Source organism: Orycteropus afer, unplaced genomic scaffold (genome assembly GCF_000298275.1).
Source record: "Orycteropus afer afer isolate SDZICR_OR568_19922 unplaced genomic scaffold, OryAfe1.0 scaffold00075, whole genome shotgun sequence".
Taxonomy (NCBI): domain Eukaryota; kingdom Metazoa; phylum Chordata; class Mammalia; order Tubulidentata; family Orycteropodidae; genus Orycteropus; species Orycteropus afer.
The window spans coordinates 7,907,167-7,968,486 of NW_006921662.1; the positions used below are offsets into that span (position 1 = coordinate 7,907,167).

At 47.9% G+C, this 61,320-nt stretch overlaps 3 protein-coding genes across 3 annotated transcripts in view; all 3 read right to left on the reverse strand.

The window, feature by feature from the left end:
* Positions 1 to 6,459, reverse strand: part of CACNA1S (calcium voltage-gated channel subunit alpha1 S) — a 106,641-nt gene extending 100,182 nt beyond the window's left edge. The window contains exons 1-2 of the mRNA XM_007941104.1: positions 6,308 to 6,459; positions 3,959 to 4,064 (exon numbers count right to left, since the gene is read on the reverse strand). Coding sequence (XP_007939295.1) covers positions 3,959 to 4,064; positions 6,308 to 6,459 — 258 coding nt within the window. The remainder of the gene's footprint in view (positions 1 to 3,958; positions 4,065 to 6,307) is intronic.
* A 1,850-nt stretch (positions 6,460 to 8,309) lies between these two features.
* Positions 8,310 to 8,897, reverse strand: ASCL5 (achaete-scute family bHLH transcription factor 5). Its single transcript, XM_007941183.1, has one exon. It carries the CDS (start codon positions 8,895 to 8,897, stop codon positions 8,310 to 8,312), a length of 588 nt encoding a protein of 195 aa, XP_007939374.1.
* Positions 8,898 to 34,857: 25,960 nt separating this feature from the next.
* Positions 34,858 to 58,054, reverse strand: TMEM9 (transmembrane protein 9). The gene is made up of 5 exons (XM_007941107.2): positions 57,989 to 58,054; positions 56,453 to 56,544; positions 48,132 to 48,240; positions 44,835 to 44,966; positions 34,858 to 35,010 (listed from the first exon to the last, which is right to left on the reverse strand). Exons 1-5 carry the CDS (start codon positions 58,052 to 58,054, stop codon positions 34,858 to 34,860), a joined length of 552 nt encoding a protein of 183 aa, XP_007939298.1.
* Positions 58,055 to 61,320: the final 3,266 nt, after the last annotated feature.

Here is a 61,320-nt window from a genome sequence, read left to right on the forward strand (position 1 = left end):
AAGTGATACCACCCTCTGCTCTGCCACCCAAATCTGACCTTCTTCTTCCCCTCCCCCACATCTCCATCCTCACATCTAGTGGGTCAACAAGTCTCATTGATTCCGCCTCCTAAATCTCTCACTTCCCCATCTTGACAATCACCAACGTCTTATTCCAGTCACCTTCCCCATTCCTAGGAGCTCTGATAGCATAGTGCCTAAGGCACTTGACTGCTAACCAGAAGGCTGGTGGTTCAAACCCACCAGCCACTCCTCAGAAGGAAGGTTGGGCAATCTACTTCCGTAGTGATACTGCCTTGGAAACCCAAGGAGGGGGTCGCTATGAGTCGGGTCCGACTTGATGGCACATAACAACAACAACAACATCCCCTTTACAACCTGGATGACTTCAGTGGTGGCCTCCTCACCACTTCTCTTGCTTCCTGTCTTACCTCTCCCTCCCCATACTCTTCATAGGGGCCTGAGAGAGTGTTCTAAAACTCAAAGTGATCTCTCTATCTCTTGGCTTTAGCCCTTTGCCCACATAGCTTCCTTAGCCTAGAACCCTCTTCAAGTCTGGCATTTCCAACAGTCTCCTTCACCCTCTACCTCCTCATCCAGAGCCGGGTACATAACTTGTGGGGTTCTTTGTTCAGAATGTCCCTGGTGGCACAAATGGTTCATCCTCAACTATTAACCAAAAGATTGGTGGTTGGATTCACCCAGTAACTCTTTGGAAGAAAGGCCTGGTGATCTTCCATAAGTTCATACCCATTGAAAACCTGTGGAACTCAGTTCTACTCTGACACACATGGGATCGCCATGAGGCAGAAGGAATTTGAAGCTGAACTTGTCCTTACCCTTCAGGCTTCAGATCCTTTGGGGAGACTCAATGACCCCAAGATTAGCCCTAGGTTCTCCTCCACTATGTCACTATAGTGTTCCCAAACCTCGCATTTTTCCTATTTCATTTTAATTATTTAAATGGCTTAGTTGTAATTACTTGTTTAATTGATTTAATTAGTTAAGTTCTTTGAAGACAGGAAACATGTCTACCTTGTTTACAATTACATCCCCAGTACGTGGCAGGCATATAATAGGCACTAAATAAATATTTGTTAAATAAATGAGAAAATTAATGAAGTCCTTAGCCTCCTTTCTTAAAAAACTATGGGTTATTTTAGATGACTGGAAAGTCCCCAACCTTTCTCAGATACCTATAAAGCAGCCCATGGAGAGATAACTATCAAATCTCCCTTCCTCATACTCTAACTTGTCTCATTTCCCTTTAAGTGGGTTTGAGAAGGCCCTGCTTCCAGCTAATGATATATGACCTGGAGGATCACCTACTCTCTCTGAGCTTCACAATAAAAGGTTCAGATTAGGATCCCTCGCTGACCTTTAATCTTCCATACAGCTCTCATATTCTAGGTGCCATTTGCTGATTTGGGAAGATTTATGGAAAAGTCTCTTCCTCTTCTAGAAAACACATAATCCCATTTCTGTGAGCTCTAGATTTACCCAAGGCATTGCCACTCCAACCCACAGACTGAGGGAAAAGACAGGACCATGTGAAACTTCTAGAGCTGCCATTCTGTTTTAAGATGGAAGTTGACGTAACTCAATATCCTCCAGGAAGGCACAGAGTACCTTTCTAAAGGAATCAATTTCTTAAAGAATTTAAAGGGAACCAAGGCCCAAAATTTCTGAAAAGAGGGAAGGATCTAGAGCCTTTTCCTTAATCAACCAATACCAAAAAAAAAAAAAAAAAAAAAAACCCAACTCACTGCCATCAAGTCGATTCTGACCCATAGCGACCTTTCCTTGGGTTTCTGAGGCAATCTCTATGGAAGTAGATTGCTCAGTCTTCCTTCCAAGATCTGGCTGGTTGATTTGAACTGCCAGCCTTCTGGTTAGCAGTCAAATGCCTTAGGCACTATGCCACCAAAGCTCAATAGTGATTAATTAACCAAGCACTCCTTAATTCATTAGATTAGGGACGTAAAAAACTAAACCAGCCTTAAAGAAGTTTCCACAGCTTTGCAAAACACCTCCCTTGCCACCACAGGCTGAATAGGCCCTGCCCACACTTAATCTCAGTTTCTTTCCACACTCACAGCAACCACACATTTAGAATCTCAGCTTTGCACCGACTCAATATAGATTCCCATGGAAACCAGCATAAAAGCAAGGTGTTGTTGTTATGTGCCATTGAGTTGGCCCTGACTCATAACGACCCCTCCTTGGGTTTCCGAGGCAGTATCACTATGGAAATAGATTGCCCAATCTTCCTTCCGAGGAGTGGCTGGTGAGTTTGAACCGCCAGCCTTCTGGTTAGCAGTCAAGTGCCTTAAGCACTATGCTACCAGAGCTCCTTAAAGGCAAGGTAGAGATATGTATCTTCCTTTTAGGCCTCGGATATACACTAATAAATCTCCCCCCTCCCACCCCTGCACTCTGCCAAAAACTCACTGCCATGGAGTCTATTCCAACTCATGTTGTTGTTGTGTTGTTATGTGCCGTTGAGTCAGACCTGACTCATAGCGACCCCTCCTTGGGTTTCCAAGGCAGTATCACTACGGAAGTAGATTGCCCAACCTTCCCTCTGAGGAGTGGCTGGTGGGTTTGAACCGCCAGCCTTCTGATTAGCAGTCAAGTGCCTTAGGCACTATGCTACCAGAGCTCCCATTCCAATTCATAGACACTATAGAAACACTCATTGGGTTTCTGAGGCAGTAAATCTTTACACGAGTAGATTGCCCCATCTTCCTTCTGAGGAGCTGCTGGTGGCTTTGAATCACCAACCTTTTGGTTAACAATCAAATGCCTTAGGCACTGTGCCACCAGAGCTCCTCCCCTGCAGTTTAAGTGCAGAAAAGCCCCTTTGGTGGATCCATTGCCCTGTCCCAGAGAGGTATGGGCAGTAAGGGCCTGAGGCCATGGTTTCTATGAGAGCTTCTTCCCTTAGATTGTCACCACCAGGGCAGCAGGGCCAGTGTTGGGCCCTGCTATAAGACTTAGATGGGGGTGATCCTGGGCAAGGGTCCTACACTCTCTGTGCCTCCGTTTCCTTGTCTTTTAAAAAAGGTTAATATTGTTGCCTACTTTACAGATTAAATAATGTAATAATAATATGAACTATTTAGCACAGAGCTTAGCATCTAATAAGCATTTAGTAAATGTTAACCAGTTTTATTATTAAGTAGCTATTGGGTAAGGATGTCTCCAATCTTCTTAGGTCTTAGTTTTCTCATCCCTAAAACAGGGTGAGGTGATTCTCGAAAATCCCCTACAGCTCTGGCATTTTAATGGCTCTGTGCGTGTGCTGTTGGTGAAAAGATGAGGAGAAAGTAATACAACGCAAGCTGGAACTCCACAGCACTGCCTTGTTCTTCCAGGTCCTGCAAGTTTTCCACCTTTGACAGGGTGCAGTCTTACCACTTTTCTGTTAGTGGAAAATATCTGAGTTTTCCTTCTCTGACAGGTTGCCACCTTCCACAGGTTCCAGCTTTCACAAGTTTTATAGTATAAAACTCTAAAACATGCCTTCACTTGAGTCCTAGGTCAAACTCTTCCATGAAGGCAAGTTCAAAGGAAACAATTTTCTTTGGGATTATACCCAGGAAAAGGGAAATAAGCATCAGACTCCATCACTACCTGGTGATGGTAAGCCTCGGTTTCCTCATCTGTAAAATAGGTCTACTTTATGGGGTTGCCATGAGGATTAAATGAGATTACTCTTGCAAGGTGCTTAGCACAGTGCCTGAAACACAATGAATACTCTCTCAGTGCTGTCTGGTAACATTATAGAGTCCACAGACGTTTACCTGGACTTATCTGAGAAGCTGTTGAGCCAGCCCTGCAGGAGATTGGGAGAGCAAGGTATACATTCTCAGGGGGCCAGAGCACCAGCATCATTCACCAGAACAGAGTCCGCCAAGGAGGCCAGCAGGAAGGGGGAAGGGAGGATGTCTCTTACCAGGCCCAGGTTCAGAGAGTTGTTGTCATCTTCAGGCATGGGCAGGTACACGGCCAAGGCCACACAGTTGGCAAAGATGGTGAGCAAGATGATGATCTCGAAGGGTCTGGTGCCAGAGTTAAGGAGAGGCTTTGTGTGGGGGTGGGGTTTGGAAGGCTCAGGGGAAGACAGTGCTGAGGGTTGGCCTGGATCATGACTATAATGCCAGGTAGACAGGCTTTTGCACTCTTTCCATGGCTCCTCCTTTCCCTGCCCGGTACAAAAAAGGGCCAGATTCCTATTTGTGTGGGCCTCTTTTTCCCTCAGGAACATATAACTTCACTTAGACTCTTTGGGACTGCAAAGGCCTAGTATTTGGCTGAGGGATACTGAGCCTGAAGGGCCAATGGGGTCTTAACATTGCTCCATCCTGTTCTCCCCATCCCTCTGCCCAAGGAGCCAAGACTTTCTGAGGTTCTGGCCAGACAATCTTCCAGAGGTGCACCCAGGAAAATGACAAGGAAAGCTGGGGGATCCATGCAGGTTATGGATAGGGAAAGATGATGGGGAGATGACCTGATTCTCCAGAGCCTGAGGAAGGAATCAGTAACTGATGAAATCAGCTTACTCACAGAGCTATGCCCTCACGCTGGTTCTATGTGGTGTTTATATGCTCACCAAAGCTCAGCAAAGATTTGGACACACTCACATACACGTCTGCCCCCTCCCAGACACAGCCACCCCTCCACAGCCATTTTCCAGAGGGCACCTACCACCCACATTAGTTTCTTTTTTGATTTGCTGCTGAGCATGGGCCAACTGGTAAGAAAGAAAGGTGAGTTGTTTGTGTGTGGTTGAGGTGGAGGTGGAGGCATAATATGCAGATAAGCTTGAGTGAAAAATCCCATTCCTTTCCCAGCAACCTCCAGTGTTTGAGAAGAGAGGAGGGGTACAGAGGCATGGGCTAATGAGAGGAAAAGACAGAGAGGGGCAACAAATGGGGCAAAGGGGGAAGCTACCAGGTAACCCTGTTCTGAGGAGAGTGGGTGGCACAAATACTAACTGAAAGATCAGCAGTTAAAACCCACCTAGGAGCTCTGGTAGCATAGTGGCTAAAGCACTTGACTGCTAACCAGAAGGCTGGCGGTTCAAACCCACCAGCCACTCCTCGGGGAAGGAAGGTTGGGCAATCCTACTTCTGTAGTGATACTGCCTCGGAAACCCAAGGAGGGGTCACTATGAGTCGGGGCCGACTCGACGGCACATAACAACAACAACAACAGGGGTTTCCTGGGAGAAAAGCCCTGGTGAGCTACTTCCTTAAAGATTCTAGCCTAGAAAACCCTATGGAGCAGTTCTATTCTATGACACATGAAGTCACCATGAGTCAGGGGCCAACCCAAAAGCAGCTAGCAGCAACAAAACCTGCTCTGGCAGAACACAGGCAAGGAGGAAGAGCTAGCAGGAGAATTTGACGTGAGTAGCTGAGAGCAGCTGTGAGGAGCTGACCTCAAACCAGTTCAACTTGGTTCCATGTTTTTCTTGTCCATCAGTTATCCCTTATTCTCCTTTCTTCCCGAGAACAGCTGATGGGAGCCCAGTCTTCTCGAAACCTTCAGAAATATTTCAAATATTCCTGACCTTCTCTGTCAGACCCCATTTGGCACAGGCCTCCCTCCTCCTTAGAGCTCTTTCCTCCCTTCCCCAAATAACCCAGATATTTTCATCACTCTTCCTCCCAAACAGAAAAGGGATTTGCAGTCCCTGTCCCCAGGGTGGTAATTCTGAGCTAAAATAACCCGACTTGCTTGGCCTGTGTCTTGGAGCCATTCACAGCAACTCTTTTTCAAGGCCATTTCTCCTCCATCTCTATCTCCATCCCCAACCAAGTCCAAGTCCAGAATTTCCCCCCAGTGGAGCCCTTTGCTTAATTCTTACCTCTCTTCACTTTCACTCCCACTCCCATCAAAGGAGAGGATTTTCCTACCTTTCCACCCCTTCTCTCATTTCCCCCTCATTCTACTAGAAAATGAGACTGTTGCTTGAAACATCTAAGAGAGGACCCCGTTACAGCAAAGATTTGGACACATTTGGGAACAGCCCTGCAAAACATCCAGGTTCCTTCCTAGATGGTCAAGAGGCGTCTCAGCTTGTCACCCTTGCCTTGGTCACCCACTCATGCTCCAGGAAGCTCACTGATACCTCTTCCTTTTCAGTTGAGGGCTTCTTCTCACAAAGTCCTTGTGGCCATTCCCCCATCTCCAAGTCCCCAATTTCCCTGGCCCCCAAAGTTTGTGCTCTGTGACTGCCTGCCTCCCTTTACCACATTACACACACTCTCCCAGCAGCCCCAGGGGCCCTGAAGGATACTTCCATTCCACGATGCTGATGCAGGCCTTCCTCAGGGGGTTCTGGAGGGTCAGGCAGAACAAGGCCCTTGGTGGCCTTGGCAGAATCTCAGGAACAGGCTTCTTGGACTGTTTCTTCTTCAGGCCCTCATCCTGGGGTGACGAGGGCTCCATGGCTTCCCTGGCAACCTCACTCTCTCCTATTCCCTCACCCCACTGCCTGCTCTTCCCTGTGTCCCCAGTGCCCCTACTTTGGGGACTGGGCTGGCTGAGCCTGCCCGGCCAAGCCTACCCTGCTGGGGCGGGGGTGGGTGGATTACTCTTCTTGCTCTCAGCGAATAAAATTAGCCTCCACTCAACTCCTTGTTGCCCAGCCTGTGCTCCTGAAGCCAGGCAGCTGTCATTCCTTCCCAGCCTAGCCAGTGACATCCCAATCTATCTCCAGAGCAGGTTGGGGGTGGGGGTGGGGATGGGGGCAGAAAAACCTTTCACACAGGCCTGGGATGGGGCGGTGGGAGACAGGATGGAAAATTCCAGAGCTGGAGCAACAGAGAGTTCAAAGAGAGAGGTAGCCTATGATATGCAGCCTCAAATCTCAGATTGGCCTCATCAGGTGATGATTAAGCTTCCCCCTTCTTAGCTCCAGACCACCATCTGGACAAGTTGCTCAGCCTAGCACCACAACTCTACAGTACCCCCCACCCACCTCAGTACAAGCAGGTATCAGGCCAGGACTCCCTCCACCCTTACCCCACTCCCACATGTATCCCATGTCATGGAAACAGTTAACCCCTCCCCTCTGGGGTGTAAGATTCCTAGAGTAACCTTGAACATGTACAACTATAGCACACCACCTGCCACAGTGTAGTGAATTTGCGTCTTTCTCCCCACCCAACTGTGCAAGGGTTGCATGCTTTATCTCTGGGACTCTCACCTCTCACACACTTAATAGGAAAAAGACTTGTTGCCACTGAGTCTATTCCAACTCATGGCGACCCCATGTGTTATAGAGTAGAACAAGCCGCTCTTATAGGGTTTAGATTGCAGCCAAGAAAACCCTATGGAGGTCTACTCTGCTAGTTGAATGCATGAGCTAACAGACACCCCCATACAATCTTGCAGCAAGTTCTCAGGTGGGAATGGCAAAGGGGCCCCAGAATGGGTGAGAGTAAACAATGATAGCAATCACAAACCTCAATAATCCTTTTATTCAGTCCCTGAGGCACAGTATCAATGCACCTATATGGCACCTGTGCCCCTACAGGCTTATAGTCCAAGGGTAAAAACAAAGGCTTCACTTAACCAGGAAAAATCTTTAGAAGGCCACACTGGGGAGTGAGGGTGCATGGAAGCCCTGCATCAAGGAAGCCAGAGAGCGCCACCTGGTGGCACACACATGGTTTCTTCCAAGTCTGTCTGTTGGGTCTGCGTGAGCTCAAACAGCACAACCCAGCCTTCAGCGCCTTGGTTTAGGTTCCCTTCTTGAAATGCAAGAAAGCGCCCAACGAGGAAGGCGCTAGTGTTTGAGGCCACCTCGTGGAAAGCCGGGGCATGGAGCATCCAAACCAAAGGTTGTCTTGCACTGGGCCTGGCTCGCCTCTCAGGAACTCGCAGAAATAGTGCTGAGCCTAGGTTGGTCGGTGTACATAATCAGGGGCTGGGCTCCGACTTTCCCACGCGCCAGGCTGAGGCAGAGCCGGAGCTAGACTAGGGATGGCCAGTCCAGAGATGCCCACCTGCAGCCTGGAGGAGATGCACCCAGAGCCTTCTCTAGTCGCTTCCCCTCACTGCACCCAGGAGTCTCTTCTGATGTCTACAGTGTTCCTCGTAACCCCTACCCTGCACCTCTGTCCTAAGCTGGGAGGGATGAAGCCGGTGGTTGGCAGGGTGTCGCAAAACAGATACGACGCGTGCCTGCCAAGTGCCAGGGCTTTGCGCCGGACCGCCGGGTGACCCTGCAGCGCCCAGGCTTTGCCTGGGAGTGGGCTGGAGCCCGCAGTGTACCGAGGGTGGCCAAGGGCCAATCAATGGCTGGATTCCTCTGACTCAAAGAAAGGCGAGGAGGAGAAGCAGGAGGGCTCGGACGGCTTGGGGACCAGAGAGGGGGGCCTCTGGGCCTCGCCATCACTGGAGCAGTCCAGTCGGTGCCCAGGAGGATGCGCAAGGTCCTCCCGGGCGCTGTCCGGGGCCGCGCTCAGCAGCTCCTGCAGGTACTTGATGTAGCGGATGGCGGCGCGCAACGTCTCCACCTTGCTGAGCCGTTTCTCCGCCAGAGCGCCGGGGAGGTGGCCGCGGAGGCGCGCGTAGCCCTCGTTGACGCATTTGACGCGCTGCCGCTCGCGCTCATTGCGCTTCTGAATGAAGGCTGGCTCGAAGGGGTAGTCGTAGACCCCGAAGGCGCCTGGGAAGGGCACGTAGGGCAACATCTGCGCATAGGCGTCGTAGTATGGTGGTTCGGCTTGGGTTGGGTACAGCAAGAAAGGCACGTTGCCCAAGGCCTCTGCCGGGGGCAGGGGCGTCTGCGGAGGAGAATGCATGATGCCCAGCTGCGTGCAGCTGGGGGGCACCGTGGGCCTCCGGTCCACCAGGGCTCGGTAGAAGTTATTGTTCATGGTGCTTCGTGGAGCGGGACCCAGAGTGAGACCGTCACCGAACCTCCCCTGGCTGGGGTCTCTATGTGCACGGTCCTGACTGCGGAGGCGGGGGTGGGGGACAGTCACATTTCAGCAGCGGCTCTGAGTTGACAAGACTGGCTAGGGTCTCTTTTGGCTCTCAGGGATGGCTTCTAGGGTCTCCCTAATGCAAGCCATGCCTTTGGACATGTGTGACCCCTCACAGAGGACCAGCAGGCACTTTCTTAAATCCAGCTCATGACGATGCAGCACGGATGGGCCCTGCACTTTTCCCATGGCACCTATGGGCAGGGCCACAGGGCTGTGCACCCTGCCTCCTACAGGCCAGCATGGCTACCGAGCCTAACCCTGAGCCACCATGCTGCCCACCCCCTGCACCCCCAGGGCCTTGTCTTTTTGTCCTTCAGGGAAGTGGGTACAGACAGCTGCTCTTAGGAGTGCTCCAGCTCAGCAGAGGGGGTCTCTGGGGGAACAAAGTTTCTAAAGAAAAGAAGAGTGAAAGTAATAATTAGGAAAGGTTTTATATTATGGACTCCTTTGTCTAACAGACCCTCAAAGGGGATTACAAGCATCATGAAGGGACACTGTGGTTACTGAAGAGGATGCACAGAGATCGGGGTTCAAATCCTATGTTCATCCTTTAAAGGTTGGATGACCTTTCTGAGTTGTGGTTTTCATAAATGAAGATAATTAAAACAGCTATCACCAAAGACTAATAAAATATGAGGATTAAATGAGAAATATGTTAAAAAACAAAAACAAAAAAGCACCTACTACAGCAGCTGGCTTATTAAAAGTACCCAAAAATGTCATTGCTTTTGAGGGCAGAAATCAATTCTCCTTGTCACTGATGCCTTCCAGGGCCTGCCATCTAGAGGGGCTCAAAAGACTGCTTATTGAATTCACAGTAGAGATCCCAGCAACAGCCCCCAGTAAATGAAGGGATCTAACTCTTTTAGAAGAAAGTGCATCTTTGTTTCCAAGAAACTCAGGTGGTGTTGGGATTTTAAAGGCCTTCTTCCTGGCGGAGAGACAAACACCAAGCTTTCCCCAGCCTAGTTCACATGGTCCTGGTGATAGCCTCTCACAACAAGCTGTGCTTCTCCTCCATAGCACTTAACAGAAGTGTCTATTCTTCCACCACTGTGTACCCATGAGTTGTAATAAAACCAAAAGCCAGTTGCCATCGAGTTGATTGCAGCTCATGGTGACCCCCGGGTGTGTCAGAGTAGAACTGTGCTCGATAGGATTTCAATGACTGTGCTCTTTTGGAAGTAGGTTGCTAGGGTGTTCTTCTGCGGTGACTCCGTGTAGCCTCAAGCTACTATCTTTCAGTTAGTAGCCGCATGCTTTACCATTCATGCCACCCAGGGACTCCTAGCATATAATAGGTACTCCACAAATACTTGTTGACAACACAGAGAGGATTAGGCAGAAAGTTGGGCTTGAGAGGATGAGAGCAAATTACACAGAGCCCTTCCTGGGGTTTAGGAAGCTGTTATTTCAGAATTGGTCTGTGCTGAGCTTAAATGCCAACAACTCTCATCACATGTGGTTATCAGATTGAATTTAGGTGTTATTTCATCTCGGAAGCCACTCTGACACCACTTTCCCCTTTTATGTGTGACTACAGACCAAACCTGTAAACCAAACATGTCATTGAGTTGATTCAGCCTTATAGTGACCCTATAGGACAGAGTAGAACTGCCCCTGTAGGGTTTCCACGGCTGTAAATCTTTGTGGTTTTCTTTGCTATTCATATTCATAAGGTTTTCCCTGGCCAATTCTTTGAGAAGTGGACAGCCTCTTCCTTCTTCCTAGTCTGTCTCAGTCTATAAGCTGGGCTGTTACCTGTGCACCAGGTGCATTTCTCTGGGTTTTAAACACCAGAGGCTCAGCCTCAAAACTCACGTCTGCATGTCACCACAGTAGGACAAACCGACAGACAAGTTTGTCTTGCTGTTAGAGACCTCTCGTATTACCCCCACCTGGGTCCCTGTGGCTGACTATTCCTCTGTCTGGCTTCCTGGCTTTTAATCCCCTTTCTCCTGCTTTTCTGGCCTGCTGCTTTGGGCGTCCCTGAGTTGTCCCTAGGGCTGACTGCTCCTCAGTCCGGGTTCCTGGCTTTTATCCCCTTTCTCCTGCTCTCCGGTCCTGCTGCTTTGGGCTGCTTTCCTCTCCTCACCTAATCCCTTTGGCTGATTGCTCTTCTCTCTGGCTTCCTGGCTTTTCATCCCCTTTCTCCTGCTCTTCCTGTCTGCTGCTTTGGGCATCCCTGCATTGTCTCTCCTCACCTGTAACCCTGGGGCTGACTGCTCTTCTGTCCGGGTTCCTGGCTTTTATCCCTTTTCTCCTGCTCTTCCCCCAGTGTTTCGTTCTGCTGTGCATGGGGTCGCTATGAGTCGGAAATGACTCGACGGCACTTAACAACTAACAACAACAACAAATCTTTGTGGAAGCAGACTACTGCATCTTTCTCCCATGGATTGGCTGGTGGGTTCGAACCACTAACCTTTCAGTTACCAGCTGAGCACTTAACCACTGTGCCACTGGGGCTCCTTTGTGTATAGACAATGTCCTGTAAATGCCGTCTTAGCACTTATCCTACTGCCATATTATCATCATTCTCATCAGCCTGTATTTCATATGGAAGATGCCCAGTGTTTACTGAATGAGTGAGTAAGTAAGTAGGTGCTATATCTCCCACATGGAGAGTAACGGGGCACATGAGGCCATGGACACTGGGTAAAGCCTCTCCAGGAGACACAAGAAGGCCAGCTCTATTCCCTACAGGGGGACGTTGGTAACAAACTCAGAGAGTGTCTCCTTCCCCTTTCTTATCTTTGTCCTTTTTTAAGGGCCCCCAGTCTGTTCTCAGCTAGCTTTGCCCTCCATGCTGAATGAAAACCAGGAAAAATTAAGTGATTCTAGGCATCACATAGACTTGGATCTGCTCTTGAAAGTAGAAGCAAATGTGGGACTGAACATGAGAACAAATTCATATATTCTTCCTCTGCTCAACAACTTTCAAGGGCTCCCAGTTGCTTTCAAGGGAAAGTTCTAGTGAATCTTCTCTCCCAAACAAACTTCCAGTTCCATCAGAACTGGTCTCTTTGTTGAAGATCTCCTCCTGACCTCACACCTTGGCTTACACTGACTCTGGTCTCTGGAGCCTTGTCTAAACCTTTCTGCTTTACCCAGTCTTGCCATCTTTAAAGGGAGTGCTCAGAGTCCAGCTCCTCTTCACTCCTGCCCACGCTGATTGCCTGGACTTTCCAGCTCTCAACATGGGCTTTCAAGGCTGTGCATTCTGTGTTCTCAACCAGATTGTTAACAACCAGAAGACAGGGAATAAACCTATTATGTCTTTGGTAATGCCCCTCAGTACCTTCCCCAGTGCTAGGAAAACAGTGAGTTCTTAAAATGATTTCCTAGCAGTGCTGTGTATGTATGTGTGTGTATATATATATGTATATATACATGTATATGTATGTATATAATATATATATATATATATATATATATATGTAAAAACATAGGCTCTAGACTGTATTCTTCCATGCAGTTCCTGTCTTTGCATATTTGGCTTACTTAATTTAATTGGTCAGAAGTTTATTTACATCCAATGACATTTCTAATAAATACAATTTTATTGATGTTGATTCAATATTCAGAATTTATTTTCCTCACACATTACATTTTTTTCCCAGAAAACTGATCCAAACTGTTTGACCATATATTTCTTGAGGCTGCTCTCTCTTTACCACTAGGAAACAACTGATACCATGTTAGGGAACATCAGTGAGAACACATTTGTAAGTCAACCGTATTCTATGTCTTCTATTACTGAGTTTCCTACCCCAGACTAGAAGCTGAGGGACATGGGTCGTAGATTATCATTCAGTCACATTATAGTCATTCATCCATTTGATATTTGCTGGGGGCCTTCTATGTGCCAGAGATAGGTGCTGAGATAGAGCCATGAATGAAACATTGTATGAAATAATAATGATGATGATAATCCAAACCAAAAATCCACTGTCATGGAGTCATTTCTGACTCATAGTGACCCTAGAAAGCTATGAGTAGAACTGTCCCATAGGGCTTCCAAGGCTACACAAATCTTTAGGGAAGCAGATTGCCACATCTTTCACCCACAGAGCAGCTGGTGGGTTCGAACCGCTGACCTTTGGGTTAGCAGCCAAGAGCTGAGCCACTGCACCACCAGGGTTCTTTGGATGATGCTAATGCCACCATTTATTCTTTATGATACACCAGACACAGTGCTAAGCAAGTGCTTTATGTCAATTAAATGTCAATTATACCATTTAATTCTCATGTCAATCTTATGAAGTAGATGCTAATATTATCCAGTTGTACAAGTGAGAAAACTGAGAATTTTAAAGGTTAGGTCACTTTCTCAAGCTCCACAGGGAGTGATATCCTGAACTAATCAACCATACCCAGCTTCTTCCTCCTTCTATCAATATTTTTCCTGAAAGCTTCATATTTGAAACAAAGGATCACAGAGGTTTGCCCTGATCTAAGTATCTGATTAAAGTGTGATTCTGTTAGAGGGACCATTCCTCTGTAGATTGAAATTATAGGACAGTCATTTTGCTCCAGCCCCAATGCGACAGAAGTATTGCTGGTCACCTTGTTGGCCTTGGGAAGGTAACAGCCCCTTGGGGATGTTCTTAGGAGGGTGGTCATGTAGCTCTTTTGTTGGGAAGCAGAGAATGGGGTATAACTTAAGTTGAAGATTAAAAAGAAAAACTACCAGATTCCTGGGGCTGTGGATTCCAGGCATGGCAAGGGGAGGGGATTGGAAGTTCGCAAGGGCAGGAGTCCCAGCCAGTTCTGAGCTGATGCTCCTGTGGCTACTTGGAGGACTGGAAGAGTAAAGCACCAGGAACCATGTCCCCAGAAGCCCAATGAGAGCTGCTATTAGAAAACCCTGAGTAGGGTGGTCATCTTCACTTGAAGATACCCAGAGGCCTGGGCAGAATCTGATCATCAGCAGAGAACCCCAACCACTGCTCAGCTCACAGGGCTGGTGAGAACCAACTGTCCACAGCACCACCATGTGCCAGCAAGAAGTAATGGCAGTAGCAGATGGGTGAAATTCCAAGTCTTGACTCCATGGGTGTGAAAGTTACAAATCTCTATTATAACCCTCCTCAGGGACTGTGTAAATCCCCAGGTCTTTTGAGAAATTCAAGGTGAAGGAGGAACCCTAAGGAAGAAAACCAAAAAACCCACAGCCATCAAGTAGATTCAGACTCATAGCGTCCTGTAAGACAGAGTAGAACTGCCTCATAGGGTTTCCAAGGCAGGCTGTAAATCTTTACAGAAGCAGATTGTCAAGCGGCTGGTGGGTTCAAACTGCCGGCCTTTGGTTAGCCAAATGCTTTAACCACTCCACTACTCAGGCTCCTTACCTAAGGAAGAGCCACTGGGTTTTCTGTTACTACTCTGTCTCCTAATTTTCTCCCTGAGTTTGTGTAGCAGTTCACATCACTTAAACTTTCATTTTCTATCTATCTTATCTATCTATCTATCTATATATCTATCTATCTGTCTGTCTGCCTGTCTGTCTGTCTGTCTATCTATCTATCTAGGGAGCTCTGGTAGCATAGTGCCTAAGGCACTTGACTGCTAACCAAAAGGCTGGCGGTTCAAACTCACCAGCCACTCCTTGGAAGGAAGATGGGGCAATCTACTTCCGTAGTGATACTCCTCAGAAACCCAAGGAGGGGTTGCTACAACATCTATCTGTCTATCTATCTGTCTATCATCTATTCATAGTATATGTATATAAAATATGTACAATTAAACAAACAAAAAAAATAGCACTTTTATCTGTATTAGACAACTGACTAGATAAAAGTGTGGTCCTGTACAGGAGCTTCTCTCCAACACACACTCACAACCGCAAAGGTAACTACTGGTAGTTGAATTAACACAAGGATTAAGTAGCCACAGAATATCAACTTCAGGCAACACTTTCTACTTTTTTAAGTACTCCTTGTACCCTGCATGCCCCTTCCTCACCAGTTCTGCTCTACTCTGGTTTACTGGGCCCTGCCCAGGAAGCAGCCCAGTGAAATCTTGGGCTATGGGTCAGAGCAGAGCAGAAGTGCTTGGTGGGAACTATCTATGTACTTCTCCTGTGAAACTTTCTTCAAGATGCCAGCTATACCAGGCCTCCCCTTTTATGTCCATAGTATGTCTATAGTCATGCCTTGTACAGTTAGCTTACTAACAGCCATCTGTCATCCAGATATGCAAAGCATTTTATAGTCCTCAAATCCACCTTGCAACAGAGAAAGTACATAAATTGCCACTGGGAGTCTCCTGGGCCTCTTTCACAATGCCTTGCTGCCTTTAATTGTGCAACACGCAGTGTTTCCTCTGTCAACATTAAATACCAGTTGTCTTCAAGTTGCTTTCAACTCAGAGTGTCTCTGAGTGTGTCAAAGTACGGTTCCCAGGCTGATTTTTCAGAAGTAAATCACCAGGTCTTTCTTCTGAAGCACCTCTGGGTGGACTTGAGCCTCCAACTTTTCTTTTCAGCTGTCGGTGGAGGAGCATGTTAACCATATGCACCACTCAAAAACCAAAACAATCCAAACTCACTGCCATTGAGTTGAATCTGACTCAGCGACTCCTCCTTGGGTTTCCGAGGCAGTATCACTATGGAAGTAGATTGCCCAGTCTTCCTTCCAAGGAGTGGCTGGTGCATTTGAACCTCCAGCCTTCTGGTTAGCAGTCAAATGCCTTGGCACTATGCCACCAGAGCTGGGCTTTAACTGTTAACATCCCCCTAGGCTGGCACTTTATTAGACACTTGTTGACTGTTTCACAAACAGCCTCAGCTGCTGATCCTGCCCCCTGTCCAGCTCTCATCAACCCCATTTCCCACTTTCAGCACTTTCATTGCCAGCAAGAGCCTTGGGAGACTTCTTCTCAGAGCTCCTCCTGATACTGCCTCTCAAACTCATAACTCTTACATTTCACCTTTGAGATACAGTAAGTAAGTGTTCAATAAATGAATGTGGGCTGACACTGGCAGCGACCCCAGGAGTGGGCTGACCCATAGCTCATCAAGCAATGGCAAATGGGAACTTGGAACAGTCTGCACCAATGAGAGCAGACAAAATAATTCTACCTTTCTAGCTTCTCTCACTGCCCTCAGAACCAGCGATGGGGGTGTGAGGTCAGACTCTGGCTTGACAGGCCACTTCCAATGGGGATCCTTTGGCTCTGGGAAAAACTTGAGGAGAGTGAGTCCGTGGTCCTCTGTGTGTCCTACCATTCTGAAAAGTGTCTAACAGGGGATCCGTCCACAGTAGGCTTTTTGGCACCATCATCCAAACTGCTTCCAGAGTCTTCCCTATACCCCCTGCTACCAAAAACTGGAAGGATTTGGAATGAAACCAAGGACTCAGGATGATAGAGCTGATTGGGCTTTTGGAGCCATCTTACCATGCCACTGCCTCTGGGCAAGATGGCCTAGAACTGAGGCAAAGTGCTCTGGTGTCAAATAATTTAGGAAATGCCTTCCTCTTTCTTCCCTCTCCAGGACACATTAGCATATTAGAGGCTCCAGGAAGCTCAGCTCCTAGTGAAGAAACCTGTTTGTGTTTAACCCAGAAGTTCCCAAATGGATCACAGAACATGATTTTTGTGTATTATGCCTGCTAACCCACCACTCATCTATCTGTTTGTTCTGCTATGGTAGCTTGTGGTTGCTATGATGCTTGAGGGAGCTCTGGTGGTGTAGTGCCTAAAGCACTTACTGCTAACCAGAAGGCTGGCAGTTCAAATCCACCAGCCACTCTTCAGAAGGAAGGTTGGGCAACCTACTTCCGTAGAGATACTGCCTCAGAAACCAAAGGAGGGGTCACTATGAGTCAGATCAACTTGATGGCAGTGAGTTTGGTTTTTTGGCTGGATGATGCTTGAAGCTATTGACATTGGTATTTCAAATATCAGTAGGGTCACCCATAGTGGCCAGGTTTCAGTGGTGCTTCCAGATGAAGACAGACTAGGAGGAAAGGCCTGGTGATCTACTTCCAAAAATCAGCCAATGAAAGAAAACCCTGTGGAGCACAGTAGAGCACTGTTCCTTAAGTGCTGCAAGATGAGCCCCCGAAGTTAGAAGGGATTCTGTATATACAGTGGCAGCAAAAACAGCAAATAACGATTGTGAAGATGGTAAAGGATTAGGCAACATTTATTTCTGTTTTACTTGGGGTCATCATGAGGTGAATCAGCAGCGACTACCAACAACAACAGCACCTGCTAACCTCAAACAGTGTAGACTTCTGGGAATTCTCCAGGACAAATATATACCATATATATATATATATGGGAATTCTGGTAGCATAGTGCCTAAGGCATGTGACTGCTAACCAGAAGGCTGGCGGTTCAAACTCACCAGCCACTCCTCTGAAGGAAGGTTGGGCAATCTACTCCTGTAGTGTTACTGCCTCGGCAACCCAAGGAGGGGTCGCTATGAGTCGGGGCCTACTAGACGGCACATAACAACAACAACAACATACACACACACACACACACACACACGTATCTGGTGGTGTAGTGGATAAGGCACTTGGCTGCTAACCAGAAGGTCAGCAGTTCAAACCCACCACACCAGCTGCTTCATGGAAGGAAGACTGGATGATCTACTTCCGTAAAGATTTACAGCCTCAGAAACCCCATGAGGGTCATTATGAGTTGAAAACAATTCAATGGCAGTGAGTTTGGTATATAGATATATATGAAATGTCACAATCTTCCTTGGAGGAGGGAGCCTGCCTTGTAGCCTGTAATTATTATTATTAGTGAGATAATCCCACTACCTCCACCCCAAAATAAACACAATCATTTCAGAATCTCAGTGATATTCATTGGGTATAGTTTCTACTATACCATAGGATCTGACTAGGAAGAAAGGGGCAGCCAGGCCCAGTGCCCACAGCCCACAGTTGCAAAAAATATATATCCCATTCTCTGAGTGGATGCAGAGCAAGGGATGTGCAGGTGGATTTAACCCTAACACTGGTCCCCTCAGCCTGCACTCAAGATGGTCCTTAGCCCTGAGCCTGCCTCGACCCCTCATTGCCCTCTAAGACATCCTCCCTCACTCATATTTTAGATACCTCTAGTTGTTCCCAAGCAACCTGCCTGCAGCCACTTTCACCAAGAGAAAGCTGAGCTCTCCAACATGGTGTATCACTGTACTGCATATCTTGAAGAAAAGGAAAGGGCCACAGAAAGGAGGATGAGCATGGGTTAGGTGCCTCCTGACGCCATATGCTGAGCTTGGTGCTCTGCTTTCTTCATCTCATTTTAGCCTCACACTTTAGATGAAATATAAGAGAGCTGCTAGGGTCACACAGCTTGGGTACAATTCACTGGGGTCTGGTGAGCTTCATACATAAGGATTTTTTTGGCTGACCAGGGGTCTCCAATTTTTTAGTAGGAGTCAGGATCATTACAGAGTCTTTTGGGGGCAGAGGTGGACACAGGCCTTGGTCCTTCCTAATTCCCTTCCCTCTTGTTGTTGTTAGGTGCCGTCAAGTCAGCTCTGACTCATAGCAACCCTGTGGACAACAGAAGGAAACTGTCCAGTCCTGCACCATCCTCACAATCCCTGCTATGCTTGAGCCCATTGTTGCCGCCACTGTGTCAGTCCATCTCTTTGGGGGTCTTCCCCTTTTTCTCTGACTCTCTACTTTACCAAGCATGATGTCCTTCCCTTCCCTACAACCTGGAATTTGCAACATTGGGGTGTCACAGGAAGAGGACTGTGAGACTGCTGCCCCCACTCTCCAGTTAGAGTATTGGGCTTCACAGCACCCTGCTGGGAGGGAAAGCTCAAGGCTTGTATGTGTCTGATCCTCATCTGCCTGGGAGTCCTTGTGTGGAAAGAGCTGTCCTTTAGATCAAGATTCAATATTGGTTAAGTGGCCTTAGGCCAGTTACTGATTCCTATAAGCCTCAGGTTCCTCCTCAGCAAAATGGGGGCAATAATATCTACATCAGAAGGAGTCAGAAGGAGCCATGGTGGGGCAACAATTAAGCTGCTAACTGCAAAGTAGGCTGCTCAAACTCACCAGCCGCTTTGTGGGAGAAAGCTGGTGATCTGCTCCTGTAAAGATTACAGCCTTGAAAACCTATGGGGCAGTTCTACTCTGTCTCACAGGGTCACTATATGTCAGAACTGACTAGACAGCACACAACAACAATACTGATGTCAGAGTTTATTGTCAGGGTGAAAGCTAATTATGTAAGTCATGTGGCACCTGATAGGAACTGAATTGTGTCTGGTTCTGTCAGTAAGGCAGGGGTGCCCTGGGAAGTCTAGGACCCTGGGGTATGGCTACAAAAGGCCTAAGATGGCATGGGTCCCTCCTCCCCCATACAGTCAGCATCACAGCTGAACACAGCACATTTGTAGTTTTCCATACTCACATCCATCCTGACAGAAGTTTAGAAGGGAAATTCTGTATGTTAAGAGTCTGATTTTCCCCAATCTTTGAAAGAAAAGAGTAATTCTTAAAATAAATTGGATGTATCCAACTATGCATCCTACTTTCTGTCAATCCATCCACAAAACATCTACTGAGCTCCTTCCAGGAACCCTGCTATGGACTGGGGACTCGGCAAGGGACAACCTGCACCACTGCCCACAGTCCAGTAGAGCAGGTAAGGGCCACACATTAGTAGCACTGTCTGACACGTACCTAGCACTCACCTATATGACAGGTGCTATTCTAAGTATACTGTGAGACTCTCATTATAACTGTCATTATAAGTGATGTCAGGACTGATAGTATCCTCATCTTGCAGATGAGAAGACCCAGGCACAGAGAGGTTAAGTGACTTGCCCAAGGTGACATAGCTGGTACCAAGAAGAGTTGGGATTCTCACCCAGGCAGTTGGTCTCCCAAGTCAGTAAGTATTCTACATCACTCACTATGGCAGGGAAGGACACATCCCACCACAGAGGTAAAAGCAACAGGAGTTGAAGGAGAGAGTAAAGACCCATGGCATGGGGGAAGTGCACTGTGCTCCCTCTCCACTCTGCTCCTGACTTCCCACAGGTGGGACATGTGAACAATCACGTCAGCCCAGTCCACTTCAGGGGTCTTTTGAATGATCAGATGAATAAGTTTGTAAAATCAGTTTGTGAATTGTAAAGTGCCGGGCTAATATAACAAGAATTATTATTATTATTATTAATTTTGTGATTATCATACTATAAGTCACCACCCAGGTACCATCCTCTCCCTATATACATGTTTGAAGGGTGAGTGCAGAAAGAGTCAGAACACTTTCTCAAATATCCTTTCAAGCCTGTAATAAACTTCAGGAAAAATTCATTCTTGCATCTATCGTTAGAGAACCTGGTAGATTTATGTTCAGAAACAGTGACCTGCTAGCTCAGGAGTCACTCAGAGCTTGGAATTTGGAGAGTTCCTGGATCAGATAACAATAGCTAACATTTATATAAGACTTTCTTCATGTCAGGTACCCTTGCAAATGATACATGTGAGCACACACACACATACATGCACACAGTCATTTAATCCTCAAAACAAGGTTGTTGTTTGCTATCAATTCCAGCTCATAGTGATACTACATGACAGAGTAGAACTGTCCCATAGGGTTTCCTAGGCTGAAATCTTAGGAAAGGAGCAGGTCACCAGGTTTTTTCTCCCATGGAGTGGCTGGTGGGTTTGAATGGCAGATCTTTCAGTAAGCAGCTGTATATTTAACCACTGTGTGATTAATTGTGTGAGGGCTCCTCACACAAGGTAAGTACCCTTATTTTACAGATAGATATATTGAGGCACAGAGAGGTAAAGCAACTTTCCCAAGATCACACAGCTCATAAATGGTGAAGGTGGTATTCAAAAGAAACTGGTATACAGCTTGGGACTGGCTAGGCACTCATGGCCCTGCCCAGGAATTGTTAGTCTTTCTTAACACTCAGGAGAGTGAGTAAAGCTGAGATTCAGAAGAGAGAAGGGCTACTCTAGGCATTGTTCCCACTACCCGGACCTTAGCCGCTTGCTGCCTGTTACACCCAAAAAAGGGAGGGGCAAGCTTATGGCTTAGGAACCAGGACATTCAGACTCTTGTCCCCCAAGCCACCAATAAGTGCTCATGTGATTCAGTGGGCAAATCTTACCACAAGCTATGACTGCTCCTTACCTTTCCTTTCCGACTGAGCGTGAGTAGAAATTGCTTGAATGAGTCAAACAACCACAGTGGGGAGAGTGTTGAGGTTGCAGGAGGCAGCTGGAGAATGAAAGGAAAGAGAAGGACCCTGCCCAAATTTTTGTTTGAGTGCCCAGTTTTGAACCTAATCCCCTTGCTGTAGTGACATATGCTACCATCCACACGCAGGTCTCCATGATTCCTGTTCTGATCACTGCCTGCCCAGAGGAGTGGTTTTTTTTTTTTTTTTTTTAATTGTGAATTGGGTGAAAGTTTACAGAGCAAATTGGTTTTCCATTCAACAATTCATACATTTTTGTTTTATGACATTCATTGTAATTCCCACAATGTAACAGCACTCTTCCCACTTCCTCCCTGTGTTTTTCTTTATAACTGTTTAATTTTTTATCATGCTTAGAAAGACTTACCCCCACCTGGAGATTATAAAATTTCATATTGGATCCATATGGCATTAATTTTGGTATAAAGCATTAGGGTAGAAATTGAGGCAAAACGTTCAATAAATGTATGCTTATTATCATTATTATTATTGTCATTCTTTCAAACTTATAATCAATTTGTATATGTATTAGGGTCTTTTTTTGGACTCTTTTCTGTTTTTTATTTACTTATTTTTGCCCCAATACTGGTGGTGCCAGTTAATGCACTTAGCTGCAAAAGCTCCAAAAGGTTGGAGGGTCTAGTCCACCCAGAGAGAGGAGCCTTGGAAGAAAGGCCTGGAGATCTACTTATGAAAAATCAGTCATTAATTCTTAATTTTTAACCAATGATAACTTTAAAAAAGAACAAGAAGGTAGAACATCATCCTACAGATGCTGATGCTGCAAGAGCATGATCCAAACAAACCTGCAGGTCTGCAGAAGAAATCGGCTTTGACCCGCATGATTCCAGCTGTGTCTGAGCCTCCCTTGAAGCAGAACAGTGATCTAGGAGCTGAGTTCGCAAGCTGGGAAGCCAGAGAGGCTCAGAGCATCACCACAGAAACCACCCTCATGGGTGCTGCAGCCCAGCCTTCTACCCTCCTGGGCTGCTCACCTCGGTCACACTGATGGCTCTGTCTCCTCCCTGGGCCCCCCACCTGTGCCCAGCACAGAGAACAGTGCTTTCCAGAGCTCGTTATTGACTCAGGGAAATGGATGACAAAGGGATCCTTACTCTTTTCTCCACAAAAGGAGTCTCCCTTTGAGGTAATGGTGTCTCAAGGGAAGAAACCCCTTAAGGGCTTATTCAGAAAACCACAGTTTGATGTCTCCCAAGGAAGACAACCTGTTGGTGCCTCTTAGTCGTAGTCTCAGGGAATTTGCAGGAAGGCAGCAACCCTCTGTTACAGACATGTGCAGTTCTTCAGTAGTAGTCAGGGGCAGTAGCCAGACTCCAGAGGAGCCCTGGTAGCACAATGGTTAAGCCCTTGGCTGCTAACTGAAAGGTGGATAGTTCTAACCCACCCAGTGGCTCCATGGGAGAAAGATCTGCCAATCTGCTCCTGTAAAGATTACAGCCAAGAAAATCCCTTGGGGCAGTTCTAGTTTGTCACATGGGTTCACTCAGTTGAAAATTAACCCCACAATACAACAGCCAGGCTCCAGGAAGGTGGCACCTCTGTAATGAGGGAAGGGAAGGGAACTAATGTTGTTTAGCAATGGCCATGCCATGAAGTAGATGTCTTTCTCCATCTCCACAGGGAAGAAGCTGAGATTCCCAGAGCCTGGACCTTCTCTACCTCTCTCCACCTCAGGTGCCTCTCCTAATGGCTGAGGTCCTCGCAGCTCCCTGTGTGTACTGGCTGTCACTGGGATCTCCCAGGCATCTCTCATTCATGTGGTTAGAGGGAACTGGTACTCCTTGATTACAGGGTCTCTGGAGCCATTGAATGTGGCTTAGACTCCTGGCTTTGCCACTTCCCTGCTATAGGACCTTCAGTAAGCCTATTCCAAGCTCCTGTTCTATTTTCAATTCCTTGGGGTAGGGATGGCAATAGTACTTACTTCCTAGGATTACTGCAAGTTAGAAAAGATCATGTGTGAAACATCTTTGCATGCTGCCTGGCTGATGGTTCTCAGAAACATCAGCTGTAGCTGATGACCATGGTAACTGGTCTCCTGGCCCTAGTCTCACTCCACACAAATTCTCTGGATATGCATAATAGATTCATCTTCCTAAAACATTGTGCTGATCATGTTGTTCCCCTGGCGTCCAATACACAGCTTCCTACAGCCCACACAACGCAACATTGTTTGATCTGCAACCAATCGTGGGGATGGCACATAACCAGGCAACATTTCATTGCATTGTGCATGGGGTCCTCATGAGTCGGCTGATTCAATGGGAGCTGACAACAGCAACACAGCCTACACTGCCTCAGCAGGCATTCAAAGCCCTCAGCAGTCAGCTTTCCTTCTCCCCAACTTTCTCTCTCAACACTTCACCAATCAATCCTCGCTCCAGCATGACCCATCCGTTCTCTCTTCTCTAAAGCAGCCTCTGCTTTAAAGCCCCCTCCCACCTGGAGCTTCAGCCCCTTCCTTGCCTTTCCTCCAGCCCATCGAAATCCTACTCCTCCCCTGGAACCAGTTTGGTTCCTCCTCATTCACAGAGCCCCTGCCCGCTCCTGTTTTGACATCTTTCATTGCTGATTCCTAAAGCCTTTGGATATTGATGGTTCATCAGTCATCATCAGTTTTGGGGTGCCCTCGAGTGGTCCTCTTGCCTTGCCATTTACCTTGCCACACATTTGCCTCTTACTTTCTCAAGGAGAGGGAGTTCCTTGAAGGGGCAGGATCATGGCTTGTGCATCTCTGCATCCTGCAGGGCCCAGCACTGTGCCTGGCACATAGGAGGGGCCCAAGAAGCAATGTAAAGATGGAGGGGTGATTCAATGGCCAAGTGCATGGTCACATGCAGGTGTGCTGCTCCATAGAACGTTATGGCAGACAGGCATGCTCACAGCTCTGCCTTGTTTTTCTAATGTCTTGGGTGGAACAGCTATACACAGGCTCTGGGATGGAAAAAGCAAAAACTAGTCAATCCAGACTGCTTCCTCTGGGAGCAGAATAAAAAGCACAGCCACTCAATGGGAGGACATGTGGTATTTTATGTTGTGGGGTTGTTGTTTTTTTGGTAGGTATTATCTTAGATTCCTGTTGTTGTTGTTGTTATGTGCCATCAAGTCGGACGTGACTCATAGCGACCCCTCCTTGGGTTTCCAAGGCAGTATCACTACAGAAGTAGATTGCCCCATCTTCCTTCTGAGGAGTGCTGGTGGGTTTGAACCGCCAGCCTTCTGGTTAGCAGTCAAGGACATGTGGTATTTTAAAAGGGACAGAATCTTGGTCACTTCAAAGGGAAGAAGACTTTTAATCTCCATTTTACAGATGGGGAGATTAAGTCTTGGAGTTCCTGAGTGAGTTTAAGTGAAATCATATTTCTAGAAAATGGTAAGATAGGAACACAGCAAAACATCTACATAGCACTTACTTTGTACCAGACACTACTCTAAGCACTTTACATATTTCAGCTCATTTTATTCTCACAGCTCTGATGCAAATGCTATTATTAGCCCCATCTAACAGAGACCCAGATAAGCAAATGGCCTGTGGCCACATAGTTACTTATTGGTGAGCTGGAATCTGAACCCAGCTATTTGCTCCAGAGGCCAGGCTCCTACCCACTGCTCTGCACCACCTCAAGCTTGCTCCCACAGGCCCATGCTCTCCCATGTCATATCCTTCACATTTTACCTCCTTTTTTATTCTAATCTAGAAAAATCCATCGTTCAAAATCTTTGGACACTGGCAAGAAGGCTCTCCAAAGGGCAAGTCCACAGAAAAATCCCCGGTTGGTGGAAATGCCCTTGGCAGCACAGCTAATCTCTCCCCTCTCCCCTCGGAGGTGGGTGCTCTAACCCCACCCAGCAGGTGGCCAGCTCTAGTTTCCTTTCCTTTGGGTAGGAAAGCCATAGGGGGTGACTAAGCCCTGAGTAAACACTGTCCCTGGCCTCACTCCTCCAGGTCGGCTGGGGTCCTCACTATTTCAGGACCAAGCTGGAACAATCCCTCAGCCACCCTCACACAGTTACCTCTCCAAGACGAGCCTCCAGCTTTGCTGCTCCCACTACAGCTCCAGTAGGTTTTGGAGCACAGTTTCCTGGGGGCTGCAGACCCCGCAGCGCCTTCTCAGCCTCTATCCCGGCTTCTCCTGCCCCAGCACCAGGAGCCAAGTACACTTTACCTGATTAAGTTTCAAAAGGCGACACACCCAGAAGGGGAGGGAGAAGGGCAGGTTGGGGGCTCCTCCGATCTGGGATCCGCTCCCAAGGAGGAGAGAGGGCCACTCCTGGCTGCCTGTGATTGGCTGTCCTGAGTCGGGCAAGAGACCTGCAGCTCTGGGCTGGAGTGGAGGAGCAAGGGGGGGCGGGGATGCTGCCCTCTAGGCACTGCCCAGCAAGGGGCGCAGGAGAAACTGCACATCTGGTCAGGGTGGCAGGGAAGCTCAGATAAGCTCTCCAATGAAGTCTGTGCAGCAGGAGGGACTTGGGTTAGAGCTTAGGAAATACTTCATGAGTGTGCATGGGGAGATCCTGGACCACACAGGAATGACTAGAGGGAGGCAACCCTCTATGGGTGGCTTTGATGGTATCAGTTTGGTGTTGTGAGGAGGGAGCTGTTATGTGGTCACTGGGTTGAACTGGGGACTGGGAGGGCTATAGTGGCTCTCCAGGTACACAGGTCTGGGACTGTGGAGGACACCTGGGAAGCCAGTATGGCTGGCTTGGGGGTCACATGCACCCGCCAAGGACCGCAGGGGAGCAAAGGGCACATCCACAGAACATCCACAGCACTGCCTGAAGCCAGAGTTGGAAGGTCACTAGAGGTCCCACCCTCTTTGTGTCAGCTGAGGAAATAGGCTCAGAGAAGGATGGGGCTTGCCCAAGGACAGAGAAGCTCTGGTAGTGTAGTGCCTAAGGCATTTGACAGCTAACCAGAAGGCTGGTGGTTCAAACCCACCAGCCACTCCTTGGAAGGAAGACCAGGCAATCTAATTCTGTAGAGATACCGCCTCGGACACCCAAGGAGGGATTGCTATGAATCGAATCGACTTGATGGCAGTGAGTTTGGTTTTGGTTTTTGCCCAAGGACACACAATGAGCTGGTTTAGCCTTCTGTAAAAACCCAGCTCTGCCTGATGAGACTTACTGACTGAGGGAGAAGACTGAATCCAGAAGCTGGGAGACCTGTGTTCCAGCCACCTCCTCATGCTCCCCCATGTTGAATTCTTCACTATTTTCTCAAACACAAAGAGCCTGGGGAAGAGGGCTGAAAAGCTCGCAGGGACCCCTTCAGGAGCCGTGTGGAGACACTCTCTTCTGTTACACAGAAATGATAACAGATAACTGCACCCACTGAGCACTTACTACATCCAAGCACTTTTACACACACACACATTTATCCCTGGTAATAACCCTGTGAGATAGGTGGTGGTTGTTAGTTACTGTTGAATCAGTTCTGACTCATGGCGACTCCACATGCAACAGAACAAGACGTTTCCTGGTCCTGCATCTCTTCAAGATCACTGGTATGTTTGAGTCCATTGTTGTGGCTAGCATGTGTGTCTTCAACCCAGGGGCTCAATGTCTGTTGTTATTCTTAGAGTTTTCATCAGCTAATTTTCAGAAGTAGATTGCCATTCCTAGTCTGTCTTAGTCAGGAAGCTCTACTGAAAGCTGTCCACCATGGGTGACACTGCCAGTATCTGATGCTGGTGGCATAGCTTTCAGCATCACAGTAACACACAAGCCACCATCGCACAGTACAACAAATCCACCCAGAGGCATCTAGGAAGATAGGCCTGATAATCTGCTTCCAAAAGGTCACAAGCTTGAAAACCTGATGGGTCAGTTCTACTCTGCACATGTGGGGTCACCAAGAATCAGAATTAATTTGATGGAAACTAACAATAGAGCTAAAGGTACCTTAGGTATCAACTGGCTCAGAGGCTCCAAACAGTATCTCCACACAGCACCTCCCACAAGTGTCATTTATAGTCATCGTTTTCCAAATGTTTTTCTTTACATATACTCATTTCCCTCTCTTTTAATTTGTCCTTTGCATTAAAAGCCAGAATAACATAAAGTTTATGTAGTAATTATGTTGTTTAATGGGATCTCTGGTAGCGTAGTGCTTAAGGCATTTGACTGCTAACCAGAAGGCTGGAGATTCAAACCTACCAGGCACTCCTCAGAAGGAAGATTGAGTAACCTACTTCCATAGTGATACCACCTCAGAAACCTAAGGAGGGGTCACTATGAGTCAGATCCCACTAGAGGGCAGTGAGTTTGGTTTTTTTGTTTGTTCATTTTATGTTAATACCAACTCAAATAATTACATAACTACCAGAAATTTTAAAAAGGTATTCTATCACCTAAAATCACCTTGCTTACGTGAACCACACTTTGGGAAACAATGGGCTAGTTTGAAGTCCTCACTTTATAGCCAGAAAAACTAAGGCTCAGAGAGGAGAGCTGCCGGGTTGGAAGTCACACAGCAAGTATTGGCAGAATCAGAGCCAGGACGAGTGAAGGGTCTGTCTTCCAGCCTGGAACCTCGAACCTCCATGTCCTCCACGATGCAGAAAACAAGAGCTGCTAGTGCCTTTAGGGTCTGCCTGCCTCCAGCCTTGGGCCTTTGCTCAGCCCCATGCCTGGGGAGAGAAGAGACCAGTGTTCACAGGGTTTTCTGTTGCCCTGAGGTAACCACATGAGTAATCACCCCCAGAAAGCTGTGGAGCCAAATCTCAGCAAGGTTGGGATTTAGTCAGGAGCTCAAGGCTTTGCAGAATCTTAGGAGCCTCTGGGCACACTGAGTTGGACGTCCCTTTTGACTCTAGAACCTTGTCTTGATGGGTAGGGAGTTATACTGTGATAATAATAAGAATAGCTAACAATCATTGAATGCTTGCTATGTGCTAGACATTGTTCAAAGTGTTTTATAAAACCAAAATTGAAACCCGCTGCCATCGAGTGGATTCCGACTCACAGCAACACTGTAGGACATAGAACTGCCCCATAGAGTTTCCAAGGCTGTAAATATTTATGGAATCCAGCTGCCTCGTCTTTCTCCCGCAGAGTGGCTGGTGGGTTTGAACTGCTGACCTTTTGGTTAGCAGCCTAATCCTATAACCACAGTGCCATCAGAGCTCCTTAAAGTGTTTCATACATGTTAATAATTTATTCCTTAGAACAGCCTGATGCAGCTGGTAGTTATTTACACCATTTCATAGTGAGGAAACCAGGTCCCCAGGTGGTGCAAATAGTTAATGCCTTTGGTTGCTACCCAAAAGTTTGGAGGTTCGAGTCTACTCAGAGGCACCTCAGGAGAAACACTTGGTGATCTACATACAAAAACGAGCCATAATAATACTATGGAGCACAATCTACTCTGACATATGTGGGGTCACCATGAGTTGGAATCAATTCAACAGCAACTGGCTTTTTGGTTTAAGGTTTAATAAGCTTACTCAAAGTCATCTAGCTAGTAAGGATTTGGATCCAGGCTTTTGGGCTCAAGAGTTCATGCTCTTAACCATCCCCCTTGCCTTATTAATCTGAGGACTAGTCTCTAAGAGAAGTTTCAGCCTCAGCTCCTCACAATGGTTGGTAGCTGTCATTTGATCAGCACTTAAGCTTCTTGTTGTTGTTGTTGTTATTTGCCGTCGAGTCGGCCCCGACTCATAGCGACCCCTCCTTGGGTTTCCGAGGCAGTTATCACTACGGAAGACTACAGTATATAGACAAGGGGCTCTGGTGGCATAGTGGATAAGGCATTTGGCTTTTAACCAGAAGGTCAGCAGTTCAAGCCCACCCGCCACTTAATGGAAGGAAAATGCAGCAATCTGCTTCTGTAAAGATTTACCGCTTCAGAAACCCAATGGGAGTTGCTATGAGTTGGAATTGACTGATGGTAGTGAGTTTGGTTTTTGCTCTTTATAGTATATAGACAAAGAGCTTGACTCAGAGGGGTTAAGGGATTGTCAACAAGCAGAGGTAGATTAGAACTCACATCAGCCAGCTTTCAGGGCCATACTCTTATCTATTCCACCCTACTGGAGCCCTCAAGCAACTTGCCTTAGCAGTGGAAAGGAAAAGCTCAATAACAGATAGGACATCCCTCTTCCACCCCTTCAGTCCTGTCTTCCAAGTCTGCTCCTTCTGTAGGCCCCCAGGGCAGAGCTAGTGAACTGTGGGAGCTGGTAGGAGTGGGCAGGGAAACCTGTGAATCAGCTCTGCTCAGGCCACCAGGCCTCACGGGGCAGTTTGGGATTAGCTGCAACCTTGGTAGCTGAGGCACAGCCTGCCCCGCACCCCACAAATGAACAGGAGAGCCCGTCTAACTCCCCCACTTCTGTGAGTTGCAGGAGCTCCATCAGTAACTACTGCCAATTGGTTCTAGAGCAAAAGGAAGGAGGGGCAGTCAGATCATGGCCTTGGGGTGTTTACAGGCAAAGTCAGATTAAGAGTGAGCTCTCTGGTGGCTTCTAAAAAGAATTGCAATAGTTCTTGAGAAATTATATGGGATTGAACTGGGGGCAGGGGTAGTAGAGGTGAAGGAGAGGAGAGATTCCAGTACTATTTGGAGGGAAAGCGGGTGGGACTTTGTGATTGGGAGCAAGGAGTCAAGAACTGAATAGCCTTTAGGTTTCTGGTTTGGACAACTGGAGTGGGTGATGGTGTCAACAATTAAGATAAAGACTATTCAACCCACTGCCTTCAAGTCAATTCCAATTCATAGTGACCCAGTTGGACAGCGTAGAACTGCCCCATAGGCTTTCCAATGCTGTAAATCTTTACGGAAGCAGACTGCCTCAGATTTTTCCTGCAGGGCAGCTAGTGGGTTTGAACCACTGACCTTTTGGTTAGCAGCCCCATGCACCACTACTTTTGGCTGAACAGCGCCACCAGAGTGCCTTAAGGATTATCAAAGCAGCATCTAATTTCAGGACAAAGATGAGTTTAATCTCAGACATGCTCATTATGAACAGGCTCAGGGGCATCCAGGGGGAGACAGAGTCTGGAGCTCTGGGTCTAGTCTAGAGTAACAGCTAACAGCATGAAACTACTAAAGAAAATAAAACTCTTTCAGGACTTAGACTTTAAATTTTAAAGTGAGATGAGACAGCTAAGAATGGAACCCGGGAGACAGCAATATTTAGGGATATGTGAACGGATGGCCAGAAAGTGCCAGGAGAACCAAAGGGACAAGGTCCCAGAAACCAAGGGAAAGATTTCTCAAAGAAAGGAGAAGGATTCATAGCATTCAAATGTGGCAGAGGGCTGGGAAGATAAGGACTGAAAGACATACTCTGGAGAATCATCAGGGATGACTGAGAAGAGTTTTAGTGGAGCGCCGAGGGTGAGCTCAGACTGCAGAGGGTCAGGTAAAAGGCAGGGGGTGGAAGGCGGAAGGCATAGAGACTGGGAGGAGAGACTCCATTGTCAGCAGTGGTGGATGTGGAGTCCATAGAGGGTTTTTAAAATAGGAGACTTCAGCACACTACACTAAAAATTCCAAACACACTGCAGTTGAATTGATTCCAACTCATGGAGACTCCATGTGTTACAGAGTAGGACTGCTCCACAGGGTTGGCTTTCTCGGCTGTAATCTTTATGGAAGCAGGTTGGCACACTCTTCTCCTGTGCCATTACTGCGGGGTGCCTTTAACAGTAGAGCACAAACCATATGGCCAGCCAGAGACTGACTCCTTTGAATATGCTAACAGACTAGAAATATGAGAGGAGGTTCCAGGATGTAAGAGATAGACAGGTTAGCTTTGAACAGGAGGGACACACTATCCCCAAAACCATAGCAAAGGTGATCAAGCATAGGAAGGCTGAAAAATTTGCAGGCTGGAGGTCAGGAAATTGAGAGATCAAACCTAATGACCTCGATTTCTTGAAGTAGTAGGCAAGATTTTCTAGAGTAAGAAGGAAAAATACAGAGAGGTTACCTCGTGGTATTGCCAGTCAGCTGCCGGAGGAGAAAGGATTAATGGCCTCTGTGGATGTCAGAAACCATGACAAACCCTGAATGGCCCCCACTGAAACCAGCTGTGTGATCTTTTCTAGCAGCACTGAGTTGCCCAGGGAGGAGCAGAGAAACCAGGCTGGCCTATGGATTCACGATTGGGGCTTTGCTGGCAGATGATGCATAAGGATAAAACCAAACCATCGAGTCGATTCTGACACATAGCGACCCTCATTGGGTTTCTGAGGCAGTAAATCATTGCAACAACAACAAAATCTTTATGGAAGCAGATTGCCCAGTCTTCCTTCCACGGAGTGGCTGATAGGTTTGAACTGCCAACCTTCTGGTTAGCAGTCAAATGCCTTAAGCACTCCATCACCAGAGCTCCTTATGCATAAAGACAGCCACAGAGAAACAGAGCACAAGGGAGAGCCAGTGGGCCTGAGTGAGGAGAGAGACAGGAAGGGGGCTGGCCCCTACCTCCCTATTCTAAGTGTGTGACTTCCCTTTGAGCCACAGGGTATCACCTCTAGAAAGGGATGAGTGCTAGCTTCTAACTTTAAGAGACCAATTCTAAGGCTCTGGTCCCCAGGGCCAAACCCAACCAGTTTTTCCAGGTGGAACCCATCTACTGACAAATAGCATGGCTGGTGGTTTTGATGAAAGACAGGTAAGACATGAACACATTAATATTCATTTTACACAATACAAGATGGGATGAAGAATGCCGATTTGGAATCAGCTTTTCTCATCTTTCCCATAATTAACTGCAGGGATCCTAATTTCTGTCCCAGGTGATCAGCAAAGCACTAAACTTTCCCTCTGCTGGGGCTCCTGTTCTTTCATCATTTACAGAAAATGAAGTACACTCTGGAATACCAGGGGAGGGGGGGGAACAACCACCCAAACTCACTGCCATCAAGTTGCTTCCGACTCATAGCGACCCCCATTGGGTTTCTGATGCAGTAAGTCTTTACAGAAGTAGATTGCCCCATCTTCCTTCCAGAGTGGCTGGTGGGTTTGAACCACCAACCTTCTGGTTAGTGGTCAAATGCTTTAGGCACCATGCCACCAGAGCCTGAATATGTTTTGTTTGGTGTGAAGTTGAAGCTTACATAGATATGTGATTACTAAGTGAATCCTTGTGTAAAGTGAAGTTACTCATAACACCAAACAAACCACACTGCTATCACGTCAATTCCACTCATAGCAACCCTACATGGCAGAGCAGAACTGCCCTACAGGGTTTCCAAGGCGGTAAATCTTTACAGAAGCAGACTGCCTCATCTTTTTCCCATGGAGTGGCTGGTAGGTTTGAACCACTGACCTTTTCGTTAACAGCCAAATGCTTTAACCACTGCAACACCAGAGCACCTTGAAGTCATTCCTAATGCTTTATTTTCATATACTGGATTTGTTTCAGACCAAATCCTTAAGCTACCAGAGAGAGACTCTGTAGGACTTAAGACTCAGGGGCACAGTACTCAAAGTTTCCCCAGGCAGTGTGGCTTTAGAGGGGAGACTTGGCAATGTTAGATCCCAATACCTGGACTGGGAATTCTTGAGAAGTGAACATGCCCATTTGGCCCTTTGAAAAATGCTTTCTTCTGCCTCTGGAAATAAGAGCACCCCATCTTGAAAAAACAGTACGGCCCACTGCAGCTCCCGAGGAGTTTCTGGGTGTTGCAAATGGTTAACCTGTTTGGCTACTAAGTGAAAGGGCAGAGGTTGGAATCCACCTGGAAGTGTCTAGGAAGAAAGGCCTGGCAGTCTTCTGAGAAAATCAGCCATTGAACATCCCATGGAGCAGTTCTGCTCCCACACATATGGGGTCGTTGTGAGTCAGAATTGACTTGATGGCAACTGGCAGCTTCCAGAGCAGTGCCTGGCCCTGATAGGTGTTTGCCAAGCCAATGAACAGGGCCGAATATACTGATTCCTGTCCCAGCCTTGCAGTTTTGACAACCCTATCTCCCAATAACCCCAGCAACCTCCATCCCAGCTAAGCACACTCGCTCAGGATCCCTATCCAACTTACCCACCCCTTCCCCCCACAGCTGTGTCCCTTATTCCTCCCAAAGCTGGCTCTAGTCTCTGCTCCATCCGGATGTCATCTCACTGGCTCCAACTTCAGCAAGTCTTTGTAAAACTGAAATACCCCATCTCATGTTGTTCTCTTGACCCAGTCCCTCCCCCAGAACCCAGCATGGGGCTTAACACAGAGGATCTCAATACATGTTTATTTAGACACCCCTGAGGACAGAAACTTCCATCAGACCAGACAGGCCAAAGGCCCTGCTAAATGCCTTGTTTCTCCTTGCTTGGATGACAGCCGTTTTCCTGGTTGCCCTACCCCAACACCTCTCCTAATGCCTGCTGTTTTTCATTTTCACACTCAGAGGTTTTGCAGTGAGCACCATTTACTGCATCTGTGAGGCATTCATCAGGCACCGTTCAGAGGTTCAGGGGAATCTCCCAAAAAGACAAAAAACATAAATCCCAGGATAATTCCTGAGGGCCAGTTCACTCTGTTCTCCCAGCAATGAACAGAGTCTGTGAGTGGCAGCAGTCCCAGCCTGCCAATTTCTTTTCTGGCCAGGTTATTGGGACTCTGGCGAGCCCTGGGCCTCAACTGGATCCCACTGTGAGCTCTGCGTTTCTGCCTGTACCTGCCAATGGCAATGTTCTCTAGCCCCTCTCTGGGACACAGCACTTACCAAGGTCACTATGGAACATTCTCATTGTTCCCTCTATCCCTTGAAGTCCAGAAAGTGAGAGAAATAAGACAATTTAATGACACCCTCCTTGTTTTACAGACAACTCTAAAATCAATGGGAAGACAGACAGGCATTTCTCTCCATGCACTGGTGTGGTGAAATTCAGGGACAAGTGGTGATCCAAGGACAGGGGCTATGGTGCTCAGCTCCACTGTTCGCCCTCTGGTGTCATGTGGTCCAACCTTCTGGCTCAGCAACAGTAGACCCTGGGGAGATGGAGGGGACTGCCCAGCCCTACTGAAGTGGAGGGGACAGGCAGCAGAGTAAAAAAGAATGCATGGGTGCTGCCACGCACTGGGGAAGAAGAACATACAGTAGAAGGAAGGGGATGTCCTTCCAGGTGTGCCCTGAAGACCCTCTGGGCTCATCAGCTTTCCCATCAGAACCACACCTGAGGGCTGGAACCAGGCCGAGCTGGGGCTGAAGTTACTGGGCTTAGGAGGAAGGTGGTAATAGGAATCCCAGCACAAGGACATGCTGAATGCTGGGCCATGTTTTCTCCCAAACACTGAGTTCTTGATGACCTAGCTCCGTCTTCCACATGGTAATCAAATCCCCAAGATCTGAAGCTGGAAGGGTGGAGGAAGGGGAGTCTGATGCCATCTAATACTGATCCATCTGAAACATCTCTATCCCCTTCTGGTCCCTCAACCCCAAAGACCTGAGGAGAGACACTAGAGATGAGCGACCCCACCATTGTTCCTTAATTGGATTAGCTGCATACACATTTCTAAAGAGAGAGTGAAGAAAGAAAAATACCGTGGGCTTTTAAAGGGGAGACCCGAGGAAGAGTGGCATTAAGGAGAGGGGAAATATGACCCCCTGGCTCCGTCCAATGCCAGGAACTGGTGGCTATGGTCTCCGGTCCTTGAGCTGACTGCGCCGGTCCGTCTAGCTGAGCATCTTGTGCCGATCGAAGACTGTCTTCCGCTGCTCCTGCACCTGCAGCTTCCACCGCTGCTGAGCGCCCTCCATGCGCTCCAGGACTGTATTTGCTCGGGGTCCTCCCAGGGAGGTGGCTGCGGCTGCCATAGAGCGAGCATCCTACAGTGGGAAAGAAGGGATTGAGCACCAAAGTGGTCTTGAGTCTTGAAAACCTGACGTGAAAAGAGTGCTCTGTGAGCAGGTCCAAGCCTTGGCTCTGCAAGACTGGGAGGCCTGGCCTCACCCAGGTTGTGGGAAGACCCTGCCTTTCCACCCACAGACCCTGACAGTGTACCTGGCTGGTGTTCATTGAGTCTGTAGGATGGCTGCTGCCCCTCTCACTGGGGCCTGGGAAAGAAAGCACTCCAGGAGTATGTTTTGTGGCCCCAGTTACTACAACACAGCTAACACAGCTAGCTCAAGTTGGGTCCCCCGCCAAAACCCCACAGGCCTGTTCCTAACTTTCGAGAGGAATGTTAAGAGTTGACCTCAAGACCTCATTTAATGCAGAGGCCTCAATGATGTAGGTTGTGTGAGAAAATGTACCAGGGTGACCCTGTGATGGTACCAGACTGAAGAATGCCCCAGGCTTTGCTTACCACTGCCCATGTGATGGCAGGAACACCCAAGGGTTAGACCTGGGGTCCCTGAGATGGCAGCCTGCCTGCTCCAGTGGGAGCAGGGGCTTGCTGAGAAGCCTGTACAGAGAAAGACTCACAGGCTCTGCTCTGATGGGTGGGACACCCAGCTCAACTTCCCTGGGAAAAAGGGGGTGTTATTGCTCAGGGGGACCTGGCAGGGATGGAAACTTGGAGCACCAGCATACCCATTCCAGAGCCTGCTCTAGCCGACTCCCTCCTTTGATAACTGAGGGTAGCTCAGCTCCTTGCCTATCTGCCTCCCCCGATTCCCCCTTCCTCCTTTGCTCAACCAGTTTCTATTGTCAAAAGCAGCATCCTTCCCTAATTACCATCCTCTGCCTCTGAAGCTCCGGAGCCCATGCATTTCCCGCAAGACCCAAACCTGATCTTTGGGGGGAATTAGAGCCAAGGGCCAGGCCCACACTCCCATGGGGATTTCCTCCCTAGCTCTCCCTGCCTCTCATCTCCTGCCACACACCTCTTAAGGGATTAGCACACCTCTCTAAGCCCAGAGCCGCCCAGTAAATGCAACTTTGCTTCTAATGCCCTGAGCTGGCACAGCTTCTGTCACCATGCAGCTGCCAGGCTGGGGAGAAGGGGGGCAATGAAGAGAGGGGTAGAGAAAGCTGAGAAGGAGCTGGTAGTTGCTGAGAGGTGGGCTGGCTAGAGGTGAGGCTGGGAGGTAGTTCATCAGCACTGCCACAGAGCTCGGAGTAAATCATCTTGTAACTCACTGCCCAAGGTTAGTGAATTAGAGAGGACCACTGACTTCTGGGAGCTCTATGTCCACAGCCCAAGGGAGGCTCTGCCAGGCAACATGAGACTCCTGCCAACGCCTTAGGGGCAGGTGCTGCAGCATCAGGCAGTGGGTGCACTGAGCTGAGTCAGGACTCAGAGGTTCTATGCCTGGGCTCCAGGGAGCCACCTGACCTTCCCAACCTCAGAATCTTCTGGGCCCGCCTCACAGAGCGAACCCATACTCTGTGCCCACAGGTCCATAGCAGGAGCTGGGCAGAAGTAGGGAAGGGCGAGCCACTTAGCAGCTGTGTGTCTCTAGTCAATTACTTTATTTCTACAAGCTTCAATTTAATCCAGACTTTCTGACTATACTGTCAGTAACCAGTTACTGTGGAGTTGATTCTGACTCATAGCGACCCTATATAACAGAGTAGAACTGCACCTCAGAGCTTTCAAGGCCGTAAAATTTTATGGAAGCAGACTGCCACATCTTTCTCCTAGACAACTGGGGGGTTCAAACTGCTGATTTTTCAGTTAGCAGCCAAGCAATTAACCACTGTGTCACCACAGATCCTTATACTGTTAGGAGAAATTACATTTTAACTATTAACCTAGTACATGTGCATACACATATGGGTGCATACAGTAAAAAGAAACAAGATTCATAAAACAATACCTAGCCTACCTTGGTATGATACATTTTGATGCTTTCCACTCTATTGCATTTCCTTAACAAAAAATATATTAGTTAATATTCACTAAACTGATTTCATCATGGGTGGTGACCCATAGTTTGAAAAACACTGGTTTAATGACTGGTAGATGGGTATGATGAGGTAAGGTAAAATAATGTGTATAAAGTCCTTAGTATACTGGCTGTCTCACAGCCAAGAAACATTCAGAAATGTTTAGTTTTCTTCTTCCCTGGGGCCAGGTATGTTTTTCCTTCTTTTCCCATGATCATGCTGACCCTCAGATATAAGAACCATGAGCCTGTCAGAGGGAGTATGTGGAGGGTGGAAGGGGGGGTGCATTGCAGAGCGTGTGGGGGCAGCAGAAACTGAAGTTCCCTGCAGGGCAAGCATGAAGATGATGCTGGCATCTCCTCCCAGACACAAGGAGTTCTGGGCTCAGGCTGAAGGACAAGGTCTTGTCCTGAAAGGCAGTGGCCTGGCTCAACAGAGCCAGAGAGAGGGGTGCCTGCCTCACTGCCTGTTCACCTGCACTGAGGGCACTTAGCTCAGGCCCTGCTGTTCCCAGAGGTCCCCCAGCACTACTCTTCCTGCTGCACCATCTGGCCGGGCTTTGGCTCTGGAATTCTAGCATAACGAAAAGATGGGTGAAAAACCAATGCCTCTGGGTGCATTGCTCTCCCCAGAGCCACAACTGTCTTTCCTGTCTCAGCCCATGGCAGTTTATGTTGTTGTTGTTGTTATGTGCCATCACGTTGGACCCGACTCATAACGACCCCTCCTTGGGTTTCTGAGGCAGTATCACTACTGAAGTAGGTTGCCCAACCTTCCTTCTGGGGAGTGGCTGGTGGGTTTGAACTGCCAGCCTTCTGGCTAGCAGTTAAGTGCCTCAGGCACTAAGCTACCAGAGCTCCTAGTTTATGTAGTAGTTACCAACAAACCCAGGTTTGAATCCTGGCCCTGACAGATATGATGCTGGGCAAGATTTCCTTCCTTGAACCTACTTCCTCATCCCTAAGATGGAGACTGGAAGAGCTGCTTCTTAATGAGACAATGAGTGTAAAGCCTTTGGCCCGCCTGGCAGACAGCAAGCACTCCATAACAGAAGCAATTACAACAATCAGAGCCGACTTCTGGGATCTGCTGGGCAGGGGAAGGGGGTGAAAAGCAGGCAGTTTGCTGCTGGGAGGAGCCACCTTTGAAAAAGTACTCCTGCTGTTACACCATCTTTCAATTCCATTCCTTCTAACCTTTCAGAGCTGAGCCAACTAAGTGCCCACAGTGCCCAGGACAAGCATGAGCCAAGCTCAGCCCCTGCTTCCCAAGACCCACTTGGGAAGCTGTTGGCCCACTAGGACTTAGCCCTCCTGGTTTTGGCAGTCAGAGCAGGTTCTTTCCCTCCCTATTCCCATCCTATTCCTTCCAAGAAGTGGTGTCCTCATGACAGGGCCTCAGGAAGGGGCAGGCTGGATGTCACCCTAGAGGGCCGCACTGGGTGCTCTGAGGCAGGCGGGGCTGCTTCTCCTCCCCCTGCACTGTATCTTGGGGAGAGTGTCTCCAGGAGGGGAAGCCAAGAGCACAGCATTAAGGGAACATGCTGAAATTTACCACATTACCACAGTATCATTTGTTTTCCCTTCATATAAAGTCTTAACAAACAGAGCCTAAGTGGGGGAAAGCTGCTTCTGAAAGGCTCCGTGTTCCCATCACTAATAGTCTGATTAAAGGTATTAAAGATTCCACATCTGTTCCAGAGATGGCCCACAGTGGGCCTGTTCCACTGCTCTGCAGTAAGAATGGCAGGCAGAGGCAGGAAAAGCACCACCATCCTTAACCCTTCTCCTCTGAGGCTGGGTCTCTGGGAAACTCAGGGAGGCAGAATGGCAGTCAGCTGGCAAGAGGTTGGGTGTCTATGGGTTCCCTGGAGGCCCTCAGTAGGACCAGACTAGCACGGCTATGACAACTGCCACTAAGCACCAGGCACTCTGCTAGCCACATTACATGGATCGGTCCCAGGTTCACCCCACTGGCATATGGGTAACATCCTTCCCATTCTGTAGATGAAGAAACTGAGTCTCCAAAAGATGAATTATCTTTTTGTCCTAGTTTGCACAGCTGTTCAGTGGCTGAGTGAGGATTTGAGCTGATGTCTGTGTGGGTCTTATCCCAGGACTCAGCAGGGTCTTTCTTTGGCTTTTTTCTCCTAAGATGGAGCCAACGTGCAAAACTAAACTAAAGTGGGCTGGTTCTTTCCCCAAGATTAGAGCGAGACAAAGCACCTGGGAAGCTCTTTTTCTTTCAGAGCGCCAAGCTAGATGGTCCTGTAAGGACCCAGATAGTCATGTGTATAAGGCTGAGTTGATAAAATGACCCCTCGAACCAGCCAGTAATGCATCAGACAGTGTTTCACTGCTATTCATAAGGTTTTCGCTGGCCAACTCTTTGAGAAGTGGATGGCCTCTTCTGAACACAAACCATCCCAGATGAAACCCACTTTAGCCCAGGCCAGAAGCACCGGGTGTGAATCAGCACTGTACTGAGACTTGACTTGATTTTCCTGATGACAAGCAGAGGGCAGAAAGAGACTCCCCACCTCAGGCGGCTCTCTCTTAACCCTCCTCCCCAATCCTGGGAGTGGAAGCGGGATTAAGCAGTCTTATCCCTCACCCAGTCACACAACTCGAAATGGCCCTAGTACAAAGCCCTTTAGACAGGTGCCACACAGCTTCCCTCAGTTTTCTAAGGGAACAACCTCAAGTTTAACCCAAACCCATCCTGCTATCACCAGATCCTACCGTCTCTCTCAGCTCCAAGGCTCTCTCCCAACACCTGCATGCTGCCACCAAACTCATCTTCCTATGACAGGTCCAATAATACCATTCCCTTGCCCAAGTGCCTTGGCTGGTGATCCAGCTACTTATAAATAAAACACTCCTGAGCATGGCCTTTTGAGCTGGCTGGAACATGCACTGCCAGCCCACCTTCTCCTGCCCTCCCCACACCCTCGGTCCTCCAGCCACACTGCTCCACCTACACTGGTCCACCTGTCCTTTCTCTAGCCTCAGGCCACCTCACTGCCAGGCCTTGGCTCATTCTGTCCCCTAGCCTGCCCTCCAATAATTTTAATGCCACTTCTGCACTAAGGCCTGATTAAAAGATCTCTTTCTTAAAAACAACAAAGATGCATAAGGTTTTCACATACATATTCACAACAAATATTGAAATAAAAGAGCAGTGGTAGAACAACAGTTAAGTGCCTGGCTGCTAACCAAAAGGTCAGCAGTTCAAACCCACCAGCTGCTCTGTAGGAGAAAAGACCTGGCAATCTGCTCCCATAAAGATGACAGCTTTGGGAACCCTATGGGGCAGCTCTACTCTGTCACATAGGGTCACTATGAGATGGAATCGACTCAATGGCACCTTACAACAACTTGTGAGGTAAGAACTATTACATCTATTTCAGATTTAAAAAACTGAACCAATAGGTGAAATATCATGGACAGAAGCAGCAGCACTGGAACTCCAACACAGGACTACCCCATTCCAAAGCCACGCCCTTCTGTTCTGTGATACATCTGGTGGATAATTTAGAAGTCTATAGACACTTCTTCTGTTTTCAGGAGAGATGAAGTCATCTGAGAGTCCTCATCAGTGATGGGGCACTGATGACAGGTTTCTGTCAGTTCCCCAGAGCTGGGGTCCTCAGCACACAATGTTACTCAGCCCCCTTCAGACAGGAAAGGGGACCATTTCTCAGTGGCCAAGTTATCTTCCCAGTCTCCACATGCTCCCATCACCATCACTCCTTGACCCCCCTCTACATCTGTCTCCCATGAGGAGCTCAGGTGTACACCCATAGTCACAGCCAATTCAGAACTTCAAGGACCCCCTTCAGAGCTCAGGGGGCCCACACTATGGTGAACAGAGACATCCAGAACCTCATAGAAACCCTTATTTCTCTCTCTTCAAAGAGGGCCAAACCTGTACATCTAAAAAAGTCCTGTTTGCCATTTCTGTCTCAGCAAACATCCTTGCTTCCTCCTTTCAAAGGGTGTCTGAGCCCAGGGATTAGGCCTAATGCCACTGGAATCCCAGGGTATGCAGCCCACAGCAATCAGGGGCCACTGAGGCTCTGCCAGTACTTTCAAAGGCAACATGACAGGCTTTCATCTCCCTCCACTGACTCTGGGGATGAGGCTGAGAGGGAGGCCCCCTTCCTCTTCCAGTCCTGTAGCCCCCAGGGCCAGGGAGTTCCTGACTATAGGAATTGGGGGGATGAAGCAAGGGGTCCCCAATTCTGCAAATGATCCTTCCAGATCCCACCTCACACTAGGTCCCAGACTCCTGGGAGATGGGGGCTGGAAGCCCCTGGAGCCTAGAGACCTTTCCTTCAAGGTCATGGGGTCACTCACACAGGCCTAGGCAAACCTTTCAAGGAACCCTGAAAGGCCATGTTCCTAAACTACTTCTTCCTAGGGTGAAAGTTAGATTCCTCCCACCACAGGGGAGGCCTTTTTTTTTTTTTTTTTCGTTTCTTTAAGGGTAACACTCTCCACACCATTAATAAACCCAGACACACAGCCACAACCCCGGCTTTATGGCTGCCTTGGGCCCTCCTCTGCCCACCCTGCAGTCCCATACTCTCCACATGCTCCTTTCCCCATCTGCACTGAGAGGGCTGGGTTAGTAGATTAGCCCTCACCATCCAGGATGAGGGCTGTGGGGTCTGTGATTATAAAGATGAGATCCTTGGGCTCTATTCACCCCCATGCACCATCCATCCTCTATTCACTCATTTTGTTCCCAACCATCCTGAGCAGGCTCTGAGAATCCCCCCCACCAGGAAACCTTCCTTCTCAGACTAACCCAAATGGAAAGAGAACTTCCCACAAACCTTTTCTATTAAAGAGGAACCTCCCAAAGCATTCAGCTCCTCACCTGACTGTGACCTTGTAAACCCTGATCTTACTGTTCCCAGCTCATTCCCCTGGTCTTGGCCCTTTGGGTCTTAAAGCTCTGACAACAGAGCTACCAAAACTGGCTGCTGGCGAGTGGATTCTCTCTCACAGCAACCTTATGAGGTCTGTGTAACTCTTAACACAATACCAGACCCCAGTCCCCGCAGGACTTCTCAGCACGCAGGAGGAAGAGAAGCCACGTGGACAGGAGAGAAACATGAGCGGCAGCACCATGAAAAGGCGTGAGTGTGAGGAGCACCTAAGCTTGGGACCCAGACAGAGTCACACTGGGTGACAGGATGAGGGGTAATGCCAAATAATGGGGCTAGAGGGCAGTCTCAGCTGAGGGCCCAGGAAGGCTGATCACACCCTTAAGGAAGTTCCTTCACCACCTTAAGGGCATCAATTGAAATCCACCTATCCCATAACAGCATTTCTGTCTGACCAGCCAGAGGCAGGTGGCTGCATAGCAGGGCAGGGAAAGAAAGAGACTGAGTACAACTTTTTGGAACATGGGGCTGAGCTGGAATCATCCATCCTTTCTCCAGGAACAGGAAATCTCTTCTCTAGCCCGTAGTCTGATAAAATCTGCACCCAGGAAATGTCTACCCTCTGATGCAGGTTCTGCCCACAGGAACCAGACAGACCAAATCAAACCCCTCCTCCCCAAAGCCAACTTCACATAGACAGGCAGCTCCGTCTAAAGAGGAAAGAGAGGGTGCGGCACACAGGTCTCTTGAGGGGGAAGAGGCCTGGGCTTTGATGCAAAGACGGCACACTGCTCTCTCCCCTCTGGCTCTGGTGCTAGGATGGCAAGAGACACAAGGCCGTGCCCAAGAGTCATGCATTCTAGGGAAATGGCACTTGGGCTGTGTAGTCATCAGGCTGCATCTCTCAATTACTCCTTCAGCCAGGCCTGCAATTACCATCTTACCCCTAATCGCTGAGGGTTTAATAGCAATGCCCCCCTCCTATAGAGCTGCTATTACTGTACATTAATAACTGGGTATTCTCTTGAACACAGACCACCCAACTGCCAGCGCCACCAGCTTCTAGGCCCCAGCCCCAATGAGGCGAGGCTCATCCTCTCTGCTCTACCTTTGGCCAAACTTATGTCAGCAAGAGGCTAGGGGCAGATTGTGACAGGTTTAGGCATGCACCTGGGTGAAGCCACACAGGCTGAGGGAACAGCCAGGCCCCTTCTCTGACCTGTCCTCATCCTCCTGCTTGCACTGGCCCAGATCCACACCACCCAGGCAACATCACACCTATACCTGGATGCTCCTTCCAGGGCTTGAAAATTTTCTAATCTATGGCTGCCAAGTGGCAGTTAGTCTACACCTGCTTACCTCTAGTGACACGAAAGTGCCTACCTGACAAGAGAACCTACCTGCTCCACCATCAAACTGCTTTGTCTACACAAAGATCCTTTTTATGTTGTTTTAAATCTCCCTCTTAACTCTCAACTTTGGGTCCTTCTGTTCCCAGCTTTATGCACCATGGGCTAAGCCTTCTCTCACAAATACCAGAAGGTGGCTATGATGCACCTCCTTGAGTTGTTTCCTTCAAGCTAAACACTTCCCAGTTCCTTCTCACTCAGGACATGGCTAAGACTCTTTCCCACTAGATGCTCCTTTGTATACACATCAGCTCACACACCACCATCACTAAGGACTTAGGAATGTCTTATCAGCAGTGAGGCTCTAGCCACAGAGCTAACCGATGCAGTCCATGCCCTCCCCAATCCTCTCAAGAGTAGAAAGTGGTAAGGAGCCCTGCCTGCCTCAGACACTACAGTCTTTGAGGCAGCCTCTCTCACTGGCATAATCTCTTGGTTATCGCTGTCTCACATGCACAGCTGGCTTCTGCTTGAATGTGTAAAGGGAAAGCTAGTGGCACGTAGTTATGATGTCACTCCTACATCAAAGGCACTCCCTTGGCCCACCTGGGGAAGTGTGCTGACTCGTTACAATGCTGCCTGAACTGAGGCACCACATCTTGCTCCTGTGCAGTGTTCTTTCCGTTCGGCCCTAGTCTGTCCCATGCCAGACCATCCCTTCTTCAGGGCATCCATGACTTTAGTATGGGCATAGATTGGAAAAGGCTGAGACTGACTGTTAACTGTGCTGAGCCTAGGTTCAAGCCCCTCAAGCCCCCCAGACTACATGAGCCTGACAAGCCCTACCAGCTGTTGGCATCCTTGGTTCCCCATCTTCCTTATCAAATAAAGCAGAAACTCCTTAATTTGACATTTGAGGCCTTTAACAATCTAGCCGAAGCCTCCTGGCCAGCACCATGTGGCACAATTCCTACGTGCTACCCTATCCTTAAAGTGCTCAACATGCCACCAGCATAATACACAGTATCTCCCACCTCGGTACCTCTACCTATCTTCTTTTATCCTACTTTTCCCTCATGGGGGCTATGCTTTGTACTGAGCAAGCACTCAACAGATGTTTCTGGAATCACGGAACAAAACAACAGACCTGCCATCTCCGGGCTCGGCACCACCCTGTCACCATGACTGAGCACCCTGGATGGTATGTGTGTCTACATGTGGCTGGGCCCTGTTGGTTCTCTTTGCCTCTGCTTAGAGATGCAGCAGACAGGAAGACATGGTTCCCCTCACTTGTGCACTGACACTAACTGGTGCCAGGTATGAGGAAAAATTCAGGGCCACCTCTTGTTTAACCTGGAAGTGCAAAGGGTAGTTCCCTGAGAAGGGAAAACCTGAGTCTGGGGGACATGTAGGACACTGAACAGGAAAGAACAAACTGGAGCATGGGAGGAGAGTGTGAGGTGGGCCACCAGATGATGCCATCCAGGGTTCTGCCTCAGGGACCCACATGCTAGGGCCCAGGACCTGTCTAAGGGCAGAGGTGTTGGCAGAGTCCTAGCACCCACGGCCCAGTCACCTCATTCTCCTCCTCATTGTGCAGCTGTTCAGTATATGCATCCGGCTTTCGAATCAGAGGGTCCACCAGCATCAGGAAGGCCATGTAGAGCAAGAGGGCGCCCACCACCGACAGGTAGATGACGATGATGACCTAAGGATGAAACCCAGCCTGTCCTGTGAACCAGCCAGGGCAAATCCATTTCCATTCTTGTGCCATTTTTGCTCACCTGGGAGTGGCTGCCCTGAGCACGGCAATGAGGGAGGGCATGGGGCTACCAGCGCTCACAGGAAAGAGGGCCAGGAATGATTTGAGGGAAAGGGAAGGGATGGGCCCCAATCCCTTATTTACTGGCTTTGTCCTAAACTTAGGGAATCCTGCAAGAAAAATTAGCTCAATGGCAGACAGAAAGACAGAAGATGATAAAGAAGTCTGATACCCCAAGAGGATCCCAGACTACCTTGCTGGGGTGGGGCAAGCAGGGTCTGACTAGGTAAGTCTATAATGAAGGTGGAAAGCAACCAGGTACCGAGAACAAGGACGAGCCAACAGGCAGAAAAGCTTGAAGGCAGAGGCCAAGTGTAATTAATCTGGGCTCACTCCTCCTCTTGAGGAGGGATGAGGTGAAAGCTTCAACTTTGAGAAGGCATGCTGGCCTGCAACAGGGGAGGGCACAGACCCACATGAAGGGCTGCACGGATGAATGGAGGCTACATCTTAAAAGTATAGACAATGCTCTGTCATCAGTTATCCTGGAAAAAGCCAGTGGTATGTCAAGTGGGCTCCGACTCACAACCACACTATGTACAATAGAAAAAAACACTACCTAGTCCTGTGCCATCCTCACAATCCTTGCTACACTTGAGCCCATCATTGCAGCCATTGTGTCAATCCATTTCGTTGAAGGTCTTCCCCTCCTTCGCTGACCCTCTATTTTACCAAGCACGATATCCTTCTCCTGGGACTGGTCCCTTCTGACATGACCAAAGTAGGTGAGACGAAGTCTAGCCATTCTCACTTCTAAGGAGCAATCTGGCTGCACTTCTTCCAGAACAGATTTGTTGGTTCTTCTGGCACTCCATGGTATTTTCATGGGAGCTCTGGTGGCATAGTGCCTAAGGCATTTGACTGCTAACCAGAAGGCTGGTGGTTCAAACCCACCAGCCACTCCTTGGAAGGAAGATTGGGCAATCTACTTCTGTAGTGATACTGCCTCTCAAACCAAGGAGGGGTCGCTATGAGTCAGATCTGACTCAACGTCAGTGAGTCAGTGAGTGATGGTATTTTCAGTACTCCTCGCTAACACCACAATTCAAAGACATGAACTCTTTTTCTTCCTCATTCATTATCCAGCTTTCACATACATATGAGGCGAGTGAAAATACCATGGCTTGGGTTAAGGTGTACTTTGGTCTTCAAAGTGCCATCTTTGCTCCTCCAATCTCTTATATACACAGAAAGACTGACAAAGTGGATTAATCTTTGTCTTACAGAAAAGAAAGATTCAATGCGGTTAATTCAATGTTTCCCAGTGTGGATGCTCTGGGCGTATTAAGTAAAACTCTCTAAGACATTTAGCATCCACAGTCCCTATAACAGCAACAATAACACACTCTAGTTATTAGAAAACAAAAGCACCCTCATTCATCTCTAATGCTCCCTAGGGTGTAGCGTATCCCTGATGGAGACTAGAGGCTAAATAATTCACCCAATGTCCAAGGCTAGTAAATGGTAGAGATGTAACACAAAGTCAGATTTGCTGACTCCATCTTAAATGCTTTTTCTTCTTCCCCAATGCCTGGCCCTTGATGCCTTCTGACACCAGGTCTGGCCCTAAATTGATGGTAAGAAGCAGTGAATGTAGGAGGGAACGATGGAACTTTTGAGTGTGCGCCCAGCTCAGTCAACAGCCAAATCCAACCAGACCAACTTTCTCCCTGGTTGGGGCATCCATGTTCATGTCTCTTAAACAGGGTGAATAATTCAGGTATTTGACCTGTACCCCAGGAAGGCAGAAGAAGTTGGTCTTCAATAGGCTGAAGTTTCAAGGGGGAGAGATATCCTCCTAGGAAGGACTAAAGGGAAATTTGAAGGATTAGGGAGTTGTATCAGATGAGGTCCCCATGCTACAAAGTCCCTTCTCTGCTACCCATGGTGAGGTGTCATCTGGCTCAGAATTTAAGGTGTCAGGTATCTGTTCCCCAAAGGGTGGAGCCCACTGGGCAAGTTCAGAGAAGGAGAAAGCAGGCTTATAGGAGGGGCTGACTCAGGTGGGATGATGAAAGGGGTTCCTTCGGTCTGCATGGCTTGACAGGGTGATGCCTGAGGGGGTGGTGGACAGACTGCTGTTTTCTTTGAAAGGCGAGAACACAGAGGAGCTGCAGGGCAGGAAAGAAACTACTGGCTCCTCAGTGCAGGCATGGAAGGAAAGCAGGGAGAATCACCTCTCAAAAGGAGAAACCTGTCAGAGGATTCTGTAAGTCTGTTTAAATTGAAGAGAACTATTTTCTGATACTGTTTCTAGACTCTTCTTCTAGACTCTGAATTCAGAAGAAAAGCAGAACTAAGGTTAAAGATTGGACTAGGAGAGAGAGAGGGAAACTAGTCTCTGCATGGCCTTTGATGGGATATGGTCAAGTCCTGCCTGGTGGCCAAGGAATAGACAAGGACCTGTTACATCCTTCCTCATTCCCCACTGGTGGTGGGCCACATCTGTCACTTCTCACCTGAATTCACCCAAATGATCACTGAGAACAAAAGGTTCAAGGGACAAATGAAAGGGACCATTGTGATGCCCTCATGCCCAGATCCCAGCACCAAGCCCCTGCTCTAGTCTACAAATTTCTGAAGCTTTTCCAGAGGAGTTTAATATCACATTGGAAGTTTAGATAAGCTCTAGGAAGGCAGGCACTGTTTCTGTTTTGCTCACCTCTCCACTCCCCAACATCCTGCACAAAATAATGCCAAAAGGTATTTGATGAATGAATGGAAGAGGAGAGAGAAGGGAAAAAACTAGAAAGAATGAGAAGAAGAAAAGATGATTCAACCATCTCTCCCAGGGCTCTTGTCTCTCCCTATAATAGGAGCCACTGGAACGATGTCAGAGAAGAGAGTTGGGTCCAAGGGGGTGGGAAGGGGGTCCCTATGTCAGCAACTAAGCCAGCCTAGAAGCCAGTCCCACAGCCACCTAGGAAGTTCCAGAATAAAGCAAAGGACTGTGGGTATAGAATACCCAGGGACCAAGGAGGAGAGAGGCAGTGATGGTATGGGTGGACTCCCAAAGGGGCCCTCCTCCCAGAACCCCAGGGGCAGCATTACCTTGATGGTGGTGGTGCTGCGCTCCTCATACTTGCACTCACACAGCAGGCAGTAGGCCTCCACATCGTGCCCAGGCACCGGCATGGGATCCACCACGTGCAGGCAGTTGCTGCAACAAAGGACAGACAGGACCATGGGCGTGGGCCATGCGAGGGTCTTAAAACATCAAAGCCAGGAAAGTTGGAAGCCTGGGAAGATAAGAGGCAGGGGTTGGGCAAAGGCAAAGGGTGTTCCCTGAGAGGGGAGGTTTATAAGGGACTCAGCTGGCAGCACTCATTCCTCAACCTACTGTCTCACAGTCCTGGCCCTCTGCCCATCAGAACTAGCGCTCCAAATGTACCAGTAATGCCAGTACCATAAATGTCAACAATCCCCAAAGTTCTGTTCTCAGCTGCCTTCTTGGTTCATGCTATGTTCTCCCTGGGTGGGCTCATCTACTCCTCACTTATGGACTGCTGCCTGACATTTCACATTTACAACAATAAAAAAATCTACTATTTGACTATTTTGCACATTAACAATGTACATCTGGCAGTCATGAATGCAGAGGTGCAAGGTGGGAGTAACACTGGCTGTGACTGTTATATGTCAACTTGATTGGGCCGTGATTCTCAGTGGTTTGGCAGTAATGTAATGATGTAGTCATCCTCCATTTTGTGATCTGATGTGGTCATCCCTCCATTTTTGCGTAATGCCTATTTTTGCACAATGATGTGGTCTTTGGAACTTAACCATGTCGCTAAGTTAGGAGTGGGTATGTTCCAAACGTTTCAACTCAAAAGCTATTGAGTCTTAGATAAGAATCTCCACTCAGGATCTCTCCACACCCACCCCTCCCCATCTTTTGCCCCCAACTCCCCAGCACTGCCCAATAGCTTCTTGATCTGTGTTCCCAACCGCAGAGAACACATCCACCACCCACTCCACTGACCACATCAAGAACCTGGGAGTCATCTTTGAAACTGCCTTTTCCCTCGTTTTTGAATCCACCAAATGCCACTGACTTTATCTCCTTAAAAAGGTTTAAAAGTCATCCTCGTTATTTTCTCTCACACTGTTGTGTCTTAGCTGAGGCCCTCCTCATTTTTTCCTTGGACAACTGACCCAGCCACCCTACTGCTCGTACCACCTCTAGTCTGGCCCTAATCTAACACTATCCTCACACTGCAGCAAAGTCATCTTATTGAGAAGAAACTCGGTGTCAACACCTCCATAGCCTCCAGAATGATGGCCTATTGGTACAGGCTGGCACACTGACCCTGCTCACCTCAGCCCTGCCTATCTGTCCACCTGCATCTCCACCACCCATCACCCAGTCACCATCCTCCATCTATGTTCCCTGAATGAACCATGCTCCCTACCTCGACACGCCCAACACCCTCTGTCAGGAACACATGGCTCTGTTGGTCACCCACTCATCTCTGTGCATCCTCAACATTCAACTGAGTCTCACCTCTCCTCTCAACAGGCCCCATGCTCATCTCTACCACACTGCATTGCAGTCACATCTTTATGCCAGCTCCCCAGTAGGTGGTGAGTTCCTTGAGGACAGGGGCTATGTCTTAGTCATTGCTACATTCCCAGTGCCTGGCAGTGCTTGAGACAGCAGGCTCAGTAAAGAAGTGACTATCCAATGAGTTACATGCACTATCCTGAGTAAGATGGGCTAAAGTTTATAGGCCCCACATTTAAAAAGAGGGAAACTGAGGCTCAGGAAGACAAAATGGCACAGCAGTGGAAGCCAGGACCCAAATCCAGATCCTTGGCCTCAACATCTTCACATCTCTCAGCCTAAGTGAGGCTGTGCTTAGCTCTTAACTCAGCCCTCTCATTCCTAGCCTCCTCAGATCAGCATGTTCCCAACCTGTTTGGTTTATATACCACATTTGTTATTGTTGTTATATGCTGTCGAGTTGAACCCGACTCATAGCGACCCCTCCTTGGGTTTCTGAGGCAGTATCACTATGGAAGTAGATTGCCCCATCTTCCTTCCGAGGAGTGGCTGGTGGGTTTGAACCGCCAGCCTTCTGGTTAGCAGTCAAGTGCCTTAGCCACTATGCTACCAGAGCTCCCATATACCACATGGAGTAAGCAAAAGACCCCATAGAATAATGCACTTTTATTTTCACCAGTGGGGAAAAAAAAAATAAAAAAAAGCCACTCAGTGGTTCACAAAGGTGACAATCATCACTACGGCATGAACAACTAGGCCTCCCCCTGCCCCAGCTCTGCCACTAAGTATCTGGTGTTCAGGGCTTGTCTTCTCCTCTGTAAGATGTAGGAGTTGGACCAGATGACCTTCAAAGCCTATCCAGTGTTGACAGAGCCAAATAGTTCTCTGGGGTTTCTCTCAGATTGCCCCTGAAAACAATCAGATCTGTTCTTCTGCGCCCCGCCCGCACCCCCCCCCCCGAGTCCTTCTAGACTTGGGCTGGTCTTTGGTATCAAAGGTGTGCAGTGTAAAGATCAAGTGTTGACATAAGCTTGGAATGGCCCTAAAAAGCTTATGTGGCACAGAAACCAGTAGCAGTTGCTGCTGAGTTTACAGAAGCAGACTGCAACATCTTCTTCCTGGGGAGTGGCTGGTGGGTTTGGTTAGCAGCCAACTGCTTAACCACCATGCCACCTGGTGACCCCATGTATCAGACAGAACTTTGCTCTATAGGGTTGTCAATGGTCGATTTTTCAGAAGTAGATTGCCAGACCTTCTTCTCAGGTGTCTCCCAGTGGATATTATCTCCAACTTTTCAGTTAGCATCTGAGTGTATTAACCTTTGCACCACCCAGGGACTCTAGTATGTGGCATATCTGAGGATCTCTGACAATCTCAGTTCCACATTTAGATGTGTGAAGTCTTCCCGTGGTAGTAATGCAGCCCTTTCAGATGTTGCACACTGCCTCCTCTTGGAGGGACTGACAGACAAGGCCAGATTCACTTGTGGCCCTTGGTCATCTTTCCTGACCAAAGGGAACGTGACTTTCCTTTTTCTAGCAAGTCTCCTCAAGCCTCCTGGGGACTAGATTCTTCCCTTTCCTTAGCCACACAAGGTCCTGGGTTTGGAAGATCTCTCTGGTGCTGCAGTGGGATCTGAAGACTTCTCACAAGGGCGTGGTAGGGTGTCAGGGGCAGCTGAGAGGAACCCGACCCAAGGATTCTTCAAATCGGGACCCTGTTACTCAGGGGAACAGGCTGAGAGGTAAGGGCAATGGCAAAAATGGACCTGTGATACTTCTGCCTAAGGCTCTCTTGGGAATCAGGGAAACCTTAACCAAGTTCTTGCCCTCCTAAGTCTTTCCTTTTGTCCTTTTGGGGATCAGTGATACCAAGACTGGTCAGGGGAAATTAAGGGGAGACAGCAAAGGAGAAAGATAAGCTAGGTTTAATTCCTGCTCTTCTACTTATATTGTGATTGTAGGTATGTTATTTAACCTCCTTGGGTCTCAGTTTTCTCATTTGTAAATGGAGGTAGAACTAGATGAGCATCTTGCAGACTATGCTCTTTTGGGTACCCCAGCAACTACAGTGCAGGAAGATGGAGGTGATGAGGAAGGACCTGAAAGGGTTTGTCTCTCTTCAGCCAGAGCAACTTGGATTTTATGTTTTTCTTATTTTGTCTCCAAAAAAAGATTGGAGAAAGGACCAATTTTTTCTTTTTAAGTTTAAAAGCCACTGAACTAGCCAATATTTTACATTCCTTCCTGCTCTGGGATTCTCTTAACACATCTCTTTGCCAGACCCACTCATGGGGCAAACTTGTTGGGGTTTCTGACCTTTTATAGGCATGTGGTTATAAGCTTTCAACACCAGATGGCAAAAGACCAGCAACCCAGAAACATAAATAAAATGGCTTGGCCATTAAATCTGAAGACTGCAGCTTACACAGGTCTCGCTTAACCATGTACAGCCTAAGGGAAGGGGGCAAGTGTTTTCTCATCAGGAACCAATGCCACACCAGAGTAAAACTGTGGCAGAGACATGAAAACACAACCACACTGGTCTCCTCCTCTGGCCCTAATCCCACAGAGCTAAGATCACAAGTCAAGGCTTCATCACCACTACTAAGTGTTCCCACTCCTAAGAGGTTCCAGGCAAGCACTTTCAGGTTCCCAGACAAGGACAGTGTTGCCGGGTCCTCGAGTCCTAGTCTTACCTCCTAGCCTCAGTTTCCACCCACCACCACTCTTAATGGAACTGTCTTAAGGTTCCTGGTTTAAGACCATTCACCATGCAATCTCCTAAATCTGATCTTAATGGGAAGAAAGAGATTAAGTACAGACTGAGACATCCAGACAGAAGGACTCCTTCCTCTATGGGCATCCAAACTCAAGTTTTTGGGCACTCAATAATCCCAGGACAGAGGTAAACCAGTTAACATCAAGTCGGTTCCAACTCATGGTGACTCCATGTATATCAGAGTAGAACCATGCTCCACAGGGTTTTCAATGGCTGATTTTCTGGAAGCAGATCACCAGATCTTTCTTTCGAGGTACTTCTGGGTAGACTTGAACCTCTAACCTTTTGTTTAGCAGCCAAGCATGTTAACAGTATGTACCATCCAGGAGAGAGATCCACAAACCAAACCTACTGCTGCTGAGTCAATTTCAACTCACAGAGACCCTAGAGGACAGAGAATTGCCCCATAGATTTCAAAGGCTGTAATGTTTACAGAAGCAGACTGCAACATCTTATTCCTGTGGAGTGGCTGGTGGGTTTCAACTGCTCACCTTTTGATCAGCAGCCAAGTGCACCACTGCACCACCAGGGCTCCTTAGGAGATGTTGCTGTTGCTGTTATTGTTAGGTGTCTTCAAGTCAGATCTGACTCACAGTGATCCTATGTACAACAGAACGAAACACTGCCTAGTCCTGTGACATCCTCACAATCTTTGCTATGCTTGAGCCCATCATCACAGCCACTATGTCAATCCATCTTCTTGAGGCTCTTTTGCTGACCTTCTACTTTACCCAACATGATATTCTTCTCCAGAGACCAGTCCCTTCTGACAACATGACCAAAGTATGAGAGCGAAGTCTGGCCATCCTCACTTCTAAGGAGCATTTCAGTTGTGCTTCCTCCAAGATATACTTGTTCATTCTTCTAGCAGTCCATGGTTGTGGTAGTTCAGTATGTGTGTCAACCTGGCTGGGCCTGGTTGAGTGGCTGGGCAGCTGGTGGTAGTTAATCCCCACAAGGAGACTGGCAATCAACTCCATGGTGGGATCTACCACAAGCAGCTGAGTAGCTGCCTTTGGGATGTAGTCTTCTTCCTGTATATAAGGAGAAGCTTTGAGAATGGTCTCTAGCCTATGGCACGCTTGGACCCAGCATGTGGCCATGTTATTACTCAGCAGCTTGCTATGCTCTGCTGACCTTGGGACTTACAATGGACTTAAGTTAATGGCCTCCTCTGTGATTTGGTAACATTGGGACTATGCCTTTTTACTTGTCAACCTTGGAGCTTCTCAGCCTCAGCAGCTAACAGCTGTCTGAGTCAAGAAATGCCTTTAGCTCCAGTGGGCCGGGAGCAGGAGGCAGAGCTGGACCCCAAGGCTGAGGGGCTTTCACCCAGCCCCTAGAGTCTGGCACTTTGAACTAGGACTTAAAGCCTTCAAATTGTAAGAATAAACTCCTGTTTGTTAAGACCATCCCATTTGTGGTATGATTCCTGTCAGAGAAGCACTAGGTAACCAGAACAATGATACATTCAATATTCCTTGCCAACACCACAATCATGTGCATCAATCCTTTTTTGATTTTCCTTATTCATTGTCCAGCTCTCACATGCATATGAGGCTACTGAAACTGCCATGGCTTGGGTCAGGCACACTTTAGTCTTCAAGGTGACATCTTTGCTCTTTAAAGAGACCTTTTGCAGCAGATTTACCCAATGTAATACGCGTTTGATTTGGTGACTGCTGCTTCCATGGGCATCAATTGTGGATCCAAGTAAAATGAAATCCTTGACAAAACCAATCTTTTCTCCACTTAACAAGATGTTGCTTATTGGTCCAGCTGTGAGGATTTTTGTTTTATGTTGAGGTGTGATCCATACTAAAGGCAGTAGTCTTTGATCTTCATCAGTAAGTGCTTCAAGTCTCCTTGACTTTCAGTAAGCAAGGTTGTGTCATGTGCATATGGCAGAGTGATCATGAGTCTTCCTTCAATCCTGATGCCATGTTCTTCTTCATATAGTGCAGCTTCTGGGATTATTTGCTCAGCACACTGATTGAGCAAGTATGGTGAAAGGATATAACACTGACACACACCTTTTCTGATTTTAAACCACTCAGTATCCCCTTGTTCTGTTCCAACAACTGCCCCTTGGTCTATGCACAGGTTCCTCAAGAACACAAGTGTTCTGGAATTCCCATTCTTTGCAATGTTATCCATAATTTATTATGATCCACACAGTCAAATGCCTTTCCATAGTCAATAAAATACAGGTAAATATCTTTCCGGTATTCACTGTTTTCAGCAAAGATCCATCTGACATCATCAATGCTATTCCTTGTTCCATGTGCTCTTCTGAATCCAGCTTGCATTTCTGGAAGTTGCCTGTCAATATACTGCTACAACCATTTTTTAATTATCTTCAGCAAAATTTTACTTGCATGTGATATTAATGACATTGTTCAATAATGTCCACATTCTGTCGGATCACCTTTCTTTGGAATATACAAATATGAATCTCTTCCAGTCAGTTGGCCAGGTAGCTTGTCTTCCAAATTTCTTGGCATAAAGAGGTGACTACCTCCTGTGCTGCATCCATTTGTTGAATGCTTAGAAGTAGGAGAAAGCACTACTAAAATCTACTGATGCTCACACAAGAAACATGGGATGTAGCCTTGTTCTCTGGTGTGGGACTAAGATAGTCCATTAATTTATTTGCTGATGCTACTTGATCCATAACTACAAGATGCAAGGGGGTCAGGGGGGCTGCTTCCAGAATGTCATGTCTTACGACTTTTGTGAATCCTATCAGGATGGGCAGAAGTAGACAGGTATAATGTCTAGTGCTGCAGAAAAGTCCAAGTTTTCCAGGCAAAGTCTAGCAATGACTATGTGGGCTCTGGTAAGGCATGATACTACTACCATTAGTACTATCAGCTACTATTTATAAGGCACTTACTATGTACCAGGTATTGCACCAAGTGCTATACATTGTATCTAAGTTGCCAAACAATCAACAAGTGGCAAAATTAGATGTGAAGCCAGATAGGCTGGACCCAGATTGCCTCTCAGAAAGTCACACTCACACCGTATCAAATTGGGAATCTAGCTAGTTCCATAGTTTCCAAATGCTACTTGGACCCACCACTTCCCATGGACTCTCATCTTCCGTAGCTGCCAGCCCTTCTCACGGTCTTTGTCAGTCATCATCTGTTCCAAAGCCCTCTCTTCTCAAGGGTATCTCTAGTTCCTTAAACAATTACTCTAGGTCAACATGTCGAAACTTCCCCCTTACAAGCCTGGTCTCCCTTCTCTAAGTCAAATCTTACTTATTTCTCCTTCTTTTAAAGTAAGGCATCCAGAAATGAATTAAGACTTCAGTGCTGTTGTAGTGAGGTTCCATCGAGTTGATTCTGACTCCTAGTGAACCTATGTACAACAGAACAAAACACTGTGCAGTCCTGCACCATCCTCACAATTATTGCTGTGCCTGAGCCCATTATCGCAGCCACTGTGCAAATCCATCTCATTGAGGGTCTTCCCCTTTTTCGCTGACCCTCTACTTTACCAAACATGATGTCTTTCTCCAAGGACTGGTTCCTCCTGATAATATGACCAAAGTATATGAGACACAGTCTCACCATCCTTGCTTTTAAGAAGAATTCTGGCTGTACTTCTTCCAAGACAGTCTTCAGTAATACGATTTTATTTCTCTCTAGGGTTCAGTCTCTGCAATTATAAAACCAGACCATTTACCGTCCCATTTACCTTACAAGGATGTTGAGAGACTGGCATAAAACAACACATGTAAGAGGACTTTGAAAAAGTATTGCACATTCTATAGTGTGTGGGCATAACAGTTACCTCTCCCAACTTCTCCCCTACCATTGTACATAAATCAGTAAAGACTCAAATTAAAAAAAAAAATAATAAAAACTCACTCTTCCGACCAGGAACCCCTTAGCTGGAATTCATGACATCTGGGTCCTGTTTCCAAAAGGCTGTGTATCTATGGACAAACTATTCCTTTCTCAGGCTCTCTATAGGAATGGAAGAGCAACCTTATCCTCCGTGGGCTCCAAGGCCCTAGTAAACACCCATAACCTCAGCTTGGTATAGCAGCCATAAGCCAGCCCATGCAATGCCTTACCAATCCTTCTGTGACACATTCTGGTTATAAATGTGCCCACTGATGTTTCTATATGGTGGACAGATACATTTGCACCGAATATCTTCAGAACTCTGGAAGAGAAAACACAGATCAAATAGGCAATAACTGGCATGCCTGAGTCCATCATCACAGCTACTGTGCAAATCCATCTCACTGAGGGTCTTCCTCTTTTTTTGTTGACCCTCTACTTTACCAAGCGTGATATCCTTCTCCAGGGATTGGTCCCTCCTAATAACATGACCAAAGTAGGTGAGATGACACCTGGCCATCCTTGCTTAAGGAGAATTCTGGCTGTACTTCTGAGACAGACTTCAGTTCTACCAAGGCTCCCAATTGTTAGCTCCCCACTCTGTATATATGCCATTGATCTTTTCCCAACCTCGTTGAGGTTCAGCAAGCAGTAACTTCAGTAGGAAAGATGCTATATCACAGGGCCTTCAAGACAGAAACTGTCTAGGTGGCAAATGAGACTCACAGAAAGCTATCCAGAACAGGTACTCCCTAAACGGGGTGCTTGGGACCCTCTATCCTGGGTCCTGCAATTATTTCTGCCCACCACTCGCCCCCATTCCATGTCCAACTTCCTAGGCTAAGACTGGGGGAAGGAAAAGGCCAGGGGTAAGTAAGGAAAAGCATGTGTCTCCATGGGCATATTCAAATAACCTCCCTGAAAGTTTTCTCCTTCTGGAATGGATAAGAGACAGCATCATAATTGTTATCAATCCAATTAGGAATCCCCCAAGGGAATGCAAACAAACCCTCAGACTCAACTTTATTTCAAAAACTCCAAATCTCAGATCCCATGGACCACCCAGATCCAGCTCTTAGTATGTAAACCTTTAAAGATTGGAAGTTAACTCAGGAGTCCCAGAATTTGGTTGGTTCCCTTTAGTAACAGAAACTTCCATCTGTATAGAGCTTTACCTTACAGGGTATTTTTATATTATTATGTAATTTGATTCCTCCGAAGCAGAGTAGTGCATATTACGTTATTGTTAGTTGCTGTCAAGTGGATTCTGACTCCTGGTCAACTCCTGGTGACTCTATGTCTGCAGAGTGTAACTGCTCCATATGGTTTTCAAAGCTGTAAACTTTTAGAAGCACATTGCTAGGCCCATCTTCTCAGGTACCTCTGGGTGGGTTCAAACCGCCAGCCAACCTTTCAGCCAGCAATTGAGTCACCCAAGGACTCCCATAGATATTATAACCACCACCATTTTACACAACAGCAAAGGAAAATATGGAGAACCAACTTCCCCAACACAAACTTCCTTGATGGAATTCCACCACCAGTCTGTCTGATCCATGATCCAGCACCAGGGCTCTGTGCATTAAAGTGGCTGCAGATCTCTCCCCACCACACTCCCACTGGATCTACCTTAGGGAGGCCTGTAGCCCTGCACTTGAGTTAACACTTCCCCAAAAGTATGGCCATAGGGTAAGGGAGGGGCAGGGTTTGAACAGCTACCTCTGGGGAAGCCCCGTACACAGGATGGTCATGCACTAAGTACTCACCTTGCTGGCTTGAGCTGGTAGTACCAGCAAACAACCCATCACGACCGCGAAAAATAGGATCTTCATGCTTACTCAGGTTTACTGGGCCACTTAAGACGGTACACCTGGAAGAGACAAACAGAGCTGTGAAAGAGGAAAGCACACCATAGTCAGCGGCTGGGCCTCTTAACTCTCTGGCCCCGGACATGGAAACGGGGTTTAGGGCTGGGCTCCAGGATTCCAGGGCCTCTAGAGCCCCATCGCCAAATACTGTTTTCCCTCTCCCCCAAGTCTCCGCCTTTCCACTGCCCACCTGGTGCGGCCAGCAAAGGGAGCCTCCAGGATTCCGGGCTTCCAGAAGACACTGCCTCCCCAGGCCTAGAGTTGGTCCAGCAAGGCCCGACTCCGACCCTCTCACAACGCTTCCCACCGCCCTCCGCCATCTCCACCTCTGCCCGCCCTGGCAGCTCCTCCCCATTGAGGCCCGACGGGAACTTTGGATGCAGAGCCTTGGGAGCCCTAGATTCAAGGGCAAACCACAGTGCCCACCGCACCCAGAGGTCTTCGGCAGAGTTAGGACCCCCCAGGAGGCCCCGTAAGCCCCTGCACTACCAGCCCCAACACCCCAGCCATGTACCTCCGAGCCCGGCAGCAGCCGCACACGACCTACGAGACCCCTCCCTCTTCCGGCTTCTATTGGTTGCTAGAGCAGCCGCTCATTGTAACTCCGCTGTCCCGAAGGCAATAAGTCCCACCTTCGCCAAGTCTTGGGGCCCGCGCAAGGGAGAGGGAGACAATTCTCAAACTCGACCAAATAAGAAAAGGAACTTCAGCTTTCTGAACTAGAAACGGGGAAGAGTTTTGCCTTTAGGACCTGCAAAACCCCTACCGCAATATTTCGGGGAGGGGCTAATCCTGTTCGTCTTGATGTTTTAAAGAGAAAACACTTTATAAACTGTAAGATTGTAACAACAACAATAATGATAAAAAACAGATTAAAAGGCTTTGTCCTCATCACAACTTGGAAATGATTTCATAATTTATAAATTGTTCAATTATTCGCACCTTTGCTGCAGCAGACATTACCCGGGTGTCACCCCTGCGCCCCGCCCCATCTTCTCAATCCCGCCCCCACCCCAGAAAGAGGCGGAACCAACGTTAGCAATGAAGTGAGTAGTGGTGGCACCACAGTCTTGTCTCTCTGATTCTGGACCTGGCAAATCGGGGCAAGAAGTCCAAGGCCAGGGCCCCGGGCTGTTGAGGAACAGATGTGAACTTCATGCCAGCTGTCATCTGACCCAACAACCCCAGACCAGGAGTAAGGACACCTGGGCTTTGGTCCAGGCTCTGCCGCTAGGCCACTGTGCTACCTTGGAAAACACATGTCCCCCCTCTGGCCCTCAGTTTCCTCACGTGTAAAAGGAGTTCGTTGGATACTAAGGTCTCCTTCAGCTTTGATATTTTGGGATTCCCGAGGAGTGGATTAACCCATTGCCATCCAATTGATTCTGACTCATACTGAACCTATAGAATAGACCCCAAATAGAACTGCCCCTAGGGTTTCGAAGGCCATAATCTTTTGTTTTTTTAATTTTTTTTTTTTGTGATTTGGGTGAAAATTTACAGAGCAAGTTCACTTTCCATACAGTAGCTCACATACACTTTGTCTCATGACATTGAATACAATTTACCACAATACAGCAGCTCCCCTCCCACTTCCCCTCATAGTTACCTCTTCCCTGTGTCCTTCCCTCCCATGCACTCCTGCCCCCTGAGCTGTCTCCCTGTACATAGACAGCCCTTCTATTCTCCCATGATTGATCTCTCCAAGGAGTGTATCTACCTAGTGTAAATGTTCAGCTCATATGCTGTGGTAGTTATGTTTGTGTGTCAACTTGGCTGGGCCTGGTTGAGTGGCTGGGCAGCTGGTAGTTACTCCCCATGATGAGATTGGCAATCAGCTCCATGGTGAGATCTACCACAAGCTGTTGAGTAGCTGCCTTTGGAATGTGGTCTGCTTCCTGTATTTAAGGAGAAGCCTTGGTAATGGTCTCTAGCCTATGGCACGCTTGTAGCATGTCATTGCTCAGCAGCCTGCTATGCTCTGCCAGCCTTGGGACTTAAAATGGACTTAAGTTAATGGCTTGCCGTGTGGTTTGGTAACATCGGGCCTGTGCCTTTTTACTTGTCAACCTTGGGGCTTCTCAGCCTCAGCAGCCAGCAGCTGTCTGAGTGAAGAAATGCCTCTCGCTCCAGTGGGCCGGGAACAAGAGGAACCGAAAGGGTGAGGGGCTTTCACCCAGCCCCTAGAGCCTGGCACTTTGCACTTGGACTTACACTCCAAATTGTAAGAATAAACTCCTGTTTATTAAGGCCATCCCATTTGTGGTATATTCCTGTCAGAGTGGCACTAGGTAACCAGAACATAAGCCAAGGCCATAATCTTTAAAGAAGCAGACTACCACATCTTTCTCCCACAAAGTGGCTGAGGGGTTGGAACCACTGACCAGATTTTTCAATTAACAGTTGAGTTCTTGACAATTGTGCCACCAGAGTTCCTTGAGGAATGGGTTAATGAAGTCCAAATTGAGATTGGACATCTGAACCAGAATATGGGCTACTTCCAAATGGAGTTAAGCCCCTCCCAAGTATTGTGCACTATGATAAGCACTGTGTCTGGAGGTAGTTGAGTTTGTGTTTTTCTGTGCTGTTTATGTCTTAATTATCTTTATATCCTTATCATTTGGCAGAACTGCCCTAAACTTGGTGGGTGCTCAGGAAATGGCTGCTGAATTGAATTAGGTAGAATTAAATAAAATCTAGTGTCAGGGAGGGGGCAGGAGGCAAAAAGGTGTAATAGAAAGCTTCTGGGCTTTGGAGCTAGAACCAGGGTACAAATCTCAGCTCCTCACTCCTGATGTTGTTGTTGTTAAGTGCCGTCGAGTCATTTCTGACTCATAGCGACCCCATCACAGCAGAACGAAACACTGCCTGATCCCGCTCCAGCCCCACAATCCCTGCTATACTTGAGCCCATCATCGCAGCCACTGTATCAATCCATCTCCCTGAAGGCCTCCCCCTCCTTCGTCGACCCTACACCCTACCAAGCATGACATCCTTCTCCAGGGAATGGTCCCTTCTTACAACATGACCAAAATAGGTGAAACGAAGTCTGGCCATTCTCACTTCCAGGAGCATTCTGGCTGCACTTCCTCCAGGACAGATCTGTTAGTTCTTTTATCAGTCCACGGTACTTTCAGCATCCTTCGCCAGCACCACAACTCAAAAGCATCAACTCTTCTTCGGTCTTCCTTATTCATTGTCCAGCTCTCACATGCATACCAGGTGATTGG

What these genes read in the sequence shown, in the direction of transcription:
- ASCL5 (XM_007941183.1), bottom strand. Translation starts at nt 8,897, where the DNA reads ATGAACAATAACTTCTACCGAGCCCTGGTGGACCGGAGGCCCACGGTG.
- TMEM9 (XM_007941107.2), bottom strand. Translation starts at nt 58,054, where the DNA reads ATGAAGATCCTATTTTTCGCGGTCGTGATGGGTTGTTTGCTGGTACTA. An exon ending in TACCAGCTCAAGCCAGCAAG is followed by an intron (nt 56,545 to 57,988) that starts GTGAGTACTTAG and finishes TTTCTCTTCCAG; the next exon opens with AGTTCTGAAGATATTCGGTG. An exon ending in AATGTGTCACAGAAGGATTG is followed by an intron (nt 48,241 to 56,452) that starts GTAAGGCATTGC and finishes CCTTTGTTGCAG; the next exon opens with CAACTGCCTGCACGTGGTGG.